The sequence below is a fragment of the Nicotiana tabacum genome, chromosome 2 (assembly GCF_000715075.1).
Source record: "Nicotiana tabacum cultivar K326 chromosome 2, ASM71507v2, whole genome shotgun sequence".
In the NCBI taxonomy this organism is placed as follows: domain Eukaryota; kingdom Viridiplantae; phylum Streptophyta; class Magnoliopsida; order Solanales; family Solanaceae; genus Nicotiana; species Nicotiana tabacum.
Genome location: NC_134081.1, coordinates 53,783,716 through 53,855,804, shown reverse-complemented (window position 1 = coordinate 53,855,804; position 72,089 = coordinate 53,783,716). Strand labels below are relative to the sequence as shown.

Below are 72,089 nucleotides of genomic sequence, written 5' to 3'. Positions count from 1 at the left end.
GGAACTACTCCACTCGGTCCTATCTCCATGGCCTTTCATGAAATAGGGAATGGATATTATTGGCCCCCTCCCATCAGCCCCACGTAAGGCTCATTTTATTTTGTTTATGACTGATTATTTCTCTAAATGGGTTAAAGCACAGGCTTTCGAGAACGTCAGAGAAACGGAAGTGATAGACTTCATTTGGGACCACATCATATGTCGATTCAGGATGCCATCCAAGATTGTATGTGATAATGAAAAACAATTCATCGGCAGCAAAGTAACTAAATTTCTCGAGGATCACAAGATCAAAAGGATCCTATCAACACATTAGCATCCCAGCGGGAACGGACAAGCCGAATTGATTAACAAAACCATCATCCAAAATCTTAAGAAGAGATTGACCGATGAGGTCTTATGGGAAGACCGCACAACATCGAAATCCAGTATCAGAGCAACACCATTCTCGTTGGTTTATGGCGCCGAAGCTCTGATCCCGGTTGAGGTCGAAGAACCTAGCATCAGGTTTTGATATGCAACAGAGGAGTCAAGTAACGAGACCATGAATACGAGCCTAGAATTTTTGGATGAAAGACGAGAAGCCACTCTCGTCCGATTGGCTGCCCAAAAATAGCAGATCGAAAGGTACTACAATGGAAGAACCAATCTTCGACATTTTAACATCGGGGACTTGGTGCTAAAAAAAGTCACACTCAACACCCGAAATCTGAATGAAGGGAAACTGGGTCCAAACTGGAAAGGACCGTATCAGGTTTTTGAAATCATCGGAAAAGGATCCTACAAGCTCGGCATGATAAACGGCAAACAACTACTGAGTAATTGGAACGTATTGCACCTAAAATGATACTACTGCTAAGGTACGACCCTCCCATGTTCATTTGTATTTCGAAACTAACCCTTGCAGGTGTTCGACCAGAAACATGGATGTATTCTTCAACACAAAGCCTTTAGGTCTGAATGCACGCGTTGCACTCTTTTTCCCTTAGACCGATTTTGTCCCAAATGGATTTTCCGGCGAGGTTTTTAATGAGGCAACAATTGATCGTGCTAACTTAGAACAATTCAACAGTATCCAAGGCCTCTTTACAATCAACCTCGAATATTGGGGGGCATTGCCCTCGAATATCTAGTTCGATTCAAGGAAGTTACTTCATGGCAACAGGGTCTCGATAGGAAAAATTTATAATAGCCAAATGGTCAAACGAACTATGCCCGCGTAGTTTGCTCGAGCCCTGAAATAAAACATGTACGCATGTATAATGACTTATAAAGAGAAATTTCTTCTTTACCGATATCTCATACCTCATAAAGGTTCTTCTACTTCATATTCTCGATCTATTATGCAAACAGGCTTAAGGCCCGACAATGACCGTAGTTCGAATGATTATCCCCACAAATCGGGGACTGCCATCCGAAAAATCAACGAGGTCAATTTATATAAACTCTGAAGATCATAAGCCCAAGAGGCAAATCCCGAACTAAAGAGGGATTTTTATAGGACACGACCATCCCACTCGGGGACTGATACTTCGGGCAAGCTCGAAAGTAAAACAGGAAAATAAGCCCAAGAGGCAAATCCCGGACTAAAGAGGCTACGGCCAAATTAACACGAATCAGAGACGTCCAAATTCCGTAACAAAAAAGGCCTTCGAAATCAATCATAAACTGGTTAAAAAGGCTAGTCCCCCCCGGCAAAATCATAAAAAGCTTCGATAATATCAAGTCTCAAAAACTCTAATGAGTACAAAATTTTTCGAACTCTCGAACAATTCCCTATTTCATGCCAAGGCATTACAAGTTTCGCAAATACGAATGATAAGAAACTCTTTCAAGATGGAAAGGGGACAAAGCTATAAACAATTTTTTTTACAAAAGCCTAAGGGTTACTTTACTTCGAGTTCGAGCAAGCACTCACTCTACCATAAAGTCTAAGGGCTATTTTTTTGTCTTTAGTTCGAGAGAACGTCCTCGCTCAAATAAAATACCTAAGGGTTACTTTAATTCGAGTTCGAGCAAGCACTCACTCGACCATAAAGCCTAAGGGATGTTTTTTGTCTTGAGTTCGAAAGACCGTCCTCTCTCAAATAAAAAACCTAAGGGTTACTTTACTTCGAGTTCGAGCAAGCACTCACTCGACCATAAATCCTAAGGGTTGTTTTTTATCTTGAGTTCGAGAGACCGTCCTCTCTCAAATAAAAAACCTGAGGGATACTTTACTTCGATTTCAAGCAAGCACTCACTCGACCATAAAGTCTAAGGGCTATACTAATTCAGTTACAATCAAATTATTTAAACCTCGGATCTTAGAATACAACTTCATAATTTTATAAGGCGGAAAGGAAGAAAGTATCATATATATGTGTCAAATATCATTTACATGGGCACCATGGCCCGATCAAGTTTCTCTACAAAAGACCGAAACGGTCTTAAAAGAAGCACAAAAAACAATATATACTAAAGGACTTAGTCCTCTCCAGGAGCAGCATCTTGGCCCTCGAGTCCTCCTTCGCTTTCAGATCCGCTCATACTCCCGATATCATCATCATTAGGAAAGGCCAACACTCTGGTTTCGGCTTCAAGCTCCTTAGCATTCTCGATCTCGGCTGTAAGATCGAAGCCACGAGCATGGATCTCCTCGAGAGTCTCCCTTCGAGACTGGCATTTAGCATGCTCGGCAACCCAGTTTGCTCGAGCCTGAGCAACCTCGGCAACATCTTTTGCTCGAACCTGAGCAGCTTCAGCATCGGACCGGTAGATGGCCACCATTGCATCAGCATCAACTGTTGCTACTTCGACCTCCGATTTGGCCGCTGCAAGTTTTGTGGCCAGTCTATCTCGATCAGAAGTTGCTAAGCCCAACCGAGACTTGAACTCCTCAATTTCCTTGGCTTTCACCAAGGAATTCTCTTTCAAGCTTCGGAGTTAGGTCTCTGCCGAGGCCAGTTGAGCTTAGGTAGCCTCCTTTTCTGAAGCAAGGCGGTCCATGTTCTTTTTCCACTTTTCGGCCTCCGCTTTCACTGCGTCCACTTCAACACGAAGTTGCCTGATCACATCAAACTTTTGCAGGATCTGTAGAACCGAACTGTTAGCCTTCACGCCCGAGTTATATTGACTATAGGCAGCTCAACAAGGTCACAATAAAATATAAGTACCCACTGCCAAGGATAGATGACTTATTTGATCAATTGCAAAGTGATAAGTACTTCTCCAAGATTTATTTAAGATCCGGGTATCACCAATTGAATATTGGGGAGTAGAATATTCCGAAAATAGCTTTCAGGACCCGGTATGGGGACTTTGAATTCCTGGTGATGTCTTTTGGGCTAACAAATGCCCCTGCAGCTTTCGTGGATCTTAGGAATCGAGTCTTCAAGCCTTTTCTTGACTCCATCATGATAATTTTTATTGACGATATCCTTGTATATATGCGAAGTTTTCGAAATGTGAATTTTTACTTGAATCTGTCACGTTCTTGGGTCACGTCGTCTCTAAAGAAGGAATTAAGGTTGATCCTCAGAAGACTGCAGCTGTGAAGAATTGGCCTGGACCTTCAAATCCAACAGAGATTCGTAGTTTCTTAGGCTTAGCGGGGTATTACAGGAATGTTTTGAAGGGGTTCTCTACTCTTGCCTCTCCATTGACTAAATTGACGTAGAAGGCGATTAAGTTCCAATGGTTAGATGCTTGTGAAAAAAGCGTCCAAGAGTTGAAATCAAGATTGACTACAACACCGGTGTTGACCCTACTAGAGGGCACAAATGGGTTTGTGGTATATTTTGATGCTTCAAAGATCGGACTTGGGTGTGTATTAATGCAACATGGCAAAAGATTTGGCGTCATTAATTTGTATGGGGTCTATGTGGATATATTCACGGACCAAAAGAGCCTTCAATATATTTTCAAACAGAAGGAATTGAGTCTGAGGCAAAAAAGATGGCTTAAGTTACTCAAGAATTATGACATCGATATTCTATATCATCCGAGAAAGGCTAATGTTGTGGCGGATGCTCTTAGCGGGAAATCTATATGCAGTTTGGCTCACTTGGAGGCATATCAAAGGCCATTGGCCAAGGAGGTTCAGCAGTTGGCTAGTTTGGGAGTTCGTATTGCGAATTCTAGTGAAGGAGAGGTGATTGTGAAAAATAGGGCCGAATCATCGCTTGTGGTGGAGGTTAATAAGAAGCAGTACAATGATCCATTGTTGGTACAATTGAAAGAGGGGATTCATGAACATAATACCATGGCCTTTTCTCTTGGCATGGATGATGGTACACTAAGGTACCAAGGGCGACTATGTGTTCTAAATGTAGATGGTCTCCGGGAAAGAATCATGGTCGAGGCTCACACTTCTAGGTATTTCGTGCACCCGGGCTCTAGAAAAATGTATCATAATCTTAGGGAAATCTACTGGTGGAATGATATGAAGAGGAATGTAGCAGACGTTATGGCAAGATGTCTAAATAGTCAGCAAGTGAAGGTCGATCACCAAAGGCCCGATGGGTTGGCATAGAACATAGAAATTCCAATGTGGAATTGGGAGATGATCAATATGGACTTTATGGTGGGACTACCTTGCATGCCTCATAAGTATGACTTGATTTGGGCGATTGTGGATCGACTCGCGAAATCAGCTCACTTCTTACCTGTTAAGGCTACCGACACAGCAGAATAGTATGTTCAGTTGTATATCAAGGAAATAGTCAGGTTGCATGGCACTCCAGTTTGTATTATCATAGATCGAGGGGCACAGTTCACGGCTACATTTTGGAAGAAATTTCAGCAAGGTTTGGGTACTCAGGTGAATCTTAGTAGAGCCTTCACCCGCAGACTAACGGGCAGGCAGAGTGGACTATTCAGACACTTGAGGAAATGTTGTGCGCTTGTGTTCTTGACTTCAAGGGTAGCTGGGATGATTATTTGCCACTCATAGAATTTGCCTACAACAACCTTTATCATGCTAGCATTTAAATGGCACCGTTCGAGGATTTATATGGTAGGAGATATAGATCTCCCATTGGATGGTTTGAGATTGGGGAAGCAGAGTTGATAGGGCCAGACCTCATGCATCAGACTATGGAGAAGGCTAATATCATTATGGAATGGTTGAAAACTGCTCAGAGCCATCAAAAATCCTATTTGGATGTGCGTCGCAGAGATTTGGAGTTTAAAGAGGATGATTGGGTATTCTTGAAGGTTTCCCCATGAAGGGTATAAAGCGGTTTGGTAAGAAAGGGCAGTTGAGTTCGAGGTATGTCGGACCGTACATAATCATTTAGAGGATTGGTCGGGTGGCTTACAAGCTTGGACTACCTCCGGAGTTTTCTTTAGTGCACTCGATGTTCCATGTATCCATGTTGAAGAAGGTGGTTGGAGATCCGTCGCTTATTGTTCCAGTTGAGGATATTGAGGTTAACGAGGAATTGACTTATGAAGAAATTCCAGTTGCCATTCTTGATAGGCAAGTCTGTAAGATGAGAAATAATGAAATTGCCTCAGTGAAAGTACTATGGCGAAACCAACAGATTGAAGAGGCCGCCTGAGAGGACGAGGAAGAGATGAAGAGGAAGTACCCTCATTTGTTCCGTGTGAATTATGTATCATTTGTACAGTTGATGTTAAGTGTGTTCCTTTTTAGAAATATACTGCTCGTGGGGCCACGGTTGGCATTGTTTTTATGTTATGTTATGTCGTTGGTTCATGTATATGTTGTTAGGGTTGATTTTTGGGATTCTCTGACAGGTGGATAGGTCCAGTTACAGGGACAACTCTAGCGAAATTATAGGAAATATAGGGAGTTAGTCAAAAATTTGGGAACTGTTGGTGTGTGTTATAGTAGTTGAGTCACATTGGTTTCTAATGGCAGATTTTGGCCCTCATTCGAGAACGAATGATCTTAAGCGGGGGAGTATGTAAGGCCCCATGAAAATTTCACCTAAAACCCGGGGTTTCGTGATGCCATGATAGACCTGATAGGTCAATTTGAAGAAAATGTGAAATTTTGTTTTAAAACTCATATGAGTTGACTACGATCAACATTTTGTGTAAACTGACCCGGATCCGTATTTTGATGGTCCCGGTGCGTATTTATCGTGATATGGGACTTGGGCATATGCTCGCAATCGTATTCAGAAGTCCCTAACTTGATTTAACATGATTTGTTGCAAACTAGTAATTTCAAGGTTTAAAATATTCTTATGTTTGACCGCAAAATTCTTTCATCGCGAACGTGATGGCTGGGTCATGAACGCGAAGCATTGGGGGTTTGTCCTTCATGAATATGGCCAGCGTCTCGCGAATGCGTAGGGTTGAGGGGATCTGGGAAGAGACATCATTGGTACTCTACGCGAATGCGAGCCCTGGCTCGCGAACGTGAAGGCTAGGAGGGATAAGCCTTCGCGAACGCGTAAGGAACATCGCGAACGCGAAGGCTATTCTGGTTGTTGTGCATCGCGAACGCGTCAGGACCTTCGCGAACGCGAAGAAGGCCTGTCGCCCAGTCAATTAAATATCCCAAAGTTTTACCATCTCCGCATAAGAGCTCAGCCTAGAGGAAATTTGTAAAAGAATTTCATCCCCACTTCGTAGGTTTGTTGTAACGCCCCATAAGAATTTCAACTAAAACCCGGGGTTTCGTGGTGCCAAGATAGACTTACGTGTTAAAGAAATGTTTTGGCAGAGTAGAGCATTTCTGCGATCCACTAAGAGACTGCAGAATCACTTTGTGTGTTGCAGAACCGCCGCAGAGTGAAGCAGAGAAATGGCCCATTTTTGGAGGTTGTTTTACGATCCATATGCGGCCGCACAATCCATCGCAGATCTAGCATGAAGTTATCCGGAGGAGAGTTCTGCGGCGCATTATGTGACCGCAGAACTGGTCTGCGGACCGCATACCTACCGCAGACCCAACCCGAATAGCCCAATTTAGCGACCCTTTTCTGTGGTCTCCTTTGCGACCCACATACTGTATTGCGGTCCGGTTTGTGACTGCAGATCGGGCTTCATAGAGTTTAAGATTGGAAAATTTTATCCGATCCCATTTTCATAAAAACAACTTATGGGTTATTTTGGCTGGTCCTAACTAATATTTAGAGAGAGGGGAGTGGTCTAGAGTGAGAGGGGGAATTCCTATGGTTATTATTCATCAACTCTTGCTCAAAGTTGAAGAATTCATAAGAAAAACTCATTAGGTCTTCATCCTAGACGTAATATTCTACTCCCTAGCCCTCAATTCCGGGATTTAATTGGAAATTGTTAATGAGAAAAGCAATTCTTTGGTGTGGGAGTTGTTCATTATACATGCATGTACCATTAATGGTAGTGAGAAGATTTTTAAGCTCATTTGGGTAAACTTTGGGTAGTGGGATGAAGGGATCCACCATAGGAGGACCTTGAAACCTTAATGCACACCTGGTATTTAATAAAATGCTCAGATGAGCAGGAACCATAAACTCACTCTTGCTCAAAGTTGAATAATTCATAAGAAAAACTCACTAGGTCTTCATCCTAGAGGTAATATTCTACTCCTTAGCCTTCAATTGCGGGATTTAATTGGAAATGGGTAATGAGAAAAGCAATTCTTGGGTATGGGAGTTGTTCATTATGCATTCATGTACCATCAACTATAATGGGAAGATTGTTGAGCTCATTTCGGTAAACTTTGTGTAGTGGGATGAATGGATCCACCATAGGAGCACCTTGAAACCTTAATGCACACCTGGTGTTTGATAAAATGCTCAAATGAGCTGGAACCATAAACTCCTTCCTAATTTGTGTTCAATTTTGCTATATTTCTAAATAGATCGAAGTGGTTAAGAATTCCGGAACATTGTAGTAATTTAAATAGCTCGAGGCGAGGTATGTTGGCTAAACATCTCTCTTAGAATTTAACCCCACAATGTCCTTGTAAGTCCCGAGTTGTTCCTTATAAATTGATTATTTCGAATATACCTTGTGTCAAAAGATTTATGTTCAATATGTATTCCAAATGTTCTTGTTATGTTATGTTCTATTTGAAAATGTGCTTGAAGCATTGGTTGCATAGCTAAATGTTATAACTTCAAGTCGTGATTCAAATGAAAGATATTATGCCAAATTGTGTGACATTCTTAGTGGGATGAATGGATCCACCATAGGAGCACCTTGAAACCTTAATGCACACCTGGTGTTTGATAAAATGCTCAAATGAGCTGGAACCATAAACTCCTTCCTAATTTGTGTTCAATTTTGCTATATTTCTAAATAGATCGAAGTGGTTAAGAATTCCGGAACATTGTAGTAATTTAAATAGCTCGAGGCGAGGTATGTTGGCTAAACATCTCTCTTAGAATTTAACCCCACAATGTCCTTGTAAGTCCCGAGTTGTTCCTTATAAATTGATTATTTCGAATATGCCTTGTGTCAAAAGATTTATGTTCAATATGTATTCCAAATGTTCTTGTTATGTTATGTTCTATTTGAAAATGTGCTTGAAGCATTGGTTGCATAGCTAAATGTTATAACTTCAAGTCGTGATTCAAATGAAAGATATTATGCCAAATTGTGTGACATTCTTATTTGCTCACACGTGGACTTAATGACTTGAATAGAAATACTTTGTTGTTGATGATCTGTGATGATATTTGAAAGTGAAAGAGATGAACATGAAATATGAAATATGGCCAACGTGCCAAAAGTGACATTGTGTTATGGCCACTGGTGCTAATGAAAAGAATGATATATAAAAGATAATGAAATGAGTTGTCAATTCTTTAAATAAATAAACACCCTGGGAGTATCGTTAGTCACCGAGGAAGGGTAGGTTAAAATAACCTACTCCCGAAACTACACGTGTCGGTCTAGTAGTGATTGTGATTGTACCCCTTTATTGGGATAAGATTGATGTGATGAGAATTTTTCCCTTTATTGGGATGAGATTTATATGATGAAATATTCCCCTTTATTGGGACGAGATAATTGCTAGAAAAGGGTGATGTCAATCCACACGACGTTGTGGTGAGACGGCCTAGCCGGTCGGGTCGTGATCGGACGACATGGCGCATACATGGTGGTGATTGTGCTTGAGATTATGTTTGAAACAATAATTGAGATTGATATAATGATTGTGATTGTAGTTGATGTCTTTGGGTGAGACGGCCTAGCCGATCGGGTCGTGATCAGACTCCGTGCTAAAATCACGGTAGTATATCGGTGCTAAGATCTCCCAACCTAAAATATGAAAATTTACTTGAAACATATTCTTGCTCCTAACTTGATGTTTTGGTATTGTTTGAGGCTCCCATCGATTTTATGATTGTCCTTCCCTGTGTTATCATTTATTCTATTGAGAGGGTGTTTAGCCATTCATACTAGTACTATTGCATATGAACTAACATCCCTTTTTTTTCGGGGGCGCTGCATTTTTAATGGATGCAGGTGGTTCCACAGCAGGCTGCTTTGATCATTGATAGTGGCACACCCTCTTCCCAGCTGACTTGGTGAGCCCCACTTCATATCGGGGTCGTATATCTTTTGTTCCTTGTGTATTATGTTTTGAGGTATAGCCGGGGCCTTGTTGCCGGCACTATCATCGTGCTCTTTTGTATCTATTAGAGGCTCCGTAGACATAGCGTTGGTTGTATGTTGGTGTTGGGGAAGTCAAACTAGTAATGTTGTATTTGTATAATACGTTCCATTTCAAACAATGAAAGTGTAAGTATTTTGAACTTTATAAATGATGTAACTAATGATAAGGAATCGATGTTGTTCACATGATCCTCCCCATTGTCTAATTAATGAAATGGATCTTTCCTTTATTCATCAGTGAGTTCGGTAGAAGGTATTGTACAGGCTTGCTCGACCGGGTTATCTCGATTGAGATTCAGTCGCGCTCCTCGAGGTCAGGGCATGACATTAGTATATTTTAACTCGTTTTCTTCCATTTTCATCAACACCCATTGATTTCTAACCTTAATATATGCTCTTTCATGGTAGAAAATTAGGGATTTAGGTAGAATTGGTGGTTTTTTGTAAATTGAGATTTAGACCTTAAATTGAGGTCGAATTTCAAAACTAATCACATAATTGGGCTCGGGGTGAATGGGTAATTGGGTTTTGATCCGAATCTCGGGTTTTAATTAAGCGGGCCCGGGGTTGACTTTTGTTCACTTTTTTGGGAAAAGTGTAAAGATCTTTGCTTTATCTATTGTAATTGATTTTTCTAGCATTGTTTGGTAATATTAAGTCGATTTTGGTTAGATTCGATTGGTTTGGAGGTGAATTTTAGAGGAAAGGCCCCAATTGAGATTTGATTTCGGAGCGAGGTAAATATTGAGTCTAACCTTGATTTGAGGGAATTAGGAACCCTTGAGCTATATGTTAAGTGAATTACGTGTGTAACGGCGTATATGTGAGGTGATGAGTGTATATACTCCGTCAAAATAATTGTTTCCATGCTTTCTCGCATTTCATGAATTATCTTATTACATGTCTTAACTGTTACATGCTTTAGTTGCTTTCTACACCATAAATTGTTATTTGTCATTAACTATTCTTGTATTGAAATGTTCGTTCCTTTCATGATTGTATAATTAATTTTTACATGCCTTAATTGTCTTACTTGTACACTTTAACTTTTACATACTTGGCTTGTTTGTTGCTCTGTATTATTTGTAGCCTTCCTTTGATTAGTATGTGGTTCCTTAATTGTTTTGCTTTCACATTCTTTAATCGTAGAGATTCTTGTGAATTGAGTTATTGGATTGATTTCATTTGTTGAATTTGTTTATGGATCGGGTTGCATGCCGCAACGGTTGTGATATGGTGGAAGAAAGGGAGGAATTCGATATTGATATGATAGGATCGGGTTACATGCCGCAACGGTTGTGTACGTATACTTGATATTGATAAACTGTGATATGGTGAAATAAAAGAGGATTATGATATTGATTGTGATTATATGGTGGGATCAGGTTGTACGCCGCAACGAATTGTATATGTGATTTTCTATATTGATATGGTGAAATAAGGAAGGATTGTATTTTGAACGGTGAGATCGGGTTGCGCACCACAACAGATTGTGTGTATTGTATTCATTGTTGTTATTGTGTTGATTTCCAAGTTAACTGCCTTACTTTTCCTGTTTTCCTTTCCTATTATTATTATTATTATTATCATCATACTGCGTATATGTTATTGTAAATGACCCACGTTAGCCTCGTCTCTTCTTTGTCGAGGTTAGGCTTGGCACTTACAGAGTACATTGGGTCGGTTATACTCATACTACACTCTTCATTTCTTGTGCAGATTTTGGAGTCGATCCTAGCGGCGGTCAGTAGATTGCTTGGATCCGGTGCTTGACGGAGACTTGAGGTAAAACTGCACGGCGTTCGCAGCCCTGAAGTCCCCTTCTATACTACTCTAGCTGTTTATTTCATTTCAGACAGTTATGGTTTCATTTAGACTATTATTTGTAGTACTCTAGTCGCTCGTGTACTTATGACGATAGTTCTGAGACTGTATCCGGATATTGCTGTATTTTAGTTTAAACACTCTATTTTAATTTATTTCAGTTTATGGTTTTCATTTAAATTGAATTGCTAAAATGGCTAATAACAATATCTAACATTGTCTTGCCTAGCAAATGAAAGGTTAGGCTCCATCACGGTCCCGAGGGTGGGAATTACGGGTCGTGACAGAATGCCACATCTACTTCCTCTAGCTAGCAAGGGGATTCAGCTAGTTCTAGGGTGAATCAATTTTTCAAGTTGGATCCTCCAGTATTCACGGGTACTGAGCCCTAGAAGGACCCCCACGACATTATTGATGAGATGCACAAGACTCTCTATGTTATGCCTGCCACATAAATAGAAGCAGCTGAGGTCGCCTCCTATCGCCTTAAGGAGGTGGCGTATTCATGGTTTGAACTGTGGGAGGAGTCCCGTGAGAAGGGTAGCCCACAAGAAAAATGGAGGGAGTTTTCGGATGCTTTCATTGATCATTTCTTGCCTGCCGAGACTAGGGCAGCCCGTGGCGCCGAGTTTGAGAAATTAAGGAAAGGCAGTATGAGTGTGTGGGATTACCATATGAGATTCGCACATCTGTCCAAGTGTGTTGTTTACATGTTGCTCATTATGGAGGCTAGGGTACACCGATTTGTGCAAGGCCTCAGCCCTTTGGTTATCAATGAGGCTGCTACAACTGCCTTGAATTATAACAAGGACTATGGAAGGATGGTGGCATTTGCTCAAGCCACTGAGGCTTGGAAATTAAAGGCTAGAATGAAGCGAAAGGGTAGCAAAAAGGCCCGATCCGCGGGCAACTTTGGTGGTTCTTCCAATGGGAGTAGTGGTTGAAGGGCAGTATTCAGGGGAGGGTCATCTGTACCGGCACAATCCTTTTCTCTGTCTTCAGTCGGTGCACCGCCATTAGGGCAAGCTCAGCAGCAGTGGAGTCATTTCAAGCCTAGTTAGAAAAACATGGGATCTTATCAGTAGGGTTAGTTAGGCGGGAGATTTCTGCCGCAACAAAGTCCCATATGCCCTAGGAGTGGAAGTATACACTTAGGAGTCTACTATATGAACCGTCATGTATGCTACGGGTGTGGTCTTAGCAATCATATTTAGATGAATTGCCATTCATCCCATCAGAGCGTTGGTATAGGTATGGTACCACCAGCTAGTTCAGCAGCCACAACTTCCACAACACCTCATTCGGCTAGAGGTACTCCAGCACACACAGGGTGTGGTACGGCTAGGGGTTGTGCACAGAGTTCGGGAGGACCTAGCGGGTTCCATGCTTTGAGTGGTCTCTAGAGTTTAGAGGCTTCTACAGATGTTGTCACAGGTATATTGACTATCCAATCTCATGATGTATATGCTCTTATAGATCCTGGTTCCACTTTGTCATATGTCACTCCTTATGTTGCTATGGAATTCGGGATAAAACCGGAATAACTTCATGAGTCATTCTCTGTATCTACTCTAGTTGGTGAGTTTATTGTGTTAGCACGGGTTTATAGTTATTGTGTTGTCACGGTGCATGTTCGAGACACTATGGCCGATCTCATTGAATTAGGGATGGTTGATTTTGATGTGATAATGGGGATGGACAGGCTTTATTCATGTTTTTCCAAGCTTGATTGCTGAACTAGAACCGTCAGGTTTGAGTTTCCAGATGAACAGGTCATTGAGTGAAAGGGGATGATGTTGTGCCAAAGGGTAGGTTTAATTCTTACCTTGAGGTTGCGAAGATGATCATCAAGGGGTGTATCTACCATTTGGTCCGAGTCCATGCCAGTTGTGAAGGAATTTCTAGAGGTCTTTCCTGATGAGCTTCATGGGATCCCACCAGACAGGGAGTTTGATTTTGGTATCGATGTATTGCCAGGCACGCAGCCTATATAAATTCCACCAAACAGAATGGACCCACTAGAATTGAAGGAATTGAAGGAGCAGTTGAATGATTTGTTAGAAAAGGGTTTCATCCGACTGAGTGTGTTGCCTTGGGGTGCACCGGTTCTCTTTCTGAGGAAAAAAAATGGGTCATTGAGGATGTGTATTGACTATCGACAGCTCAGCAATGCCAGAATCAAGAATAAGTACCCGTTGCCACGGATATATGACTTGTTTGATCAGTTGCAACTTGCTAGGTACTTCTCCAAGATTGATCTAAGATCGGGCTATCACCAATTGAAGATAATGGAGTAGGAAATTTTGAAAATAGATTTCAGGACTTGGTATGGGCACTTCGAGTTTTCGGTGATGTTTTTAGGGCTAATGAATGCTCCGACAACTTTCATGTATCTTATGAATAGTGTCTGCAAGCCTTTCCTCGACTCTTTTGTGATAGTGTTCATTGACAATATCCTTGTGTATTCATGAAGCCGAGAGAACCACGCCAATCATCTCAGGGCATTTCTACAGACTCTATATCAGCACAAGATGTATGCCATGTTTTCGAAATGTGAGTTTTGGCTCGCATTTGTCGCTTTCTTTGGTCATGTTGTCTCTAGTGAGGTAATCAAGGTCGATCCTCAGAAGATTGCAGCTATGAAGTATTGGCCTAGTCCTACAACTCCAACTGAGATTCGTAGTTTCTTGGGCCTAGGTGGGTACTATAGAAGATTCGTAAAGTGGTTCTCTTCTCTTGCCTCTCCATTGACCAAATTGATGCAGAAGGCAGCTAAATTTCAGTGGTCAGATGCAAGTGAAAAGAGCTTTCAGGATTTGAAGTCAAGGTTGACTACGACACCGGTTTTGACCCTACTAGAGGGTACGACTGGGTTTGTGGTATACTGATTCTTCAAGGGTTGGACTTGGGTGTGTGTTAATGCAACATGGAAAGGTGATCGCTTATGCTTCCAGGCAACTCAAGAACCATGAGAAGAATTACCCAACACATGACTTAGAGCTTGTGGTGGCGATGTTTGCATTGAAGATTTGGCATCATTATTTGTATGGGGTCCAAATGGACATATTCACGGACCATAAGAGTCTTCAATATATCTTCAAGAAGAAGGAGTTGAATCTAAGGCAATGGAGATGGCTTGAGTTACTCAAGGACTACAACATCGATATTCTATATCATCCGAGGAAAGCTAATGTTGTGGCAGATGCTCTTAGCCGGAAATCTATGGGTAGTTTGGCTCAATTGGGGGCATATCAAAGGTCATTGGCCAAGAAAGTTCACCAGTTGGCTATTTTGGGAGTTCACCTTACGGACTCTAGCGAAAGCGGGGTGATTCTGCAAAAATAGGGCTGAATCATCACTCGTAGTAGAAGTCAATGAGAAACAATAAGACGATCCGTTATTGGTGCAGCTGAATGAGGGAATTCATAAATATAAAACCATGACTTTTTCTCTGTGCATGAATGATGGCACGCTAAGGTGCTAAGGGAAGTTGTGTGTTTCGAACATGGAGGGTCTCTAGGAGAGAATCAAGACCGAGGCTCATAGTTTCCGGTATTCCATACACCCAGGCTCTGCAAAGATGTAAAAAGGGACATGCATGTATTGATAGAGGTATATTGGTGGTTGTTTAATTAACCGGGAGAAATTGTTGGTTGATATTGATTGTAGGGTGAAGGAAATACTATGAGAGAACCTTGTAATCAAATTTGCACACCTAGTGCTTGATGAAATGCCTAAATGAGCTGAACTTATGAACCCTTTCCTAATTATGGTTCAACTTTGTGATATATCTAATAGATTGAAGTCTCTAGGAGTTTTGGAACATTGTAGTAATCTAAGAAAAGCTCAAGCGAGGTATATTGGCTAAACTCTTTATGTAGAATAAGATTCCACAAAGCTCTCATAAATTTCGGTTATGGTTTGATCAAGTACTTATTTCCATCATTTTAGTTTGTTCTGTGGTAGCTTATCCAAAGACTTATGATTTGATTCATGTTCTGTTCCAATTTTATAACACTATGCACCTCTTTTATGCTTAATCCCAATGTGTTTTTAATTCCTATATGCTTATGCGCTGAAAATATGATTCTTTTCTCAATGTTTCAAATATCCTTAAATGTTTTAAGTTGATTCTTGAAAGGAAGTGAAGGGAAAAAAGTATGAATTATGAAATGTGGCCATCGTGCCAAGAATGATGATTTACATTTGTGGCCAAAAACAAAAGGAAGCATGAAAGGATATGAAATATGTGAGAATGAGTTCAAAAATATCGTCTCCCAACCCTTTAACCAGCTGTAGATGTCACATTTGCGACACAGGGTTTGCATTTGCGTACCAGGGCTCGCATTTGCTTACCAAGGCTCGCATTTGCGAACCCCGATAGCCTTGTACTTCATCGCAATTACGATAAAGGCTTCGCAATTGCGAAGCTGGAACTATCGCAAATGCAAACATTTGTTCGCAATTGTGAACTCTGCCTAGATTTTGATTTCTTCGCACATGTGAAGGGGTGGTCGCATTTGCAACATTAGCCCCCCTACTGTCGCCTTCGTATTTGTGAGTTTGGTGTTCGCAATTGCGACACCAGAGCACCACTTACTAGATTTCTACAAATGTTTAGTCCAAACTATCCGAATCATGTCCGAAACTCATCCGAGCCTTCGGGGCTCCAAACCAAACATCCACACAAGTCTAAAAATATCATACGCACTCGCTCGCATGATCAAAACATAAAAATAACATCTAAAACTATGAATTAAACTCTAAAATGCTTGAATTTCAATGAAATTTCCAAGAACTTCTAAAATTACAACTTTTCGCCTGATTCCTATCGAATCAACTCCAAACGACACCAAATTTTGCAGACAAGTTCTAAATGCCATGCCGGTCGTATTCCAAGTCCCAAAATTAAATTTTGAGCTCCATAGCTAAAAGTCAGCCTACGGTCAAACTTTTCAACTTAAAATTGCCAAATTTTTATAAATAAACACAAATCAACCTATAGACTTCCATAATCAATTCCGGGCATACGCCCAAGTCCGAATCATAAAAATACAGTTCGAGGTCATTTTCACAAAAGTCAAAGTTTGGTCAACATTTTCAAATTTAAACTTCTAATTCAAGAATCAAGGGTCCAAATAAACCTGAAAGCTTTCCGGAATGAAACTAATCAACCCCGCAAGTCATAAAGGCATAAACACACAAGTGTGAAGCAATATAAGGGGTAACGGGACACAATTACACAAAATGACGGATTAGGTCATTGCAGTAAAGTTAAGTGGAAGGCATCAAGTAGGCTTGCTTGACTGGGATATCTCGGTTGAGCGCTGGTTGCGCTACCTAAGGTCGGGGTGTGACAATTTTATAATTCATTACTTGCTCCAGGTTGTTGTTAGAAAAGTGTTGCCCAAAAATGTTCCATTGGCCTTGACTTGGTTTGGCAATTTCTTTAGAGCTATAAGTAGTTAGGTCATAAGTCAAAGAGATCTTGAAAAAATGCAGTCTTAAATTGCTGAAATAACATGCGAGCTTGAAAAGATTTTCCATCCAACAATTCTTGACATAATGCCACATTTGTCTATTCATTTGGTGAATAAAATTAAGCTTGGGGGTCCATCTTATCTTTGTTGGATGTATCTGTCATGACCCCAATTTCTCTCCTAGGATGTCGCGATGGCACCTACTGTCTAATACTAGGTAAGCCTAACATTCATGCAGAAATAACTGAAATAATGATTAAAGTCTAAATAACTCGACATAATATGAAGGAAACTCCGCAATTAAACACAACAACTCCCCAAAACCCGGCGAATACAAGTCACAAGCTTTATATAGTAGTTCTGAATATCCCTTTACATCAGTGTCTATAAAAGGTTAAGGAAATAAAATAGTCTAGGTAGAGGGGGACTCCGAGGCTTGCGGACGCATGCAGGTATACTTTGAAGTCTCTGAAGCTAAACTCTCGCTAGTGCCTGGACTGCTAGGAGGTACCTGGATCTACACAAAAAGATGTCTAGAAGCATTGCATGAGTACACTATAATGGTACCCAGTAAGTGCCAAGCCTAACCTTGGTAGGGTAGTAAGTGCCAAGCCCGACTGGAGTAAATAAGAAACATGACGAATAATTTAACGGTGTAATAATAATAATAATGGAAATGAAACAAGTAAGGAATATGCAAAGCTTAACTACACAGAATCAAGGCAAATAATGCACCACGGAAGAAAACAAGAAATGTTAAGTCAAGGAAACAAAACAACCTAACACAAGTGAAGCAATAGAGAAATACCAACAAGAGTCCCGATGGAGGTACTGCCTCGTAGTCTCAAATCACAAAAATATTTCCACAATATTTCCTTATATCACCGCGGGAGCCTTGTATTTAGTTTTGAAAATTATTTTTCCCGAAATAGCAACCCACGTTTTAGCCCACCTTATCGCACCGCGTGGCTTCAAGTAGTTCCCCTACTAGCAACACACGTATCAAGACCACCTTATCTCACCGTATGTGTTTTAACCCCAAAACCTTATACCACCGCATGCGTATCAATATCACAACGTATCACAAATCGCACCTCAAGTGCCCAATATCACATTATGCCAAAGAAATCAGCAACAACAGTGTTTTCACAATAAATAGCCCATGGCTCAATCATAATGTACACAAGAGTCTCAACAATAATAATCGAAAGTGAATAACTCAACAAGAATATTATTTCACAACTTAACACTTTGCCTTAATGTGAATCACGACCTTTATACCTCGCTACCAATTTTAACAACAAGATATTCCAAGAATAACAACTTCAAGTAGAGAATTCAATCGTTACATAATAAATATGGAATAAAGGAAACAAGAACTTCAACTAAACATGTAGAGCAATTAACAAGTAAGAGATAAGACAAGTAGAACATGCGAAAATAGACTAATGATGATGAATATAACATGTTAAGATAGCTCAATTAAGGCATGAAAGGAATCTACATGGCTAAAACCGGTGAATTTCCACTTTTAGCCCGTGTTGACGAATCGCATGAAAGGAATCTACATGGCTAAAACCGGTGAATTTCCACTTTTAGCCCGTGTAAACATTCGTCACCTTGCGTACACGGCTTCCACAAATCACAATTATCACAAAAAATTATCAATCCTAAGGGGTAATCCCCCCTCCCCCCCCCCCCCCACAAAGTTACGAAAGACACTTATCTCAAAACACACTAACTCAATCCACTAGTAGACCCTTTCCTCGATTATCCAACTCAAAAAGTCAACCTAGGACCGCGTCTTAGAACTCGACCAAAATTACAAAATCCGAACACCCATTCGATAACGAGTCCAACCCTAAAATAATTACTCAAATCCCACCTCAAATCGCCTTTCAAAACAACAAAATTTACTATAGGAAGTTTTCACAATGTTTCCCTAAATTTCCAACTCAACTCACTAATTAGATGATGAAAAAAACAATAGATTCATGAAATATAGTCCAATCCGGGTTAAAATCACCTACCCCAACGATTTCCTTGAAAAACTCTCAAAATATCGATTCACACAGAGCTCTCCAAGTCCAAATTATGAAAAATGAGATGAAAGACACATTTTTGAAATTTTATTCTGCTGCCCACACACCCTCTGTCGTGATCGCGGGCAAGGACTCGCGATCGCGTAATACAATTATCCCAAGCTCAATAAAATACAATTCGAGATCGTGTGAAACCAGTCGTGAACGTGATGAACAAGCTGCCTCCCCTACACGACTGCGTCTCTGGTCACGCGAGCGCGTAGCACAAACCTGCCTCCACCCCCAGCCTCGCCATTCCTTCTTCGCGGACACGACCAGTGACACACGTTTGCGATTAACTGACTCTCCATGCTTCATGATCGCATAACCCATCTCGCAATCATATAGAACAATTTTCACTAGTCGCCGATCGCGAATCTCCACTGAACCTTTACTGAAGCAATCTTCTTCGACCTCAACTTTTGGACTTGCCTATCCAAAATGCCTACCGGCACCTCAACATAAGACAAATCCTTGTCCAACTGGACTGAGCTGAAGTCAAACACATGAGACGGATCACCGTGATACTTCTGGTGCATAGAAACATGGAATACTGGATGAACTACAGCTAGGCTAGGTGATAGTGCAAGCTTGTAGGCCACCTCTCGAATCCTTTCAAGAATCTCAAAAGGTTGATATACCTTGGTCTCAACTGGCCCTTCTTCCTAAACCTCATAACACTCTTCATGGGCAAAAACCGGAGCAAGACCTGCTCCCAAACCATGAATACAACATCATGAACTTTCCTATCTGTATAACTCTTCTGCCTAGATTGGGCTGTGCGAACCAAGTCTGTACCCAATAGCCTAGCCTCACCCGGCTTGAACAAACCCACTGTAGACCGACACCGCCTCCCATACAATGTCTTATACAGAGTCATTTGAATGCTCGACTAGTAACTGTTATTGTAGGCAAACTCCGCAAGCGTCAAGAACTGATCCCAAGAACCCCCAAACTCCATCACACATGCACGAAGCATATCCTCCAATATCTGAATAGTGCGATCGAACTGTCCGTCCGTCTGAGGGTAGAAGGTTGTACTCAACTCAACCAGTGTGCCTAACTCATATTGCACGCCCCTCTAGAATCGTGATGTAAACTGTGTACTCCGGTCAGAGATGATGGATACCGGCACGCCATGATGTCTGACAATCTCGCGAATATAAACCAGAGCCAACTGCTCTGAAGAATATGTAGTCACCACTAGAATGAAATGAGCCGACTTGGTCAACCTTTGCACAATCACCCATACTGCATCGAACAGGCACCAAGCTACATACTCCACTATGTCTTTGTTCATTATCCTCCACCAATAGTGCTTCCTCAAGTCCTGATACATCTTGGCGGCACCTAGATGAATGGAGTACCACGAATCGTGGGCCTCCTGAAGAATCAACTGATGCAAACCATCTACATTGGGCACATAGAGCCTGCCCTGCATCCGTAACACATCGTCTTCCCCATTGGTGACCTCCATAGCACCACCGTGCTAAATGTGTCCTTAAAGACAAGCAAATGGGGGTCATCAAACTAATGCTATCTGATACGATTATATAGAGAAGACCGAGAAACCATATAAGCCAAAACTCGACTCGGCTCCGAAACATCCAATCTAATAAACTGGTTGGCCAAAGCCTGAACATCTAATGCTAATGGCCTCTCTGCTGTCGGTAGATATGCTAAACTACCCAAGCTCTCCGCCTTACGGCTCAAGGTATCGGCCACCAAATTGGCCTTCCCGGCATGATATAGAATGGTGATATCATAGTCCTTAAGCAACTCTAACCATCTTTGCTGCTGCAAGATAAAATATGTTACACCCCATATTTGTTTTTGTACGTGAAAGTACACCATAAATAAATTTATGAAAGCTCAAAAATGAGATGTTACATTCCGTATTTTCGTACGTTAAAGTTTTGTCGTAAGTTAATCAACGTATGTTCGGGAATGAGATTAATTTTGGGATTATAAGTATTATGCTATTTCAAACAAGTGATAAGTAAATTCGTGAAGGTGAGATGGTAAGCGAATTGAAGGAAATGAGTTTTTGTCGAAGTTTGACATTTTGAGAAAAAATACGGACGCGAGCTATAATACCCGGTATTTATCGACTAGTGCCATACAAGATACCACATGACCATAATAGTAAGGTGTACGAAGTGTGTTAAAGTGAGTAGTATCTTAAGTAATTTGAGATAATTCCTAATTATGTAGATAATTGGGTAATTATTAATTTTAGTGGTAAATTATCAATTAATTAAGATTTTGGTGGTAAGATTAACTAGGAAATTAAAGTCTTTGGATAAAGACTAAGGTACTAACTCTGACCTTGGAAATTAAAGTCTTTGGATAAAGACTAAGGCACTAACGTGGCAGCCTTGCCTTAGGGGAAATGGTGACTCTTAAAGTTCATAAATAGGTGGACAAAATCAAGTTCTTATCATTTAAAGAAGACATGAGTTTGGAAGATTGATTGCCTTTAATTTTGCTTAAACTTTGAAAAGTATGAAGATTGTAAATTGTATCAGTTTGTCTTCAAGGATAGCCAACAACTGTGCGCACGAATCATACTAAAGATTTGCATATATAGATTTGCAATTCTATACGGATGACGACAACAGATGAAGCTTCAATACGGATTTGTTATTCTAAGAGATTTGCAACGAAGTTATACTGTGTAATCACAACGGGATTTTGCGACTCTAAGAAAGCACGGTACAATCTTTCTCAAGAATATTATACAAATTCTTCCCTACTTTGATCCGCCGTTATGTGATTTGTCACAATTGACGTGTGTTAGAGGAATTATCAAGAGAACCGACTCAGGTATGTTAAGGCTAAGCCCTTCCTTCATTTTGGCATGATCTCATAGTTACATGTGTTTGATAACGAGGCATAAAGAGAAGTTCATACTACCAAATTTATATACATTATCCTAGTCTCATAAATTACAGTATTCTCCTTATCGGGACTTCATATTTAATTGAGTATTGTCTTCTTCCATTCAAGAGAGCATAGAGCCTATACATACAATATTACAGTATTTTCATTGCCATCTAGCTATAATTGATAGGCAGGCCCCTATTGGGCAACCTCTGATCAGATGGTAAGTTATATATCGAGCCTATTGTGGCCGAGCACCTAGGAGCGAGCCCAAAATGGCCGAGATACAGAGCCTAGTATGGCTAAGCGCCTATGAGTGAGCCGACTACGGCAGAGCAGTTATATATATACCGAGCCTTATAAGGCCGGACAACTATTTTACTTCCTATATTGAGAGAGTTGAGTCAGTATCAGCAGGTGAGTATATCTTCAGATTATCTTTGACTCCCAGTTACTTTCAGCTATTATATTATCAGTTCAGTTTCATCTTTCAGTATATTGACTTACATACTCGGTACATTATTTCGTACTGACGTCCCTTTTCTGGGGGCACTGCATTTCATATGTGCAGGTTCAGACAGACAGATGAGTAGACCTCCCCATTAGGTATTTCCCGAGTTCAACTTGATCGGTATGCTCCATGCCTTTCAGAGTTGTCGGGTCTAGAGCTTTATCTACATCTTGTGTATATATGTATATATGTTATGAGTAGGTCGGGGCCCTGTTTCGATCACAGTATATCCATTAGTAGAGGCTTGTAGACGTATCATGTCAGTTAGTGCAGTATGTTGGGCTTGTATGCCTTTTATGTATATTTTATTGGTTTGCGAGCTGTAGTAGTTATGACGGACTTGTCGGCCTAGCTTTATATTGATGTTTAGTCACCAATTGCAATTATCTTGCAATGTGGCCCATGGCCAAAGTATGACATTATATGTTCGGAGTCTCTTAGTCACAAGTTGGTACGTGAGGATAGGTGAGGCACCGGGTGTCGGTCTCGGCCCCAGGTTCGGGGCATGACAAATGTGGTATCAGAGCAGTTTTGTCCTATGGAGTCTACAAGCCGTGTCTAGTAGAGTCTTTTTATGGGTGTGTTGTGCACCACGCTTATAAGTAGGAGGCTACTGGGTATTTAGGATTGTCACTCTTTCTTCTTACACTAGATCGTATGGTAGAGCTTATTTGTTAGAACTCAATTTCCTAAACTCTATCTTATTCATAATGCGACGATGCCTACATCTAGAAAGGTGGTTGGTAAGGGATTGAATGTAGCTGTGGAAGAGTTGAGTCAGAGGAACTCAATTTTGCATCATGCTTATGATGAGTAAATGTAAGGTCTTCAGTAGATCAGGTGTGTACTAATACGCGTAAGCTTCTTGATAAGGAGCCTTAAGGCAAGAATATCTATCCACCCATATGGTGAAAAGCAATGAGAGAATCATAAGGTACAAGTTGTAACAAGTAAAAGAAGCAAGATGAAGAAGGGCACGAGGCGCCCAGTTAATGAAGATTATTGGTATTGCATTCAGACAGATAAATATAAGCATTTTGTGTTATCTTCAACTATAACAGAGGTATGTACAAATGGCCATACCCATCTTAGTTATGACCTATAGGGGCTAACAGAAATAGTTAAGAGAATGATGGATATTAGGATCCGGATGGGGTTAGAATGACCCAAAATGGTGGATGGATTGTTTGCATTAGTTAACATTTCCAAAGGACATTGCAAATGTGCTAATAGATCTCCCTATGAGACACCCAGATGGTGCGCTCTAGAATAGTACAGCTAGATATGAGTACTACAAAGATAGGCACTGGAAGCCTTGAAAGGTTAAATATTACCTTAGTATGGCTCCCGTCCCTTGTAGAGAAAGAATGTTAGGCAACCCGAAGAGCCAGTAGATGGAGCAAGGGGAGCTAAAAGCAAAAGAATAACTTGTTCGAGTTTTTAGAAAAAATTGATAGACATAAATGTTAGCGGAAAATAAGAAGAGAATTAATGAAGCATTATGAGTAAGATGTGATACATGGATCATGACAGTAGATAAAAAAAAGAGATGACAGTATTACAGAATCTATAGTCAAGTGAAGGGAAAGACGAGAGGTGACAGGCCTTGAGACAACAAAAGAATACGGGCCATAAAGTCATAGCCTCATTTCGAGAAATAAGTTCGTGACTCCATCGCAACTACCGGAAGGAAAAGTTAGACCTAGAGTACTAGAAATCAGTATGGGCAGGTGAACAAGATAAACTAAACATGAATTAGGGACTGAGTGAGTTGATAATGGTCGACATCATGAGAATTTCAGATTTCATTTCGGCGATAACAAAATGAACAACAGAAGAAGATTCATGAGAAATTTAGAGAATGGTCATTCAGGAAGATGCACCCTAAAGCAAGCAATGTGAGCAAAGTATAGCTTAAGGGATTGTATGTGCCAGTTATACTAAGTGTCACCCTCGCGATTAAGGAAATTTATTATCCTTGGTACAGAAGGATTACCGCGAGGCGAATAAGGGTCATCGATGATGTGAAAAGACACCAAAGATGAATAGGTAAAACATCTATACGTAGATCATCATAACACTAAATCATAGTACTCCCCAAAAAGGGGAGGATATGGAGTAATGCGGCATCAAGTGGGATGAGATTGCATTTATTGAAATCCTACAGATATGCTACAACTCCATAACTTTATGCAAGCACGACGTTAAGGAAAGGAAGTAAGGGTTCCAGCCTGGGATGTCTTTAATAAATAAGTAGCTAGTGCGAGTGGTAAGTTAAGACAAAGAATAACCCAAGAAAAATTACTCGGAGTATTGATGTGAGAATGGGCCAACGAGTAATTAGTAGTTGATTCGGGAAGAGCCTAGTTATCACTAGACAAGAGGAAATAAACAAATCAGCAAATCAATGCAAGATAAACATAGTGAACCCCAACATGGGGAATTCAGCCTCGCAGTTATGACATTGTAATATTTGAGATATATTCATATAGGAGTTGGGGAAGTTAAAAAGGTACCGTATGAGTGTTACGGAAATAAAAGAAAATTCCACTGGGAAGACAGTCAAAATATCAGTTTAGAAGCAACCCTACAAGCACAAGGGCATGGAGGTAAGTAACTACGGATAATTATAGGCAAGGAAGGACATTAAAAGGTCCGTCGAGTATAAAATGTAAGAAGCTCATAGCTTCACAAGAGTTAGAGGGTCCTCCCTAAGTACTACAATGAAAGACTAGCTGAGGAAATAAGGAAGGAGGCTTCAACCTAAACATAATAACTTGAAGAAGAAATGGTCATGTAAAAACAGTCTCACTACAACATTGTATGCACTCCATAAGAAAGTGGCACCTACCGTGGCAAATGAACGGGAAGTAAAAGCAAAAGTGATATTCGAGATCATATGAGTTGCACAAAAACTCTGGTATGTATGGGTAGTAAGATAAGCTAAGTATGCATGCAACAAGGGGGCAGAAAGATCAAGAAAAAATATAGCTTGCGTTTAAAGAAAGCTGAGATAGAACAAAAGGAATTATTCGATCAATGATCCAAAATTAGCTACTTTATAAACGCACTTAAGATTTTAGAGTATTATCCATGTAGCATATATGTTGACAATCATACAGTCGTAGAAGATTTCGGTATAAGTTAAAAAAAGAATTGAGCCCAGGGCATAAACAAAGGATTGAATTATTAGAAGATTGTATCATAGATATTCTATAGCACCCATGAAAGGCTAAATTATTAACTAATACCATGAGCCACAGATCGGGAAATAGCTTAAGCCTACATAAAGGCTGATCAGAAGGAGGAGGAAACTAAAGAGTTACATCAACAAAGTAAATTAGGGATCTGATAATTGGACCCAAAAAAAGAATTATAGACCTCGTGATTGAGAACATTACAGTATTACTCTTAGATATCAGAGGTACACGAGAGATAGTACAATAGCCATATCCTATAATGGCTCTACAATAAAGCCAGTCAGAAAAAGTACCAACTTCATAAGAAGTCAGTATGAAACTCCCACCGGGTTGTGTATACACCAGAGTTGCAAGTATTATAATAGATCTTCAAGTAATGGACATGAATTATACCTATGTGGAAGGGAGGTCATGAAAAAGATAGAAGATACGATGCAAAATTTTAAAGTAGTAAGGTAAAGGTGAACAACGTATGAGATACTCAAATGCATAAGGTTGTGAATAGTCCATACCTCGGATAGAGGGCTAGAAGCACTGGGATTCAGTATCCAGGAATGATAGAGATGCCATTGGTGGCATATCTTCCAGCCTATGGTTTCTAGGTATCGAGAGAGCTAGTCGAGAGAGTAAAGAAGAGTTAGAGACGATGTGATGTCTCTCTTGATATTCCAAAATAACACAAGGAAATTTATGGTGCAAGCAAGTTGAAGGAAAGTTGCGAGTAATATAAATAGATATGTGTAGGTCGCAAGCTAAAGTATGGTAAAGCGACAAGGTTTTAGGAAGACATGAGTAAGGATAAGAATAGGCAAGTGAGAAGGTGACGAGAAGGGATAAGTCCACGGGATTAAGCCCATGAGAACAAGAATTATAGAAAGCTCAGTATAGCCTGAATATACTCAAAGAAGTCTAAGACTAGTAGAATTTAAAAGAGATGGAATGCTGCCCTGGTAGTAGAATAAGGGTGTAATTATGAAAGATAAAGGATGACGTTTGGGCCTTCGATTAAGTAATGATTTGAAGAGAGAAAAAAAAGGGATTTCATGAATTATACGGGATGAAAATTCGCACGTAAAGTGAATCACATTGGGATGCTATGAAATACGATTATGGAAGTATATTATCACCCCAGGTGGATCAATTTAATCACTTTCGATGAGACGTAAGCCTTAATAACAATGTAATACGTAAGAAGTATCAAGTTATCAGTGGTGGATTGTAGATCAACATTGAGGTGAATCAATAATGGATAGATAAAAGTTACAAAGTATGAGATGAGATCGGGGCATCAGTCTTAAGATAAACAGTAATGAAGAAGCGTTAAAGGACTTAGATTTATACATATGGGGTAAGCAACGAACGTAACATGGAGTTTGGTAGCAGACCTCAGTAACGATAAATCGAGGTAAGAGTTATGGTATATTATGACCTACTTAGATGCAGTAAAGTCATGCAGATAGATAATTGGGCCTGTAAAATAAGATATAGAAATATTCGTAAGTCCAAAAAAGTACCGAGCGAAGAACTTCAGTATACCTATAGATGCCCAGAGGGACATCTTATTAAGTTCTTTATATGTTCACAAAATGAGGCCTAGGGATTGGCTAAAAGCTGGAAGAAAAAGGAGAGAAGAGTCGCATAGGCGCACTTACAAAGTCAGAGTTGTACAAGCTGCATGATAAAAGATAGCAATAGTTACAAGATTGGAATGATTCCGACCACGAGTCATGGTGTGAGAAAGAGTCCTAAAAGGGGGAATGCCCTGGCCTTTGGTATTCATTCACAGAACAGTTGCCTAGATGGCAAGAGGAGTACTAAAGTATTCACAAGAGCTATGGGTTATGAGAATGATAAGTGCATCAGTCCACATTCGAGAACAAATGTTCCAAAGGGGGCTATAATGTTACACCCCATATTTGTATTTGTACGTGAAAGTACGCCATAAATAAATTGATGAAAGCTCGGAAATGAGATGTTACATTCCGTATTTTCATACGTTAAAGTTTCGTCGTAAGTTAATCAACGTATGTTCGAGAATGAGATTTATTTTGGGATTATAAGTATTATGCTATTTCAAACAAGTGATAAGTAAATTCGTGAAGGTGAGAGGGTAAGCGAATCGAAGGAAATGAGTTTTCGTCGAAGTTTGACATTTTGAGAAAAAATACGGTCCTAGCTATAATACAAGGTATTTATGGACTAGTACCATACAAGGTACCGCATGACCATAATAGTAAGGTGTACGAAGTGTGTTAAAGTGTGTAGTATTTTAAGAAATTTGAGATAATTCCTAATTATGTGGATAATTGGTTAATTATTGATTTTAGTGGGAAATTATCAATTAATTAAGATTTTGGTGGTAAGATTAACTAGGAAATTAAATTCTTTGGATAAAGACTAAGGCACTAACTCTTACCTAGGAAATTAAAGTCTTTGGATAAAGACTAAGGCACTAACGTGGCAGCCTTGACTTAGGGGAAATGGTGACTCTTAAAGTTCATAAATAGGTGGACAAAATCAAGTTCTTATCATTTAAAGAAGACATGAGTTTGGAAGATTGATTGCCTTTAATTTTGCTTAAACTTTGAAAAGTATGAAGATTGTAAATTGTATCAGTTTGTCTTCAAGGATAGCCAACAACTGTGCGCACGAATCATACTAAAGATTTGCATATATAGATTTGCAATTCTATATGGATGACGACAATGGATGAAGCTTCAATACGGATTTGTTATTCTAAGAGATTTGCAATGAAGTTATACTGTGTAATCACAATGGGATTTTGCGACTCTATGAAAGTACGGTACAATCTTTCTCAAGAATATTATACAAATTCTTCCCTACTTTGATCCGCCGTTATGTGATTTGTCACAATTGACATGTGTTAGAGGAATTATCAAGAGAACCATCTCAGGTATGTTAAGGCTAAGGCCTTCCTTCATTTTGGCATGATCTCATAATTACATGTGTTTGATAACGAGGCATAAAGTTAAGTTCATACTCCCAAATTTATATACATTATCCTAGTCTCATAAATTACAGTATTCTCCTTATCGGGACTTCATATTTAATTGAGTATTGTCTTCTTCCAGTCAAGAGAGCAGAGAGCCTATATATACAGTATTATAGTATTTTCATTACCATCGAGCTATAATCGATGGACAGGCCCATATTGGGCAACCTTTGATCAGATGGTAAGTTATATACCGAGCCTACTGTGGCCGAGCGCCTATGAGCGAGCCCCGAATGGCCGAGATACAGAGTCTAGTATGGCCTAGCGCCTATGAGCGAGCCTACTATGGCAGAGCAGTTATATATATATACCGATCCTTATAAGGCCGGACAACTATTTTACTTACCATATTGAAAGAGTTGAGTGAGTATCAGCAGGTGAGTATATCTTCAGATTATCTTTGACAACCAGTTACTTTCAGTTATTATATTATCAGTTCAGTTTCAGCTTTCAGTATATTACCTTACATACTCAGTACATTATTTCATACTGACTTCCCTTTTCTGGGGGCGCTGCATTTCATGCGTGCAGGTTCAGACAGACAGACGAGTAGACCTCCCCATTAGGTATTGCCTGAGTTCAGCTTGATCGGTAAGCTCCATGCCCTTCGGAGTTGCCGGGTCTAGAGCTTTATGTACATCTTGTGTATATATGTATATATGTTATGAGTAGGTCGGGGCCCTATTCCGATCACAATATATCCATCAGTAGAGGCTTGTATACATATCCTGTCAGTTAGTGCAGTATGTTGGGCTTGTAGGCCTTTTATGTATATTTTGTTGGTTTGCCAGCTGTAGTAGTTATGACGGACTTGTCGGCCTAGCTTTATATTGATGTTTAGTCACCAATTGCAATTATCTTGCAATGTGGACCATGGCCAAAGTATGACATTATATGTTCAGAGTCCCTTAGTCGCAAGTTGGTACGCGAGGATAGGTGAGGCATCGGGTGCCGGTCTCGCCCCCAGGTTTGGGGCGTGACAAGATCCTTCTGTTTGAACAGATGTTGTAGGCTCCAGTGGTCGTTATAGACCTCACAAGGACACTGTGCAAATATTGTTGCCACATCTTCAAGGCATGAACAATAGTTGCTAACTCAAGGTCGTGGACAAGATAATTCTTCACATGTACCTTCAACTGTCTAGATGCGTAGGCAATCACCCTACCGTCTTGCATCAACACAGAGCCGAGGCCAACATGCGACGTATCACAGTACATAGTGTAAGACCCCGAACTAGTAGGCTACACCAGCACTGTGGTTGTAGTCAAGGCAGTCTTGAGCTTTTGAAAGCTCTCCTCACACTCCTCGGTCAACCTGAACGGAGCACCCTTCTGGGTCAATTTGGTCATAGGTACATCAATAAATTAGAAACCTTCTACGAATCAACGGTAATACCCTGCCAAACCAAGAAAACTCCGGATCTCAGTAGCTAAAGATGGTCTGGGCCAACTCTGCACTGCTTCAATCTTCTTCGGATCTACATGTCCCAAAAATGTCACCAAATAAAGCCAGAATTCACAAGTTGAAAAATTTGCATAAACCTTCTTTTCTCTCAAGGTCTGAAGCACGGTCCTCAGGTGCTGCTCATGATCCTCCCAACTCTGGGAGTACACCAAGATGTCGTCAATAAACACAATGATTAATGAGTCAAGATAGGGATGGAATACACTAATCATCAAGTGCATGAATATTGTAGGGGCGTTGGTTCGCCCAAATGACATCAAAAGGAACTCGTAATGACCGTAACAAGCCTTGAAGGCAGTCTTCAGAATATCCAGCTCCCGAATCTTCAACTGATGATAGCCTTACCGCAAATCAATCTTTGAGAACACTCTGGCACCTTGCAGCTGATCAAATAGGTCATCAATGCGTGGCAATGGATACCTATTCTTCACTGTAACCTTGTTCAACTATCGATAATCAATACACATGCATAGAACCATCATTCTTCTTTACAAACAAGACCGTAGCACCCCAAGGTGATAAAGTGGGCAGAATGAAAACCTTATCAATCAACTCTTGCAACTGGTCCTTTAACTCCTTCACCTCCGCTGCGGCCATACGATATGGTGGAATAGAAATTGGCTGAGTGCACGGCAATAAATCAATACCAAAATAGATATCCCTATCGGGTGGCATGCCCGAAAGATCCACCAAAAATACATCTGGATAATCCCTCACTACCGGAACAGACTCAATGGTAGGAGTATCAAAGCTAATATCTCTCACATATGCTAGATACGCATCACATCCCTTTCCAACCATCCGTTGTGCCTTAAGGAAAGATACCACCCTACTAGGAACATAATCCAAAGTACCACATCCACTCCAACTGCGACAAACCTTGCATAGCCAACGCCACCATCTTGGCATGACAATCAAGAATAGCATGATAGGGTGACAATCAGTCCATTCCCAAAATAATATCAAAATCTGCCATACTAAGCAACAATTGGCCGGCTCTGGTCTAAAAACAACCAAGAACAACTAAACACGACCAATACACACGGTCAACAATAATGGAATCTCCCACTAGCGTGGACACATAGACAGAAGAACTCAAAGAATCACGGGATATACCCTAATATGGAGAAAAGTAAGATGATACATAAGAATAAGTGGAGCCTAGATCAAATAAGATTGATGCATCTCTGTGAAAAACTGGAACAATACATGTGATAACTGAGTCATATGCAACCGCCTCCGTCCTAGTCGGAAGAGCATAACATCTGGCCTGGCCTTTCCCTCTAGGGCGACCTCTACCCGCCCGACCTCCACCTCTGGCTGGCTGTGCAGGTGGAGTGACAACTAGTGCGGTAACCACGGCCTGGTAAGTCTGGGGCCCCTGTGGAATATGTGGAGCCTGAGTAGTCTGTGGAGGTGCACCCTTCCTGAGTCTAGGGCAGTCCCTCAACATATGACGAGTTTCACCGCACTCAAAATAAGCTCTCGGAGGACGTGGCTGATGAGACTGGCTCAAGCTTGGTCGGCTGGACTGACCGCTGAAAGCACCTCGTGCAGGAGGTGCACTTGACAGTGGCAGTGAAAAATGGGAGACCTAAGACCTGGGAGTGACCGGAACACCGTTGGAAGTTAAGAGTGCTGAATGAACAGGACATCTCACATAGCCTCTACCATGACGGACTGCAACTGGGGCACGGGCACCATTATATGTGCTAGAATCTCGAGGCCTCTTGGCCTCCCTCTCCTCTCTCTCCCGTCTCCACATACCGTTCAATCTTCTAGCGATCTCCACAACCTATTGGTATGGGGTATCAGTCTCCAACTCTTGAGCCATAATGAATCTAATACTGTGGTTGATCCCCTCGATAAATCGACGGACTCGCTCTCTGAATGTGGAGACTAAAGATGGTGCATGTCGGGACAACTCACTAAATCGGACTGCATACTCCGATACGGTCATAGCACCCTGGCGTAACTACTCAAACTCTACGCGTCATGCATCCCTAAGACTCTAGGGAACAAAGTCCCTCAAGAACATCTCTGAGAACTGAGCCCAGGTGATTGAAGCTGCCTCGACTGAGCTGCTAACCTCATACGCTCACCACCACTGATAAGCCGCTCTCTTAAGCTGGAATATAGTGAAAGCAATACCACTCGACTTCATAAGACACATAGTATGGAGGATACGATGGCACTTCCCCAGAAAACCTTGTGCATCCTCTGCAGCAAAGCCGCTGAAAGTAGGAGGGTGGTACTTCTTGTACCTCTCGAGCCTAATATGCTCCTCCTCAGATACTACAGCCATAACCTCGGGCTGAACTAGGACAACTGGCTGCACTGGTATGATCTTTGGGACCTGGTCAATCTATACCCGCTGCTCTGGGGTACGGGCTGCGGAAGTCTATGCTCTTCCACGTCATGAGATGTAGCAGGACCAAGTGGAATCAACCCCACCTGAGCTAGAGTTCCAAACATGCTAAAAAACTGGGCGAGAGTCTCCTGAAGTGCGGGGGTAGTAACAGGCGTCTCAGGTGCCTGCCCTCTAACTGGAGCTATTGGTAGCTCCTCTGTAGTAGCTTGAGTAGGTGCTCTGGCTGCACCACGTAACCTTCCTCGGCATCTGCCCCAGCCTCTCGCGGATCTAGCAGGGGGCGCGAGTGTATGATCCTCAGATCCAGCTATGCGTGTCCCCACCATCTTTGAGAGAATAGAAAGATAGAGATTTAGAATTTTGAAGTCAATAATTTTCACGATAAGGAAACAAAGAAGTGAAACTTTTCATAAGAGTTTTGTAGCCTCTCGAAGATCAGTATAGACGTCTCTATACCGATCCGCGAGACTGTACCAAACCTGCTTGTGACTCATAACACCTATGAATCTAGAGCTCTGATACCTACTTGTCACGGCCCCAATTTTCCTTCGTAGGATGTCGTGATGGCACCTAATCTCTAAGACTAGGTAAGCATAATATTCAGGCAAAAATAACTGAAATAATGATTAAAGTCTAAATAACTCAAAATAATATGAAGGAAACTCTATAATTCAACATAACAACTCCCCAAAAACCCGGCGAATACAAGTCACAAGCTCTATATAGTAGTTCTGAATTTCCTTATACATTAATGTCTCTAAAAGGATAAGGAAATAGAATAGTCTAGGTAGATGGGGACTCGGAGGTCTGCGAACACCGACAGGTATACCTTGAAGTCTCCAGAGCTGAGCTCTCGCTAGTGCATGGACTGGTAGGAGGTACCTGGATCTGCATAAAAAGATGTACATAAGCATAGCATGGGTACACTACAACGATACCCAGTAAGTGACAAGCCTAACCTCGGCAGGGTAGTGATGAGGTCAGATCAAGTCCCTACTAGAATAAATAAGAAACGGGATGAATAATTTAACAGTGCAAAAATAATAACAACCAAACACAAGTGAAGTAATAGAGAAATACCACCAAGAGTCACTACCAAGGTACCGCCTCGTAGTCTCAAATCACAAAAATAGTTCCACAATCTTTCCTTATATTACTGCGGGAGCCTTGCATTTAGTTTTGAAAATTATTTTTTCCTAAATAGCATCCAACGTTTCAGCCTACCATATCGCACCGCTTGGCTTCAAGTAGTTCCCCTACTAGCAACACGCGTATCAAGCCCACCTTATCTCACCACAAGCATTTCAACCCAAAAACCTTATAACACCGCATGCGTATCAATATCACAATGTATCACAAATCGCATCTCAAGTGCCAAATATCACAGGTTGCCAAAGAAATCAACAACAACGGTGTTTTCACAATAAATAACCCATGGCTCAATCATATTGTACACAAGAGTCTCAACAATAATAAGCGTAAGTGAATAACTCAACAAGAATAGTATTTCACAACTTAACACTTTGCCTTAATGTGAATAACGACCTTTATACCTCAATACCAATTTTAACAACAAGATATTCAAAGAATAACAACTTTAAGTAGAGAATTCAATGGTTACATAATAAATATGGAATAAAGGAAACAAGAATTTCAACTAAACATGTAGAGCAATTAACAAGTAAGAGATAAGACAAGTAGAACATGCGAAAATAGACTAATGATGATGAATATAACATGTTAAGATAGCTCAATTAAGGCATGAAGGAATCTACATAGTTAGAACCGGTCAATTACCACATTTAGCCAGTGCACACACTCATCACCTTGCGTACACGGGTTTCACATATCACAATTAACACAAAACAACACCAATACTAATGGGTAATTCCCCATACAAAATTAGGCAAGACACTTATCTCAAAACACGCTAACTTAATCCACTAATAAGTCGTTCCCTCGATTATCCAACTTCGGACGGCTCGAATCTAGCCAAAACAGCTACACACAATAAATATAAACTATAGGAAACTGTTTCGAATAATAAAGTTACGATCTTTGCAAAGAAATAAAAACTCAACTCAAAATGTCAACCTGGGCCCGCATCTCGGAATGTGACCAAAATTATAAAATCCGAACACACATTCGATAATGAGTCAAACCCTACAAGAATTACACAAATCGCCTTTCAAATCCCCAAAATTTAGCCTAAGGAGTTTCACAATTTTTTTTCCCAAATTTCCAACTCAAAATACTAATTAAATGATGAAAACAACAATAAATTCGTGTAAATAGTCCAATCCGGGTTAGAATTACTTACCACATTGAGTTCCTTGAAAACCTCTTGAAAAATTGCCTCACATCGAGCTCTCTAGGTCCAAATTATGAAAAATGAGATGAAACCCAAGTTTTTGAAATATTATTCTGCTGCCCAGACGCACTCTATCGTGATCGCGGACAAGGACTCTGATCGCGTAACATAATTCTCCCCAGCTCAATAAAATACACTTCGCGATTGCATGAAACCAGTCACAACGTGATGAACATGCTTTCTCCCCTACGTGATCGCGTCTCAGGTTGTGCGAACGCGTAGCACAAACCTGCCTCAGCCCCCAGCCTCGCCATTCCTTTTTCGCGATTCACCGACTCTTCAAACATCGCGATCGCGTAACCCATCTCGCGATCGCATAGAACAACTTTCACCAGTCGCCAAACAGCTCTTCGCGATCGCGAACCTCCACTCGCGATCGCTTACAAGGAAACCAACAGCAAAATATTCAGCAGCCTTCAAAGTTGCGAAATGTGCCTAACATGATTCAAATTACACTCGAGGTCCCCGGGACGTCAACCAAATATACCAATAAGTTCTTAAACATCATATGAACATGCTCAAAGCGTCAAATCACGTCAAAAAATGCTAGAACCACGAATCACGCATCGATTCATGCCTAATGAACTTATGAACTTCCAAATTCAAAACTAATGTCGATTCATACCAAAACAACTCTGATTCACTTCAAATTTTGCACACAAGTAATAAATGACATGACAAACCTATACCAACTTCCGGAATCGAAAACCGACCTTGATATTAATGAAGTCAACTCCCTGTCAAACTTTCCAGCCTTCAACTTTCTAACTTTTTTCAATTCACGCCGAAACGACCTACGGACCTCCAAATCAACATCCGGACACGCTCCTAAGTCTAAAATCACCATGCGGAACTTTTTAAACTGCCAAAACTCGATTCCGCAGTCGTCTATATAAAAGTCAAACTACGGTGAACTCTCTCAACTTAAACCTCCAACTTAGAGACTATGTATCTCATTTCACTCTGAAACTCACCTGAAACCAAAATAAAATACCCCGGCAAGTCACATAAATACAATATAACATAGAGGGGGCAATAAATAGGGGATCGGGGCTAAAATACTCAAAATGATCGGCCGTATCGTTATATTATCCCATTGAGAACAACCTATTTAAGTACAAGGTGTATGTACGTAGTCTATCTTGTACAGAAGCATCAATAGCAGAGGGGTTTTTGGCTGATGAGTGCTTTACTTTTTGCTCGAGATATCTACATGATTGCGTGAAGACAAAATTCAGTAGGTACCAAACTGTGGATGATGAGTGCTCACCGAATTTGTTACTTATATTCCCTAATATAGGCCATCCAATTGGAAGTAAGAAAAAAAAAATACTTTTCTCAAGTATTTGTAGTTATGTTTTGAAGCACATCGATGTGCTCTGTTCAATACTGGAAATGAACAAATGGAAAAATTTATCGTGTAAGATAAATTATAAAGATATTTATTTATATTTTATATAATTTTTCTTTATTATATGATTGAAATTGAAATATTCTTGATTTCAGGAAACATAAGAATTTAATTGTTAATCATAGTAGATCAAATGCATGGGTAAGAGCGAGGGGTCATAGTCTGTAATTCAGCAATTGGTTTAAAGAAAAAGTTAAAAATATTGTAGTGCCAGATTATTTACGATGGCTAGCCAAATTACCTAATATGGTGGCCAAACGATATACAGCATATTCTATCTGTGGATACCTATTTCATACCAAAGAACGTGATTCCCGATGTAAGACTCAAAATAGTGGAGTGACTTTATCGACAGCAACATATAGTTTTGCTAGTGCTAGTGATCAAAATCCCTTCGATGATGAGGTTATCTATTATGGAGCTATTCAGGATATTATTGAGATTTATTATTAGTGTTGTTTTATTGTTGTACTGTTTAGATGTGATAGGTTTCGTAATGAAATAGATGATTATGGGTTAACTCGGGTGTACTTCAATGGATTATGCAGTACAAATGACCCTTTTGTGATAGCATCACAAGTTTATTAATTTTTTTATGTGGAGGATCCAATAGAGAAAGATGTTTATTATGCGAGAAATAAAGTACATGTTGATTTGTATGATCTGGAGGAAGAGAATTATCCCAATATTGGAGACACAATTTGGAGGAAACCTAATAATGACATTGGTTCCTCATCCGGATTACTTGATGTTGACGTTAGATGGTCAAGAGAGTATATACCTGTTGATATCATTGGTATTCAATATAATGCACAATATTCACACGATACAATTGAGGAAACATCGGAAGAGGAGGATGAGTTTGATGATATTGATTGGGACTGGACGGAAGCAGATGATTAAATAAGAAAATTATGAAATTCTTTAATTATATCCTTTTAGAATATTATTCTGACATGCTTCATATTTGCAGGATTTGGGATCTGGCAATAGTGTTGTAGATACTGAATTGATTAAGAGAGATTTGGATCCTTTCATTCGGTTGTTGTGCCCCGACCCTTCTCCAACATCCTCTTCTGGAAAAGTTTTATATATCTTGACATTCCGTACTTGAGTTTTATGCAAAATTTTAATGTTATGAAAAAAAGAAAGAAAATTTGAGGTGTTGCTTCGTGAATTTAATCTCATCGAAGATAGAAATTTTCATTGGTAAATGGATTTGTAATGTTGGGATGTTCTTTGTCCGTTACTGGAATTCAACAACTCAGTTTGATAAAGATGAACTCGTTTTCTACCTCTTCTCGCAAAATAATTGAAGTTGTTGTTGTATATGCTTGATGAAGGATAAAATTTATTCATATATTTTTCATAGCTAATAATATATTTTTTCACAAAATAAAAAAATATTATGCTCAAAACTTATATTTCCTAACAAGTATTGCAGGAAGAAGAATTATCATAGACAAAGACAAAGTATGGAACTCTAGAGAAAAAAATAATGGAATGAAGAAAATGGGAGAAAAGGCTCGATGCATATGTGAAACACGATAAAGAATCAAAAAATAGAAGAAATGAAGCCAATATTCATCTAGGCCTTAACTCAGGATTCATCTAGGCCTTAACTCAAGATCCATCTAGACTTACAATCCTATAAATACGCTAGCAAGGCTTAAGAGAAAACATCAAGTATTAAGGAGTAGACATTGTTATCTTGGTCTCTCACTCTCTTTCACTTAAGTTTTTTTCTAGTCTTTTATTTTTTAAGTAAAAATAATACTCTTTCAAGAGTTCTTCTTTCTCGTCTTTGAAAAAATTAAATACTTCTTTATGAAGTAATTTATTTTTGTTGGGATAGTTGATGAAGCTAGATATATTATTATAATTTCAATTTCAGTTTCATATGTGTTTGTCATAAAATTTTCTATTTCAAATCTATTATGTACTAGAATGATAGATTATATTTATTATTGTCACATTCATCTATTTTATCACTTAATTATTCTTCTATAAACTTTGTAATTTTCACGAAACAAAATTGATATATTATATAGTTATTTAATAAAATAGAGTGATAGTAATTTGTAACAATTTGTTATTCTGAATTTTCAATCTTGCTTCTTTCAAATCTAATCCTCAAGGAGGAATTGACTCGAGCAAGGCGACTGATTGAAAAGTCTTTATCGTATTTCTTTCAATTCTAATTCTCAAGAAGGGATTGACTCAATTAAGATTAATGACTCTGTGAAAATAATCTCAAGACGTTTTCACTAATTTCAGTACAATCCAGGCAAGAAGAATATTTCAGTTTTTACTTTCACTAGATATCAATTAATTATTATTTATAACCTCACGGAGTGGTATTAATTGATTGTTTTAGAGTGGGTAAATATAATTGTATTCGCAATAAGCAATTACTCTTCGGCGAAATATATGTGAAACTGAAATTATTTTATAATAACATTATCAAGTGAATATAATGATTCCTAACTCTTTTTAAATATAAATTATATACGGTAGAAACCGAGCTCGCCTATTGCATGACAGATCGGGGGTGAAACATAATAGGTTGAAGATCGACCCTAGATTCCATCGAACCTAGGTACGATGTTAGAACATGCGCCTTCAAAGGTTACCGAGTCCGTGACCCTGGCACTGACTCCGACTCTGAATTAGCTCGAGAGAACATCATCGACTAAAATAACGGAAGGTTGAAATATCCGTAACCGGTCGCGCATCACATCGGGAATCTCGCCACGTATCAATGGAACCTCTTAATTATCAAATTATGAGATTTTTTTACCTTATATAGAGTTGTACCTAAAGTAGGACTCCACCAGGATGTGATTATTTGTAAAACATATTGTAACACGAATTCCAAAAGTATTATAATATTATTTTCTTTTTACAAGCTATTGTTCTTCTGTATATGACATTATTTGGATCATATTCAGTTCGAGTGAGGTCTATTTCTCAAGGCTATAATTATTCAAGTCACACGGTTTAAATTTACTTTATTATTATTTGCTTTACTTATAGTTCAATCTATCACTTTGTGTCAAATTAATCCACGTATCCCTAAAACCACTTATAAATTTAATTGTTATCCAATTTTTAGGGTAAACATAAATCTTCCGGAGTTGTTTGATATTGCTTAAGTAAATTTACAATTCTAAAATCCTACTCTCCTTTCATCAATTTATTTTCACAGATAGTAGCTAAAATACCATAAATCTGTAATGTAGATATTCAAATCTCTGTAGGACGATATCATAAACTATACTATAATTTGACAGAGTACGAGCTTTATTATTCTTTACGCCAGAAACACATCAAATTTTTTGCGCCGTTGCCGGGGATTGGCATACATGTAATTCAGATTAGATATTTTATTACTAATTTGAGCACTTAATATTACTATTTATATCTTGTGTTTTTACTAATGTTATCAGTATCAACTAAATACTATAGCTATTATTGTTACAAGTTCTGACATTCAATAGAAGTATTATATAAGTTTTTATCATTCTCAGTACTTCCATCACTATATCGTACTATTGTCAACTATATTCATAACCATTTTAACTTTTTGTACTACAACTACTGATATATCACTATAAATATCAATAGTATTATAGCATTATAGTACTTATATTACTTCTTTTCATTATTAGTAGTGACTTTCTATTTATAATTGTCACTATTTTCTTTTACGTTTTCTTTTTGTAACTATTATTTTTTATTAATTCTAGTATAATTACTATTAAAATAATACCATTTTATTTTCACCAACTACTAGCATGCTCAATTACGATCCTGAAATTGAATGATTTTTTCGGTTGCACAGGAAAAAACAAATATCATCTTTTCAAGGCATAGCTTGTGAATAAATGGAGAATCAGGAAGTAGAGAACATCAACCCACTGAAAATCCCACCACCAGTCCATGTAGAAGATCAGTTTGACGAAGTTGCGCAAAGACCAACAAATAAACTCCTAAGGGATTATGCTAGACATGACCGCTTCAACTGTGAATCTAGCATTAGGAAATCCCATGTGGCAGCTAACACCTTTGAAATCAGGACCGGCCTGATGCGAACAATTCAACAATATTGTATCTTCAGTGGAGATTCAAGTAAAGATCCGCGCAATCATTTAATTGATTTCTTGGAACTTGTTAAAACTGCTAAGTATAATGGAGTTCCTCCAGAAGCAATCAAGTTAAGGCTATTTACTTTTTCTTTAAAAGGTGACGCCAAGACTTGGTTGCGAAGTTTGCCTCAAGGATCCATAACCACATGGGACCAGATGACTCAGAAATTTTGAATAAATATTTTTTCACATCTAAAGCCACAAAGTTAAGACAAGATATATCTAATTTCTTGCAGACAGACACTGAGTCTATTTATAAAACTTGGGAAAGATTAAAATCAATGCTAAGAAAATGTCCACATCATGACATTCCTGAACATATGCAGTTGTACATTTTCTATCACGGGTTAAAATTCTCTTCTAGAAATGTGATAGATGCAGCTGTAGGAGGTTCCTTAATGGGAAAGGCCATAGAAGAAGCATTGCGGGTGTTGAATGAAATTTCTAAGAATGCCATCCAATGGCCATCTGAACGTGTAATCATCAAAAAGGCCGCCACGGTAAATCAGGTAGATACTTTAAATACACTAACGCAACATATTGTTTCTTTGGCACAAAAGTTTGAATCTTTTTAGGTGAATACTTAACAATCAAGTCAGTCCGAGACTTGTGACATATGTGGAGGGAACCACCTGAACCATGAATTTCCAACAATCAATCAAAATGATGAACAAGTCCATGCCATCGGTTACAAGCAGTACTCTTTTAGAAGTCCAATGGCACAGAAAAATATAGAATTTTAATGGAGCAATCCAAATGGTGCTGAGAACTCTCAAATCTTCCAAAAACAACAAGTATAGGTTCCACCCGGATAACAACATCAAAATTGTGGACAATCGAATTTTAGACCTTATCACCAAGCATCTCCGTACCGGCAAAAACCTCAACAAGCTCATCCAAGTCTTGATGATCTTTTGTATAAGTACATTAATATTACTGATGAAAAGATGGAAAGCCAGAATTCAGGCTTAAAAAATATGGAAGTTCAATTAAGCCACCTGGCAACTCTTGTGTCAGAAAGATTCAAAGTCCCTTACCAAGCAATACAGAGAAAAACCCAAAGAAACAGAGGGATCCTATAGTCCTATATTAACCAGAGGGATCCTATAGTCCTATAGTCCCATCCAACCCAAAGGGATCCTAACCAGTTGTGCAAATATAGCGACACTCATGGTCACAGAACGGAGGATTTTCGATAGCTGAAAGAGGAAGTAGCTCCTCTATTCAATAATGGGAACCTTCGGGAGTTCTTGAGCGACCGATCTAAGAATCATTTCGGGAATAGTGATTCTAACAAATAGGCAGAACAAGAAGAACCTTGACATGTCATTAACATAATCATCGGAGGGGTCGATATCCCACAGAGGCCGATGTTGAAACGCACCAAAGTATCCATCACTATGGTGAAACGAACTCGGGACTACATACCGGAATAAACTTTATCTTTGAACGATGAAGATGCGGAAGGGATCGTGCAACACCGCAATGATGAACTGGTAATATCTGTACTTGTAAATACAATTCGGGTTAAATGTGTGTTAATTGATCCAGGTAGCTCGGCCAACATCATTCGATCAAGGGCCGTGGAACAACTCGGTTTGCAAGACCAAGTCGTGCCTACAGTTCGAGAGCTAAACGGATTCAACTTGGCTTGTGAGACAACTAAAGGCGAAATAACATTACCAGTAAACACCGCCGGGACCATCCAAGAGACCAAATGTTATGTGATTGAAGGGGACATGAGATACGACGCTCTATTGGGAAGGCCATGGATCCACAACATGAGGGCGGTGCCTTCGACACTGCACCAAGCATTGAAATCCCCAACACCTGACGGAGTTAAACCACTCTATGGGGAACAACCAGTTGTAAAAGAAATATTCGCAATGGAAGAGGTGACACCGACATCTACAGTTTCAACATCGAAGGGCCTGAACCAGGTGGTCAAAAACAGGGCAAAAGAGCAATCACTGATACCATCTTCGGCAGATTCGGACAAACAAGGGGAAGTCAAGGATGATGATTATAGGATTCCCAGATCTTTTATAGCCCCCGATGATTTCGATGCCACTAAATCGACGGTCGAGGAACGGGAACAAGTCATATTGTGAGAAAACTTGCCCGGTCAAAAGGTATACCTGGGTAGGGTGCTAAGCTCCGAGCTCAGGGTAAAGCTCATTCAATTTCTTACAACTAACGAAGACCGTTTCACTTGGTCCTACCTCGATATGACAGGTATCCCACCGGAGATAACCACTCACAAGTTGAGCCTGGACCTAAAGTTTCATCCGATTAAACAAAATAGGAGACCCCAGTCCGAGATCAAGCATGCTTTCGTCAAGGATGAGGTATCTAAACATCTTAAAATAGGGTCTATTCTGGAGGTCAAATACCCGGATTGGTCAGCAAACGTAGTGATAGTCCCTAAAAACAGAATAAATTAAGAATGTGTGTAGACTATAAAGATTTGAATAAAGCATGCCCTAAAGACTCTTTTCCTTTGCCCAACATCGACCGTATGAACGATGCCAAGGCCGACCACGAAACCCTCAGTTTTCTCGACGCCTATTATGGGTACAACCAAATACGGATGGACTCGGGTGATCACGAAAAAACTTCCTTCATCACTAAGTATGGCACGTACTGTTATAACGTAATGCCGTTTGGATTAAACAATGCTGGAGCCACATACCAACATTTAGTAAATCGGATGTTCGAGAAACAAATAGGAAAATCAATGGAGGTTTACATTGACGACATGTTAGTTAATTCTCTACGAGTAGAGGACCATTTAATACATTTGCAGGAAATATTCAGTATACTGAAGCAGTACAACATGAAGCTGAACCCGGGAAAATATGCGTTTGGAGTTGGGTCGGGTAAGTTCCTCGGATTTATGGTCGTGGACAACATAAAGGCCGTGCAAAGGTTAACGGGGAGAATAGCCGCCCTGGGGCGATTTATTTCGAGGTCATTCGAGAAAAGCCACCGATTCTTCACATGTTGAAGAAGAAGAATGACTTTTCGTAGACCCCGAAATGCCAGCAAGCTTTGAAGGAACTCAAAAAGGTATTTATTGAGCCCGCCCCTGCTTCACACACTGAAGGCGGACGAACAACTGTAATTGTACTTGGCGGTCTCGAAGATAGCGGTAAGTGGAGTCCTAGTTCGGAAAGACCAAGGTACGCAATTTCCGATTTACTATGTTAGTAGAACCTTAGGTGAGGCCGAAACTAGGTACCCTTGCCTGGAAAAACTGGCGCTCGCTTTGTTAAGCACCTCTAGGAAGCTAAAATTGTACTTCCAATGTCATCCCATATGTGTCATAACTACTTACCCATCGAGGAACGTTATGCATAACCCCGAACACTCGGGCCGACTGGCCAAATGGGCCATAGAAATAACTGGGTACGATATTGAGTATCGACCTCGGACCGCGATTAAGTCGCAAATTTTGGCAGACTTTGTGGTCGACTTTACATCAGCCCTAATACCCGAGGTCGAAAGAGAGTTGTTGATTAACTCAGGAACTTCCTCGGGAAGCTGGACCCTCTTCACGGATGGCGCCTCAAACGCAAAGGGGTTCGTACTTGGCATCGTATTAAACCCACCAACATGTAGTATAATTAGACAATCTATTAAGACTGTGAAATTGACTAACAACGAGGCCGAATATGAGGCCATGATTGTAGGCCTTGAACTAATCAAGAGCATGGGGGCGGAAGTGATCGAAGCCAAGTGCGAGTCAATGGAATATTCGATGTCAGAGAGGAATGAATGCAAATATACTTGGACAAATTATAGATGACATTACATCGGTTCAAAGAATGGACTTTGCAACACATACCTCGGGATCAAAACAGCGAGGCCGATGCCCTCGCTAACTTGGGGTCATCGGTCGAAGTCGACGAGTTCAGCTCGGGAGAACTTATATAACTTATGAGATCAGTGGTGGAAGAAGGCCACGTCGAGATCAACTCGACGAGCCTAACTTGGGACTGGATGAATAAGTACGTAGAATATCTCAGATCCGGTAAACTGCCCTTGGATCAAAAAGAGTTGAGGGCCCTGCGTACAAAGGCGGCCCGATTTAGCCTGTCCAAAGACGAAACCTTGTTCAGAAAAATATTTGATGGCCCACTTGCAGTATATCTAGGGCCGGGCGATACTGAGTATTTTTTGAGGAAAATCCACGAAGGTACCTGTGGAAATCATTCGGGCACCGAATCGCTGGTTCGAAAAATAATCAGAGCCGGTTATTATTGGATCGATATGGGAAAAGACTCAAAGGAGTTCGTTCGAAAATGTGATGAATGTCAAAGACACGCTTCGATGAACCATCAACCCGGGGAGCTGCTCTACTCGGTTTTATCACCATGGTCGTTCATGAAGTGGGGATGGACATCGTTGGCCCCCTTCTGTGGGCACCAGGTAAGGGTCAATTTATATTGTTTATGACTGATTATTTTTCTAAGTGGGTGGAAGCTCAGGCATATGAGAAGGTCAGGGAAAAGGAGGTCATCGATTTCATTTGGGATCACATCATATGCCGATTCGGAATACCGGCCGAGATCGCATGCGATAATGGGAAACAATTCATTGAAACCAAAGTAACCAAATTCCTCGAAGATCATAAGATCAAAAAGGATCCTGCCGACACCCTATCACCCTAGTGGGAATGGACAAGCTGAATCTACCAACAAAACTATACTCTAAAACCTTAAAAAGAGGTTAACCGGCGCCAAAGGAAGATGGAGAGAAATAATACCCAAAGTCCTGTGGGCATACCGTACAACCTCGAAGTCCAGTACCGGGGCTACCCATTTTCGTTGGTTTATGACGCCGAAGATTTGATACTGATCGAGGTCGGGGAATCGAGTATCAAATTTTGATATGCGACAAAGGAATCGAACGACGAAGTTATGAGTACGGACCTGGAGCTATTAGATGAAAGGTGCGAGGCCGCCCTTGTCCGGTTAGCCGCCCAAAAACAGCAGATCGAAAGATATTATAATCGAAGGGCCAACCTTCGACACTTAAATGCTATGGAATTGGTACTAAGAAAGGTCAGGCTAAGCACACGAAACCCAAACGAAGGGAAATTGGGGCCGAATTAAGAAGGATTGTACCAAATCATCGGGACCACTGGAAAAGGATCCTACAAGCTCGGAACAAAGAACAACGAGTAAATACCGAAAAACTGGAATGTAGCTCACCTAAAATGATATTACTGCAAAGATACAACCCCCATCCATTTCCTTTTACTTATATTTCGGACTAACTCCTGCAGGTGATCTAAAAGGAAAAGTATGAGATTTTAGGTCTGAAAGCACGCGTTGCACACGTTTTCCCTTAAACCGGTTTTGTCCCAAATGGGTTATCCGGCAATGTTTTTAACGAGGTATTAAGTAAATCATGCTAACCTAGAATCGAAGACCGGTAGCGAACCGGTGCCTGTGACCAAAATAGTATTCGAGGTCTCTCTTCGATCAACCTCGAACATTGGGGGGCATTACCCTCAGATATCGACTTTAGCATGCAAAGAGACTTCGAATTTAAAGGGTCTCGATTGATAGGATTCACTGTAAGGTCCAAACGGTCAAATAAACCGTGCCCACGTAGAATGCTCGAACCCTGACACAAAGCATATACGCATACGTTACTATTATGCACAAAAATGAAGAGAAGTCTCTTCCTTGCAAACATATTGCCTTTTAAAAAAAATTCCTTTACATTTATTAAGGAATTCCCTACTTTCGATCCACTAAAGGAAACGAGCCCAAGGGCCACCTTAACCTGAGTTCGAATAACCACTCTCTCACTCGGGGACTACCATCCGAAAACAAACTGGGACGGTCCAAGCTATTAGACCTCGGGAGTATAAAACCTATTAGGCAACCCCCAAATTTTATAGGCTAAGGCCACCCCCACTCGGGGACTGCCATCTTACGCAAACCCGGATAACTCGGGATAGTGATATTAACACGAGACAACACCCAAACTATAAAGGCTACGACCATATAAACTCGGCTCGGAAACGTCCGAAGCCCGTCATAGAAACAACAATGCCTTAAAATTTTCTTAACCGGTTCCAAAGGCTATCCTCGACAGATTGTGACTAAAAGTCCAAGTGCTTTGGGTAAAGAAAACTTTCGGTCACACCGAACCCCCACGATGCCTTAAAACGAAATAGTTGAAAGCGAGATTTTTTCGAGTTTCTAAACAAAAACCAATTGTTTTATGCTAAGGCATGTAGATCTTTGCAAATAAAAATAAACAAGACAAAGAAAAAATTTAAAAACTATTGAAGGGAAAAAGCCTTATATTCACAGTCAAAATTTGTTTTACAAGGGCCGAACTGCCCGATGAAAATTTTTCCAAGGGCCAAAAATGGCCTCCACAAAAATACAAATCTAAAAAAGCCTAAGTGGCCTAGTCTCTGCTGGGGGATGCGTCCTCACCATCAGGGTCTCCGCTATCTTCGAGCTCGCCCGAATCTTCAGACCCCTAGGAATCTTCCTCCTCGGGGTAAGCCAGCTTCCTGGCCTGGGCTTCGGATACCTTAGCTTTCTCGATCTCAGCCAGCAGGTCAAAACCCTAAGCTCGAACTCCCTTGAGGGCCTCCCTTCGGGATTGCCACTTCATATGCTCCACCAAGTTTCTCACTTGGTCCTGAGCCACCTCGGCATCGGCCTTATGCTAGTCCACCCGCTCATCAGCCTCGGCCTTAACCACAGCAATCTTCGACTTGGCCACCTCAAGTTCCTTGGCTAGATCATCTTGGCCGGAGACCGCCAAGCTCAGTTGAGACTGGAGCTCCTCGATCTTTTTTGCCTATACCAAGGCCTTTTCTTTTGCATCCCGGAGCTGGACCTCAGTCGAAGCCAGTTGTTCTCGAGTAGTTTTCTTTTCCGTGGCCAGGCGGTCCATATTTTGTTTCCATTCTTCGGCCTTAGCTTTCATCGTGTCCACTTTCGCCTGGAGCTGCTCTATCTGGTCAAGTCTCTTTTGAACCAGCGGGTTCGGGTCGTTAGCCACTGTGTCTGAATCGTCATCACTAAGTTCAAATACTCGTCTTACCTGCTCGACCAAGTTTTTAGAGATGCTTCTAACTTGGTCTGGAACTTCCCACAACGGAGCTTGTAAGCATCCCTCTTCTCAGTAAGCTCCGGAATTGCGACCTCGTGTTGGTTTAACTCTTCCCGATATCGGAGAAAAGTTTCGTGGTGAAGTACTGAGGCCTGCAAATACAAGGAAAAATGTTATGATTGTTCACAATTTAATCTAAGTACATAACAAAAAGGCTTTCAAAGTTACCCGATTCAATGCATATTAAGCCTCGTTGAAAAGACAAGGGGCCTCCACCTCGTCCATTTTGGCACGACCCTCTTAAGTCACCAAGCATCAGAGATAGCTGGCAATCCCCAGGGGGGGGGGGGGGGAGAGAACCCGAGCATCCTCCGATATGGATATGATGATTGACCGCTTCCGTTAGGATATACCCTCGGGGCTGGGATCCGGTCTTCCAATCTCGGACTCGAAGAAGATTCGCTGAATCCCAAAGACGGCATCTTCTTTGGCACCGATAAATCACCTAACCCGGTGACATCCTCCAAGGTGGTAGAATCCATACCATCAAAGAAGTTGTTGAAGGAATCTGTCATCCCTTGAGGCTCCTCGTTTGGGCGTTCTTTGAGCATTTGGGCCTTGTTTATCATCGAGTCGGTGAATGATGGTGACCCAGAAAGATCTATCCCCCAAGTACGTTCTTCGATATACTATCATCTGCCCAAGAAGCACCGGCCACGGTCTCTCTCTCGACCTTCTTAACTTGGGGCAAAACAGGCTCGACCCTCTCAAGTTCGTAGGCCTCGACCACAGCATCTCCATCCACCTCCCTGGTTTGAGGTAGCTCAGTACCGCTCCTCACGTCGGTCATCAACTCAGAGTCTTCTTCTTTTTCTTCTTCAGACTCATCGCTCAACTGATGGAGCAAATTCGATGGGAGTTCTCGGGCACTGGTATTTTCTTTATATTTTCGCACCAGTCGCCTCCTTGATTTCTTCTTTTCGGGGCCCGAAGAACTCGAAGCTTTTCTTCTTTTCTTCTCTTTATCATGTTTCGGAGCAGGGTGCTTAGTGAATGTGTCGTCATCACCAGGCGGAGGCCTCATCTCAACATCTTTTGATAAACCTACAAAGGGAAAGTGAAACAAGTTAGAAATCGACGGCGTAAAAATAAGATCGAATATAACTTAGAGAAAAAATTTCACCATGAGAACGGGCCTCCCACCGGCCCTTCGAAAGTTCGCGCCACGTGCGCTCAGAGTAGGGTTGTTTCAACACGATTCTCTCGACCCACTCCTTGAGTCGAGGTACTGCATCCGGCATCCGAGCAACAGCTGTATCATAGGGAGTCAATGAGAATAAGGTCAAAAGAAAAATAATGAATAGAACATTAAAGGCAAAGTTGTACTTACGCTTCATGTTTCATTTCTCCTGAAATGGCATGTCCTCGGTTGGGATTAAGTCTGAGGTCTTCACTCGAAAGAATTGGCCCAACCAACCTCGGTCCTGATCCTCGTCGATGCTCGAGAATGGGGCCTTGCTGCCCCGACGAGCAAGTTTTATTAGCCCCCCTCGATAGAGTCGGGGACTATACAGGTGCATAAGGTGATCGATGGTAAAGGGACACCCTTCGAATTTGCTCATGAAGAAGCGAAGAAGAATTAAAATCCTCCAAAACGAAGGATGAATCTGCCCCTGAGACACCTTGTACCTTTTGAAAAGGCTATAATAACTGGATCTAAAGGACCCAGCGTGAAAGGGTAAGTGTAAACACTTAAAAAATACTCCATGTGGATGGTGATCGATTCCTCGAGAGTAGGGACCACTACGAGCTTATCAACCCAGTTACAGTTATCCTTGACTATCTCGATGATACTATCGGAGATCGAACATATGTATCTTAAGACTGGCTCGCACTGATCCGGAACTGAGGAGGTTTTCTCAACCATGAAATCGGCCCCGGTTGGGCACGCCACATGAATGAACACATTTAGAAGGGGTTCTGATATCGGCTCTTCAGTGGCAACAAACGAAACATTTTCAGTCAGTCTCGAGGAAGAAGGGTTTTGTTTTTTTAGGAATGCATTTTGAAGTCTTTGCCATTGCTTCTGAACAGAGGAGAAAAAAAGGTGTTGATGAAAGGAGGCGTAATAAGCAGATAACTTGTGAAAGCTTTCAGAAAACCAGAAGGGAAGAAGTATGAAGATGAGAGTGATGAAGTTTTCTTGAAAACATAAGTGCAAACGTTTGAATGTAAAAGTTCTAACGAATGGATGAAAAAGGTATTTATAGTTTTCTCAAACGACGGTTCATATTCTGAAGTGGAAAACCGTTAACTGACACACATTTAATACCTTGAAGATTGGACCGACGGGATGTTTCAACTATTCTTATCACTTACGTCATGAATTTGTCGTCATTTATCAGAGTGGGAATCAGAAGCTCGTATAGTGAGAATCTGAGGCTCATATCATTTCTCGTTATTTACTCTCTGAAAAATGAGGGGACTATCTGTATACGGTAGAAACCGAGCTTGCCTATTGCATGACAGACCGGGGGTGAAACATAATGGGTTGATGATTGACCCTGGATTCCATCGAACCTAGGTAAAAGGTTAGAACATGCACCTTCAAAGGTTACCGAGTCTGTGACCCTGGAACTGACTCCGACTCCGAATTAGCTCGAGAGAACATCATAAAACCAAAATAACGGAAGGCCGAAATATCTGTAACCGGTCGTGCATCACGGAGGAAATCTTTGCACGTATCAATGGAACCGTTTAATTAGAAAATCATGAGATTGTTAACCTTATATAGAGTTGTACCTAAAGTAGGATTCCACTACTATATAAAGGGGGTCTGATTATTTGTAAAATATATTGTAACACGAATCCCAAAAGTATAATAATATTATTTTCTTTTTACAAGCTATTGTTCTTCTGTATATGACATTATTTGGATCATATTCAGTTCGAGTGAGGTCTATTTCTCAATGCTATAATTATTCAAGTCACACGGTTTGAATTTACTTTATTATTATTTGCTTTACTTATAGTTCAATCTATCACTTTGTGTCAAATTAATCCACGTATCCCTAAAATCACTTATAAATTTAATTGTTATCCAATTTTTAGAGTAAACATAAATCTTCCGGAGTTGTTTGATATTGCTTAAGAAAATTTACAATTCTAAAATCCTACTCTCCTTTCATCAATTTGATTCTCACAGATAGTAGCTAAAATACCATAAATCTGTAACATAGATATTCAAATCTCTGTAGGACGATATCATAAACTATACTATAATTTGATAGAGTACGAGCTTTATTTTTCTTTACGCTAGAAACACATCAAATATTTTGCGCCGTTGCCGAGGATTGGCATACATGTACTTCAGAATAGATATTTGTTACTAATCTGAGCACTTAATATTACTATTTATATCTTGTGTTTTTACTAATGTTATCAGTATCAACTAAATACTATAGCTATTATTGTTACAAGTTCTCACATTCAATAAAAGTATTATATAAGTTTTTATCATTCTCAGTACTTCCATCACTATATCGTACTATTGTCAACTATATTCATAACCATTTTAACTTTTTGTACTACCACTACTGGTATATCACTATAAATATCAATAGTATTATAGCATTATAGTAATTATTTCTTCTTTTCATTATTAGTAATGACTTACTATTTATAATTGTCACTATTTTCTTTTACGTTTTCTTTTTGTAACTATTATTTTTTAATTAATTCTAGTATAATTACTATTAAAATACTACCATTTTATTTTCACCAACTACTAGCACTACTTGAGGAGATAATTTTAGTTTTCTTTATATTCCTTATTTCTGGTAGCTTATGAGTCACTCTTCTACAAATGAGTTGCTCAATTACGATCCTGAAATTGAATGATTTTTTCGGTTGCACAGGAAAAAAACAAATATCATCTTTTCAAGGCATAGCTTGTGAATAAATGGAGAATCAGGAAGTAGAGAACATCAACCCATTGGAAATCCCACCACCAGTCCATGTAGAAGATCAGTTTGACGAAGTTGCGCAAAGACTAGCAAATAAACTCCTAAGGGATTATGCTAGACCTGACCGCTTCAACTGTGAATCTAACGTTAGGAAATCCCATGTGGCAGCTAACACCTTTGAAATTAGGACCGGCTTGATGCGAACAATTCAACAATATTGTATCTTCACTAAAGATTCAAGTAAAGATCCGCGCAATCATTTAATTGATTTCTTGGAACTTGTCAAAACTGCTAAGTATAATGGAGTTCCTCCAGAAGCAATCAAGTTAAGGCTATTTACTTTTTCTTTAAAAGGTGACGCCAAGACTTGGCTGCGAAGTTTGCCTCAAGGATTCATAACCACATGGGACCAGATGACTTAGAAATTTTGAATAAATATTTTTTCCCATCTAAAACCACAAAGTTAAGACAAGATATATCTAATTTCTTGCACATAGATACTGAGTCTATTTATAAAGTTTGGGAAAGATTAAAAGCAATGCTAAGAAAATATCCACATCATGACATTCCTGAACATATGCAGTTGTACATTTTCTATCACGGGTTAAAATTCTCTTCTAGAAATGTGATAGATGCAGCTGTAGGAGGTTCCTTAATGGGAAAGGCCATAGAAGAAGCATTGCGGGTGTTGAATGAAATTTCTAAGAATGCCATCCAATGGCCATCTGAACGTGTAATCATCAAAAAGGCCGCCACGGTAAATCAGGTAGATGCTTTAAATACACTAACGCAACATATTATTTCTTTGGCACAAAAGTTTGAATCTTTTTAGGTGAATACTTAACAATCAAGTCAGTCCTAGACTTGTGACATATGTGGAGGGAACCATCTGAACCATGAATTTTCAACAATCAATCAAAATGATGAACAAGTCCATGCCATCGGTTACAAGCAGTACCCTTCTGGAAGTCCAATGGCACAGAAAAATATAGAATTTCAATGGAGCAATCCAAATGGTGCTGAGAACTCTCAAATCTTTCAAAAACAACAAGTATAGGTTCCACCCGGATAACAACATCAAAATTGTGGACAATCAAATTTTAGACCTTATCACCAAGCATCTCCGTACCGGCAAAAACCTCAACAAGCTCATCCAAGTCTTGATGATCTTTTGTATAAGTACATTAACATTACTGATGAAAAGATGGAAAGCCAGAATTCAGGCTTAAAAAATATGGAAGTTCAATTAAGCCACCTGGCAACTCTTGTGTCAGAAAGATTCAAGGTCCCTTACCAAGCAATACAGAGAAAAAGCCAAAGAAACACCTTAAGTCCATCTCCTTACGGTCGGGTAAGTAACTTGATGAACCCCACGCAAACATACAAAAAAAGGTTCAGTCAGAACAACAGGTAGGCAGGGGTAAGAATGTTGAAACACCCTCCAGACCATTAAAAGGGAAAGAAGTCAAGAAAAAAGAAGAAAATAATGTTGAAAAAATGACTCCTTTACATGTGGTAATTCCTTTTTCCACAAAAATTGAAAATTGAAAATCTTGATAGCCAATTCGGAAAGTTTTTTGAGATTTTAAAATAAATTTATATTAATATTCCTTTCACTGATGCTTTATTGGAAATTTCTTCATATGCCAAATTTCTAATAGAAATATTGTCAATCAAAGAAAATTAGAAGAAGTTTTTGTGGTAATGCTTACTGAAAAATACAGTGCTATACTTCAAAATAAACTACCACAAAATACGGTGATCCTGGTAGTTTTACAATTCCATGCACTTTGGGAGGAGTGTATTTTGAAAAAGCACTTTGTGATTCTAGAGCTTGAATAAATTTCAGGTCATTTTCTATATTTAAAAAAATAGATCATGGTGAGATGAAAGACACAAGTATTTCCCTTCAGTTTGGACATAAAAGTACTAAGAAGCCTAAGAGAATAATTAAAAATGTACTTGTAAGAGTAGATAAATTTATTTTCCCTGTAGATTTCATAGTGCTTCCGATGACCCGATAGGTTATACAAAGATTTAGCCTCTATTTCTGCATTCCGAGGCCTTGATTAGCTCTGTTTAGTATTTCTTGAATTACGTGCATAGTCCGTATCTTATTTTAAAAAGCTTTTATGTGAACATTTTAAGAAAATGTGAATTTTTGCCTTTAAAATAACTTGAGTTGACTACGGTCAATATTTTATGTAAACGTACCCGGATCAATATTTTAACGGTCCCGATTGGGTTTGTATCGTAATTTGAGACTTGGTAGTAGCCCGGAATTGAATTCGAAAGTCCATAACTTGTTTTGACTTATTTTACCGAAAACTAGAATTTTTAAAAGTTGGAAATTATTAAGTTTGACCGTAAGTTGACTTCTTAGCTTACGTGTTCGGATTTTGATGTTAAAACTTGGAATAGTTCCGTATTTCTATTTGGAACTTGTCTGCAAAATTTGGTTCAATTCAGAATTGATTTGACATGATTCGCATGCTTAAATGTGATTCTAGTGTTTTTTAATTTTACTTTGAAAGTTCATTCGTTTTGAGGATTGATCTGTAGATTTGATGCTATTTTGGTGATTTGATTGCGCGAGCAATTTCGTATGGTGTTATTACACTTGTGTGCATATTTGGTTTGGTACCCGAGGGGCTTAGGTGCATTTCATATAGGCTATGTCATGCCCCACTCTCGGGGAGCGCGACCGGCGCTCAACCGAGTGAACCCGGTCGAGCAAGCCTATTAAATACTTTCTACCCAACTCGCTTATGATAAGAGAAGGCATGTTTTTATTAGCTAAACAGTAGAAGGACCATATATATAGAAATTACTAAACCATTTAATTTTGCTACTTCCCTATTATGTTTCAAAAACCATTTTATTTTTGCCACTTCCCTGTTAAGTTCCAAAATACATACATTTTGTGGTTTAGTGGAACAAAAATCCAAAATACAACATAATCCGTTTGACCTTTCTAGCACACATATACAATCCACATAGCGTTTACGGAGCCTCTAAAGATATAAAAGAGTGTAAAAAAGGTGCCAGCAACAAGGCCCCGGCTATACCTCAAAAGTACAACAATATAAATAAAAGATATATTACATGACCCCGGAATGAAATGGGGCTCACCGAGTCCGCTGAGAAGAGGATGCAGCACCTATTTGTGATCAACAATGTCTGCTATGTAATTACCTGCATCCATTTAAAGATGCAGCGCCCCCGGCAAAAGGGACGTTAGTACCGTCGAATAGCACTAGTATGTATAGCTAAACACCATCTCAATAGAATGAATAATAATACAAGAGGAACAGTCAAGAATTCAATAAGAGCTTCAAATAATATTAGAACATCAAGTTAAGGATCACATAGCTTTTTAAGTCAATTCCCGCCTTATTAGGTTGTATGGTTTTTAGTGCCAATATACCACAGTCCACAATACCAGCGCGTTCTTATATGGAGTCCGATTTCGGCCCGATCGGCTAAGCCATCTCATTTGAGACATCAACCATATTCACTATTTCATTCACAATACCACCGTGTTTTTACACGGAGTCCAATATCGGCCCGATCGGCTAAGCCATCTCATTTGAGACATCAACCATTTCAATTGATCATCTTACTCCATATTTCATTCCCATCTTTTTAGCACATTGGCATAAGTGATTTTAATTATAAAGTCGTTCTTGGCACTTGGCCTATTTAATAATTCAAGTTCTTTTCCCACAATCCAACATTTTTATTATCATCAATAACAACACGATTTTCATTCGAGACTCTTGATTTCACATGTGAGCAATTTAGAATTCAAGGCACATAGAGACTTTTCACAAAATTTGGCATAACAATCTTTATTTCGATTTAGATATGAAGTCTTACCATTTCTAACACATATTCCACATTTTGAACAAATCCTCAAGAGACAAGATGACATGATGAAGCATTTAGAATAAGTATTGAACATACATCCTCCAACACAACCACATTAGGAATAACCAATTCAATAATGATCAAGGACTTACTCCAATTACATGAACACCGTGGGATTCGATTCTAAGAAGAAGGGGGTTTAGCCAACATACCTCAATTGAGACTATTAAAACTCTAAGATGTTCTAGAATATTAGCAACTTCAATCTATTTTAGCAATATAGCAAAATTGAACCCAAAATTAGGAAAACGCTCATAATTCTAGCTCACTTGAGCATTCTATCAAACACTATATGTGCATTAAAGTTCCATGGCCCTTTCATGAAAGACTTCACAAACCCACACCACATTCTTTTCTATCTTTAACTCACAACCTCCCCACATACGTTAGGAACACATGCATAGAAAGTAAGCACCCCCATCCCCGAAAATTACCTTACTAATGGCCCATTCTAGTTACATTTTGAAATTAAGAGTTTGGGGTGATAGAATTTACCTCTTAGGAAGAAGACCTATGTGCCTCTATTGATAATCTTCAAGGTTTTAAGCAAGAATTGAAGAGAAATTTTTTGATGAAGATAACTTCCTCCCTCTAGGACCCTCTCTCCCACGGTAAAAATATCAGAAAATAGGTTCAAAATGGCCCAAGGTAGGTATTTTAACGGAATAGGGTCGAGTTTAAAAACCCCAAAAATAAAGCTCCAGAACTGGTTCTGCGATCGCATACACGATCGTATAATTGATATGCGGTCTGCATATAGGCCGCATAATTTGGCCTCCAAAACTGGGCATATCTGACCCGGTCTGCGGTCACTATATAGCCCGCAGATTTGTTCTGCGGTCACATAATGCACCACAGAACCGTTTTGCGGTCGCATAGTGCACCGCAGAACCTCCCTCCGAAAAATTCCCAAGGCAGGATATGCAACAAGAGATGCGGCCCGCGAAGTGGTTATGCGGTCGTATAATGGCCGCAAAATTTGACTTCAAAATGACCTAGAAATCTGACCCACTCTGCGACCATTATGCGGTCCGCAGAGTGATTCTACGATCGCAGAATAGGCCGCAAAAATGCATACTTCTACCCAACATTTACTTTGGCATCACGGAATCTGGGTTTTTAGGAAAAATATTGCCGGGCCTTACAGGCTACGGATTGATTTTTGGACTTTGGAGATAGCTGATGCCTTTTCTGTTACTAGTGTGGTTTGCAAATCTCGCATTTGCAAGATCTGGGTCGCAATTATGAGCCCGCTATTGCGAACATGTGTTCGCATTTATGAGCATGGACTGGACTGGGTAGCCTCGCATTTACGAGGAAAATGTTCGCATTTGCGAATGAATAGTGGTGGCTTTTGCGATGACAGAGTCGCATTTTTGATTTAGTGTGTTCCTGGATAACCTTCGCATTTGCGAAGGATTGGTCCGCATTTGCAAAGGCTGGTGTTCGCATTTGCAAACCAAATGTCACATTTGCGACTCCTGTAGCTCTGAGATAGGGTTCGCATTTGCGATGTTCGCAATTGCGAACAATATATCGCAATTGTCACATCTGCAACTGGGTAAAAGAGGGGGAAAACAAGACTTAGCTCATTTCTCACTATCTCTCAACCCTAAACACTCTAGAGGCAATTTTCCAAGAGACGTTTCTTTCTAAAATCATTGGTAAGTAACATTAATCAAATTTTTTCAATTACCCATTACATTTCATGAGATTTCAATATCAAATTTAGGATTTCCATGGTGAACATTAGGGATTTGGGTAGAATTGGGCATTTTTGTAAAATTGAGATTTAGTCCTCGAATTGAGGTCGGATTTCAAAAAAATATTACATAACCGAGCTCGGGGGTGAATGGGTAATCGGGTTTTGTTCCGAATCTCGATTTTAACCAAGCGGGCCGGGAGTTGACTTTTGTTGATTTTTTCAAAAATGATCTAATTGAACCTCTTTCAGTTGTGGGTAGTTTCTAAAGCTTATTTTGAATCAATTGGTCAATACTTTTCTAGATTTGGTTGGTTTGGAGGCTTGTTCAAAAGGCAAGGCCGTGGTTGATTGTTTGCTTGAGTTGTAGAGCGAGGTAAGCATTGGGTCTAACCTTGATTTGAGGGATTAGGAACCCTTGAACTACATGTTATATGAATTTCATGTGAAACGGTATATATGCGAGGTGACGAGTGTATATGCGTTATTGTGTTACTTGCTTCCATATTTTCGTTACTTCATAGTATATCGTGTTGCATGCCTTAATTGCTACATGCTTATTTGACTTCCATGCCATAATTGTCACTTGTCATTTAGTGATCCTAGTACTAAATTGTCCATCCCTCCTATAATTCCATGCTTATTTGTTACTTGTCTCTAATTGCTTTTCTTGCATATCTAAAGTGTCCTATGTCTTTCTTGTCTTATAGTTTGTAACATCTGTTGCCTACAACTATGTAGTTTCAATCGTATGAGTTGTTAACTGGACATATATTGTGTTGTTGGTAAAGTTGAGGCATCCTAATTGTTCGAGATCCTTTGATTATCATATTGCTTCGTACATTTACTCTCCCGATGTAGAACTTCTTGTAAATTTTGGTTGTTGAATTGCTATTATTGATTGAAATTGTTTGGGGAGCGGGTTGCACGCCGCAACAGAAATTAAAAGGTAATGAATTGAAATGGTAGAATAAGTACGGATTATGATATTGACAGATAATGGTATAGCGGGATCGGGTTGCGCGCCACAACGTATTGTATAAAGTTATATTTGTTTGTGACTGTTGGATTCACCTCGGCATTTGAGATGAGTTTATATGACTTGACATTCTGGGTCTCTGGTAGTTAGATTTTGAGTTATTATGAATTAACTGTTTTATTTCCATTCCTTTCTTTTTTGTTATTATTATTATTGTGTATAAATTATTGTAAGTGACCCACCTTAGCCTCGTCACTACTCCGTTGAGGTTAGGCTCGACACTTACAGAGTAGATGGGGTTGGTTGTATTCATACTACTGTTTGTACTTCTTGTACAAATACCGGAGTTGGTCCTAGCTACGCTAAGTGAGGTTGGCTTGGATCTAGCTATCAGCTGAGACTTGGGGTATAGTTGCATGGCGTCCGTAGCCCTGAAGTCCCATTATACTTCATTTTAGCTATTTATTTTGATTCATACAATTATGTTTATTTCAGACCATTAGCTGTAGCACTCTAGACGCTCATGTATTCGTGACACCAGTTACGGGATTTGCATTTGGAATTCGTCACTTATTAGCTTATTACCTTATTGCAGACTATTGAGTTTTCTCATTGTCATTTAAATTGGAAGCTATTAAAAATGGTTAATAGATATAGCTAACGTTGGCTTTCCTAGAAAGTGAACTGTTAGGCGCCATCACAGTCCCGAGGGTGGGAGTTCCAGGTCGTGATAATGCTTGAAATGAAAGAATGTCATGATGAACCAATAATTTTGGGTAGACCATTTCTTGCTACAGGTAGAGCAATCATAGATGTCCATCAAGGACAACTAATCTTGAGAGTTGATGAAGAAAGAGTCATTTTTGATATGCAGAAGATACTAAGGTTTTTAGGAGATGAGACATCATCTTCCAGCTTTTCAATTGACGTGATTAGTTATCTTGCAGATGAATTCAAAGATGATCAATTAATTTCAGCCTCAATGGAAAGATGCTTGGCCAAATCAGGCACCACACAAGATGATGATCCCATAATCAGAAATGAAGTAGAAATATTGGAAATAGATTCCAAGGACATGGAGATACAACCAGAAGAAGTTCAACCAAAAATTGAACTCAAAGTTCTCCCTTCCTATTTAAAATATGTTTATCTTGAGCAAGAATTATTTTCAGTGATTATTTCATCTTCTTTTACTACAAAGCAAGAAGAAAAGTTAATTGAAGTATTGAAAGCTTACAGAGGAGATTTAGGTTGTACTGTAGAAGATATCAAAGGAATTAGTCTAGCTACTTGTACTCACAGAATCCTCATGCAGGATAGCTACTAGCCAATAGACCAGCCCCAACGAAGGTCGAATCCAACAATGCAAGAAGTGGTAAAAAAGGAGATTGTGAAGCTACTAGCGACAGGTCTCATTTATCCTATTTTAGACAGCCCTTGGGTAAGTTCCGTCCAAAGAAAAGAGGTGTGAAAGTTATTAAAAAAATAAAAATAATGAGCTCATACTTACTAGGACAATCACAGGATGAATAGTCTGCATTGATTACAGACGTCTCAATGATGCTACTAGAAAAGATCATTTTTCTTTACCATTTATTGATCAAATGTTGGAAAGAAATGTAGGCTATGATTTTTACTATTTTTTTTTATGTCTATTCAGGATATAACCAAATTCCAATGGCACCCGAAGATCAGGATAAGACAACCTTCACATGTCCTCATGGAACATATGTCGATAGAAGAATGCCGTTTGATCTGTGTAATGCCCCGGCTACATTTCAGTGTTGCATGCCAACAATTTTTTCGGACATGACTGAAAAGTTTCTAGAGATATTTATGGATGACTTCACACTTTTTGGCAAAACATTTGAGGATTGTCTTTAACATTTGACTTTAGTTCTTAAGAGATGTGAAGAAATAAACTTAATTCTTAATTGGGAAGAATGCTATTTTATGGATACTAAGGGAATTGTTTTAGGACATAAAATCACTGCTAAAGGGATAGAAGTTGATAAGGCGAAAATTGATCTAATAGCAGGATTACCCCTCCTACAACTGTTAAAGGCATTAGAAGCTTTTTTGGTCATGCAGGTTTTTATAGACGATTCATAAAAGACTTTTCAAAGATTTCAAAACCACTTACTAACCTTTTGATGAAAGATGTTAAGTTTGATTTTTCAAGTGATTGCATAAAAGCTTTTGGCACTCTTAAGAAAATATTATCAACTGCACATGTAGTTGTGTCCCTTGATTGGAACCATTCTTTTGAGGTCATATGTGATACGAGTGATACAGCAGTTGGAGTTGTTTTAGGCCAGAGAAAGGATAAGATTTTTCATCCCATTTTCTATTCCAGTAGGACATTGAATTATGCCACTACAAAAAAAGAGTTATTGGCAGTAGTATTTGCATTGGATAAATTTCGTTCATATTTGATAGGAGCGGACGTCAATATTTTTACTGATCATGCAGCTTTAAAATACCTTTTAGCAAAGAAGGATGCTATACCTAGATTGTTAAGATGGATTTTACTTCTTCAGGAATTTGACACTGAGATAAAAGATAAAAAAAGGAACAGAAAACTAGCTAACTCACCATTTATCTATATTAGAAAATCCTCCCCTTTGATCTTGTGATATAAAGGAAGAGTTTCCTGATGAACTCATTTTTTCAGTCAACTCAGTTATGACTCAACCACCCTGGTTTTCAGATATGGCAAATTACTTGGTTGGAAAATGGACACCCTAAAATCTCTCTTACCAGTAAAGGAAAAAGCTTATATCTAATGCTAAATATTATCTGTGGAATGAGCCTTACTTGTTTAAAATCTGTGCATATAACATTATCAGAAGATGCGTACGTGAAGAAGAAATGAACAACATTCTACATCATTGCCATAACGGAGTAGTAGGAGGTCAATACACAGTAAATAGATGTTAGAACGTATGTTGAAACTTGTGACAGATGCCAAAGAACAGGTAACATCACGAGGAGAGATGAGATGCCTTTGCAATTAATACATGTTTGTGAAATATTCTACATTTGGGAAATAGACTTCATGGTTCCTTTTCCTTTGTCATATTCTTATGAATACATTCTTGTGGCAGTAGATTACGTATCAAGATGGTTTGAATCAATTCCCACAAGGAAAAATGATGCTCGAACGGTGCGTGAATTTCTAAGAAAAAATATTTTTACCAAATTCGGCATACCCCGAGTCATTATTAGTGATCAAGGAACTCACTTCATAAACAATCAAGTTTTCTCGTAACTGGAAAAATATGGTGTAACTCATAAAACAGGTACACCATATCACGCTCAGACACAAGGACAAGTTGAAGTTTCTAACCGAGAATTTAAAACAATACTTGAAAAGACTGTTGGAAGTTCTTGTAAAGACTGGGCTTTAAAATTAGATGATGTATTATGGGCAAATCGAACGGCGATCAAAACAAAAATTGGTACATCCCCATATAGATTAGTCTTTGGAAAAACTTGTCATTTATTAATTGAGCTTGAAAATAAGGACTTTTGGGCACTAAAAGGATTAAATTTGTAAGGCCCCGTAAAAATTTGCAAAGGAATTTGAGGATTTGTGGTGCCGAGGTAGACTTATGTATTTGAGGACTATAGAAATTCTTCGCGGTATGGATTTTCTGGATTGAAGAATGTATTGAGGTGTGGATGAAAAGTTTTGGCAAAAATAGGCAGTTCTACGGTCTGTTTCGCGATCGCAGAACCATTTTGTGGGCCACATAATCATCACGGAGTTGAGCGGAAAGTTATTGAGTTTTGAAGGTTGTTTTGCACCCATTCTGCGGTCGCATATCGATTTTGTGGCCACATAAGTGGTCTGCGGACCGCAGAACGATCGCAGACCTGTCTAAACTAGCCCAGATTTTGAGGATTATTTTACGGTCCGGTTTCTGGACCGCAGACGTGATTTGTAGTGCATTCTGCGACTACAGAGTTGAGATCGAAGGGTCCATTTTCTTCTTTTTATAACCCGATCCTATTTTGATAAATAGCCTTTGAGGATCATTTTGAAGGCAAAAATCTGATATGTTTAGAGAGAAGTGAGAGTGTTCTAGAGAGAGGAAGAAGCTCAAGTACTTTGTTCATCAAGATCTTGTCCAAGCTTTAAAATCCAACAAGGAAATCTTACAAAATCTTCACTCAAGAGGTAAGGTTCTAACCCTAGTCTTTAATTTTGAGTTTAGGGTAAAGGATGGGTGATTGGGAGTACGATTCTTGGGTGTGAAAGTATTATGTATACATGCATGTACCAATAAGGTTTGTGAGAAGATTGTTGAGCTCAAATGGGTAAAGATTGGGGTGTAGAGTGAAGGAAATCTTGTAGAAGAACCTTGTAGTCATATTTGCACACCTAGTGTTTGATGAAATGCTTAAATGAGCTGAAACCATGAATATCTTCCTAATTTCTGTTCAATTTTGTTATGTCTCAAAATAGATTGGGATTGCTAGGATTTCCAAAACATTGTAGTAATTTAAGGAAAGCTCAAAGCTAGGTATGTTGGCTAAAATTCTCTCCTAGAATTAAATCCCATGATGTTCTTGTAAGTCCCGAGTTATCCATTATAAATTAACTATTCTGAATAAGCTTTGTGTTGAATGGTATATGTTCAAAATGTGTGTTACACCCTATATTTTCGTACGTAAAAATGCGTCGTAAGCAAACTAATGTAGGACCAAAAATGAGATAATATTTAAAAGTATATAAAGTAAGTTAATCATGTTACCTCTGAGGTTACAAATATTGAAGATCATGAACAACAAGTACAAAGAGGGTTGGACAGTTCAGAAGCTAAAGCAATTAAATAAAATAATAATTCGTCGAAAGTCGACAAGTTGGAAATGTTATAACATGTACCTTTGGGGTGAGACTAGGGTGATTAACATGATAAGGAGATTATGTTATGATTTATATTAGTCGTATGACATCCGTGTGTCATGTTTTGAAGTCAAGAGAGTTGTGGAACAAAAGTCGATGAAAGTCATCACAAGTTACATTCATAAGTTTTACTGAAACTTTGGGTCAAATGTAACTGCGATTTTCTCCCAATATACTTAGAGTTATGGGGTGTTCCACCCATAAAATTAAAGATCTATGAGTCTATTTTCCAACTCATTAAACCGTTTGTCAATACGACATTGGAGTAGAGAGATATGGGCATTTGTGCGATACTACGCAAGCTGCTAGGTGACAAGTAGGTGTGTCACCTACTTGCTTAAATGAAAGCCCAAAAATGGGCCATTTTGGGTCGTCCAAAGAGGCCTTTTAAGGGATTATTTTCTTCATATATTAGACTTAAAATAGAGCATAATAACCAGACATAAGCTCTGCAAAGAATCCTCCCAAAAATTTTCCACAAACCCTAATTGATTTTCTCTCCCTTTCAAGTTCTAATTGGAGGTAAAACCTAGAGTTTGAAGAACCAAGATAAGAGCTGAGTTATCCAACAAATAAGGTGAGTTTACTGCTCTCTTTCATCCAATTTTTCTTCTGTAAATTCATGGTAAGTCGTTCTATACTTGTAAGAACTCACGGGACGGTGATCGGAAGCCGTGAGTTCGAGTTATTCACTTGTAGCGGACTGTTTTGTGGACTGTTTTGTGTTGCTGTTGGGCTGCGTGTTTTACTACTATTTTGTGGAGTTTTGGAGGAGGAAGGGGGTTTATAAACACCATATAAATGTAGGGTGGTTGGCTGGTCGTTCGTCATAATATTTTCGGGTCGTTTGACACTACTACAGTGGTCGTTTTGTGTACGAAGAGATTGGGGTGTGTTGGGCTGTTTTGTAGTATTTGATGGTGTATATAGGGCTGGAAAATGATGTATATATGTTGTTATTGTTCTGTTCTTGTATTGTTGGTGTTATCTTGAATTTGGAGGAAGTAAGGATTATAGGGGAGATGCTGCCCGTTTTAATACAAAATAAGTTTGTCGTTCGTTGTGCGATAGTTGTACCTTTCGTAACTTAACGATAGTATTATTATCGTTCTTGTAGATTAAGGTGCAAAGAGGTGAGTTCAACTTGGTGATTGGAAAGATTGTGATAAGGTATGTTAAGGCTAAGCCTTCCTTCATTTTGGCATGATCTCGTAGCTACATGTGTTAGTAATGAGACAAAAAGAGAAGTTCATATTCATGAATTTATTCACACTATTCTAGTCTCATAAGTTACAATATTATTCCTTATCGAGACTCTATATTCAATTTTAGTATTGTCTTCTTCCAGTCAAGAGAGCAGCAAGCCTATATATACAGTATTACAGTATTTTCATTACCATCGAGCTATAATCGATGGGCAGGCCCTTATTGGGCAACCTCTGATCAGATGGAAAGTTATATACCGAGCCTACTGTGGCCGAGCGCCTATGAGCGAGCCCAGCATGGTAGAGATACATAGCCTAGTATGGCCGAGCGCCTATGAGCAAGCCTACTATGGCAGAGCAGTTATATATACCGAGCCTTATAAGGCCGTACAATTATTTTACTTACTATATTGAAGGAGTTGAGTCAGTATCAGTAGGTAAGTATATCTCCAGATCATCTTTGACTCCCAGTTACTTCCAGTTATTATATTATCAGTTCAGTTTCGATTTTCAGTTATATTATTACCTTACATACTCGGTACATTATTTCGTACTGACGTCCCTTTTCCGGGGACGCTGCATTTCATGCATGCAGGTTCAGATAGACAGACGAGTAGATCTCCTCAGTAGGTGTTTCCCGAGTTCAGCCTGATCGGTAAGCTCCACGTCTTTCAGAGTTGCCAGGTCTAGAGTGTTGTGTACATCTTATGTATATCTGTATATATGTTATGGGTAGGTCGGGGCCCTGTTCCGATCATAGTACATCTATCAGTAGAGGCTTGTAGACATATCCTGTTGGTTAGTACAGTATGTTGGGTTTGTAGGCCTGGTATGTATAATTTGGTGGTTTGTCAGCTGTAGTAGCTATGACGGCCTTTTCGGCCTAGCTTTATATTGATGTTTAGTTAGCGCTAGTTTCCATTCAGTTTTATATTTTGCTTTGCAAATTGTCTTGCAAGGTGGCCCCATGGCCAAAGTATGACATTATGTGTTCAGAGTCCCTTAGTCGCAATTTGGTACGCCAGGTTAGGTGAGGCACCGGGTGCTTGTATCGCTCCTAGGTTCGGGGCGTGACAAACTTGGTATCAGAGCAGTTCTGTCCTAGGGAGTCTACAAGCCGTGTCTAGTAGGGTCTTGTTTATAGATGTGTTGTGCACCACATTATATAAGCAGGGCACTACAGGGCATTTAGGAGTTGGTTACCCTTCTTTGAAATCTAAATCGTGCTACAGAACTGAGTTATAGGAAATTTGAATTAAACTTATGTGTTGGTGTTTGCATGCACAGATGACGGTGACTAGGAAGACTACGGCTAGCCAGAGGAGAGATACAGCAGTAGGTGAGGGGACCAGGAGGGTACCCCCAGTAGATGGGGCCCAGTCTGAGGCTCAAGGTGAGACCCCTACTCAGCCATTACCGGCTCCTCCACCAACTACGGAGATTCCTAGGGAAACCGCACATCCAGTTCCCCCTCCACTTCCATCAGATCAGGACTTAAGGAGTGCGGTGCATTTGTTGACACAGTTGGTAGCTACCCAGCAACAGGCTAGGGCATCAGCTAGTGCAGGAACTTTTGAGGGGTCTGGGAGTTCAAGGGTCCGAGAGTTTATTGCTTTGAGTCCCCCAGAGTTCACGGGGATAGATCAGAGGGAGGACCCGCAGGATTTCATAGATCAGCTTCACAGGATCTTTCGTGTTATGCATGCCACGGAGAAAGAGGCAGTTGAGCTAGCAGCTTTTCGACTCCGAGATATAGCCATCCTTTGGTATGAGGGATGGGAGAGGTCCAGGGGACGTGATACACCTCCAGCTATTTGGGAGAATTTTTCAGATGCCTTCCTTGACCAGTACTTACCACGGGAGATCCGACAGGCTCGAGTCGATCAGTTTCTAGCCCTCAAGCAGGGTAATATGAGTGTTTGAGAGTATAGTCTCCGTTTTGACTCATTGGCCAGATATGCACCATCCATAGTTGCTACTATACGAGACAGGATTCACAGGTTTATAGTAGGGTTAGCCCCAGAGTTAACCGAGGCATGTGCCACCGCTGCATTGCAGGATAGTATGGATATCTCCCGGATTCAAGCATTCGCCCTAAATATAGAAAGGGGTAGGCGTCGGTAGCAGGGTACAGAGAGGGATGAGCAAGGGCAACGTAAGAGGATGAGATTTCCCAGGTCTCAGGAGCAATATCAGGGTAGTTATAGGACCCAGTACTTCGGACGGCCACCTAGGCCTCCGCCACCTCAGTTACAGGGTTACAGATATGACCACTATAATCAGTCAGGACCAGGTGAAAGCTCACGGGCGTCGGGTTTGCAGCGACAGCGAGGATCTGCGCAGACATGGTCATTTCCTCCACGGTGTGACATCTATGGTAGAGGACACTTGGGCCAATGCCGAGCAGGTTCTGATGCTTGTTATACATGTGGGCATCCAGGGCATATGATGCGAGATTGCCCAAATAGAGATTCGGGGGGAATGGCACAACCAGCGAGTTCAGCAACAGGATCATCTATGTCCGTGCATCCTTCAGGGCGCGAGTCTCAGTCTTTGGCTGGTAGAGGTCGGGGCAGAGGTAGAGGTTCCAGTTCAAGTGGTAATCAGAACCGTATCTATGCTTTAGCGGGTCGACAGGACCAGGAGTCTTCACCAGACGTTGTGACAGGTATATTAACCATTTGCTCTCACGATGCTTATGCTTTGATAGACCCAGGGTCTACTTTATCGTATATTACCCCATTTGTCGCGAGGAAGTTTGGTATAGTGCCTGAAATACTAAGTGATCCTTTTGCGGTATCTACACCGGTCGGAGAATCGATTATTGCTAGACGGGTTTACCGAGGTTGTACGGTGACAATTTGTAGTCGTCAGACCTCAACTGACCTAGTTGGGCTAGAGATGATGGATTTTGATGCTATCATGGGCATGGACTGGTTGGCAGCTTGCTATGCCACAGTTGATTGCCGAGCAAAGGCAGCCATATTTCATTTTCCGGGTGAGCCAGTCCTTGAATGGGTAGGTAATACACCAACACCCAGAGGTAGGTTTATTTCCTATCTGAAGGCGAGGAAAATGATCGCAAAAGGGTGCATTTATCATATTGTGCGAGTTAGAGATGCAGATGCTGAGATACCTACACTTCTGTCTATTCCCGTAGTCAAAGAGTATGCAGATGTGTTTCCAGATGAGCTTCCAGGTATTCCTCCAGAGCGAGATATTGATTTTAGCATCGATTTGCTTCCAGGAACTCAACCAATATCCGTCCCTCCGTATAGAATGGCACCTGGCGAATTGAAGGAGTTGAAGGAGCAGTTAAAAGATTTGCTGGAGAAAGGTTACGTCAGGCCTAGTACCTCACCTTGGGGTGCACCAGTACTATTTGTGCGGAAGAAAGACGGCTCGCTAAGGATGTGTATCGATTATAGGCAGCTGAACAAGGTAACTATTAAGAATAAGTATCCACTTCCAAGGATCGATGACTTGTTTGATCAGTTGCAGGGGGCTAGATGCTTTTCAAAGATAGATTTGAGGTCGGGGTACCACCAAGTCAGAGTTCGGGAAAAAGATATTCCGAAGACAGCCTTCAGGACCCGATATGGCCACTTCGAGTTCCTTGTTATGTCCTTCGGGTTGACTAATGCACCCGCTGTATTTATGGACTTGATGAATAGCCTATTCCGACCATTTTTAGATCTGTTCGTGATAGTATTTATTGATGATATTCTGGTTTATTCCCGTTCAGAGGATGAGCATGCGGACCACCTACGAGCGGTACTCCAAACCCTCCGTGATCGTAAGTTGTATGCTAAGTTTTCTAAATGTGAGTTCTGGTTGAAGTCTGTAGCATTCTTGGGGCATATTGTATCAGATGAAGGGATAAAGGTGGACACTCAGAAGATTGAGGCTGTGAAATCTTGGCCTAGACCTACCACTCCGACAGAGGTTCGTAGCTTTCTAGGCTTAGCAGGATACTATCGGAGGTTCGTAGAGGGTTTTTCTTCCCTTTCGGCACCATTGACGAAGTTGACACAGAAAGAAACTAAGTTTCAATGGACAGAGGCTTGCGAGCGGAGTTTCCAAGAGCTTAAGAACATGTTGACCTCAGCTCCAGTTCTAACACTTCCAGAGGGTCTAGAGGGTTATGCCGTGTATTGTGATGCATCAGGTGTTGGGTTAGGATGTGTCCTGATGCAACATGGAAAGGTAATTGCGTATGCTTCAAGGCAGTTGAGGAATCACGAGAGGAATTATCCGACCCACGACCTCGAGTTAGCTGCAGTTGTCCATGCACCTAAGATATGGCGGCATTATTTATATGGTGTTCATGTTGATGTATTTACTGATCATAAAAGCCTATAATATATCTTCAAGCAGAAAGAGTTGAATTTACGACAGAGGCGATGGCTTGAGTTATTGAAAGATTACGATGTTAACATTCTCTACCATCCAGGGAAAGCTAATATTGTAGCAGATGCCTTAAGTCGCCGATCTATGGGTAGCTTAGCACATGTAGAGCCCGAGAAAAGACAATTAGCTAGAGAGATTCATCAATTGGCTTCGTTGGGGGTTCAGTTAGTAGATTCTGAGGATGGTGGAGTTGTACTCCAAAACACTGCAAAATCATCCCTCATAGCTGAAGTCAAGGAAAGGCAGTACGAGGACCCAGAGTTGGTCGAGCTGAGAGAGCGAGTTCCGCAGCAGAAGAAGCCACTGTTAGAGCTAAAGGGAGATGGGGTTCTCAGATATAGGGGTCGTTTGTGTGTTCCAGATGTAGCAGGGCTACGAGACAGGATTATGTCAGAGGCACATTATTCATGGTATTTCATCCATCCTGGGTCGACGAAGATGTATCATGACATTAAGGATGTGTACTGGTGGAATGATATGAAGAAGAACATTGCTGAGTTTGTCGCCCAATATACTAGTTGCCCGCAAGTGAAGGTAGAGCACCAGAAGCCTGGAGGGCTAATGCAGACTATAGAGATCCCGACATGGAAATGGGAGGCGATAAACATGGACTTTATCATGGGTTTACCTCGTTCTAATCGTAAGTTCGATTCCATATGGGTGATAGTCGATAGGCTCACGAAATCAGCTCACTTCCTACCGGTCAGATCTACATATACAGTAGAAGATTATGCAAAGTTATATATTAAGGAGATAGTGCGGCTACACGGAGTACCAGTTTCTATTATATCTGACCGTGGGGCTCAGTTTACAGCACATTTTTGGAGGTCATTTCAGAGAGGTCTAGGGACTCAGGTGAATCTCAGCACAGCTTTTCATCCACAGACTGATGGACAAGCCGAGCGCATAATTCAGATGCTCGAGGATATGTTACGAGTATGTGTGTTGGATTTTAAAAGAAGTTGGGATGAATATCTACCTCTTGTCGAGTTTGCATATAATAACAGTTACCACTCCCGTATTCAGATGGCTCCGTACGAGGCTTTGTATGGGCGTAAGTGCAGATCTCCTATAGGGTGGTTTGATGTTGGGGAATCTGGGTTATATGGGCCAGACCTGGTTCAACAGGCCATAGAGAAAGTAAAGCTTATCCAGGAGCGACTGTTGACAGCTCAGAGTCGTCAGAAGTCATATTCTGACGTGCGGCGACGAGACTTAGAGTTCAGGATTAATGACTGGGTATTCTTAAAGGTATCACCTATGAAGGGCGTGATAAGGTTTGGCAAGAAAGGCAAGCTTAGCCCACGGTATATTGGGCCTTATAGGATCATTCGGAGAGTGGGCCAAGTAGCTTATGAGTTAGAGTTGCCCTCAGAATTAGAGTCTGTCCATCCTGTTTTTCACGTATCTATGCTACGGAAGTGCATTGGCGATCCTACCCGAGTGGTGCCCACGGATGATGCACAGATTACAGAGGACTTGTCATACGAGGAAATTCCAGTTGCCATCCTAGACCGACAAATCCACAATCTACGAAATAAGGAGTTAGCTTCCGTAAAGGTTTTATGGAGGAACAAGAATGTAGAAGAGATGACGTGGGAATCGGAGGAAGAAATGAAGTCTAAATACCCCCACCTATTTCAAACTGAAGATATGGTTCGAGATGGGACGCTACAACATAGCTCTATGTAGGCTAGCAGGTCATCAGGCAAGCTTTTATTTTTCACTTTCAATATTTATGATTTACGGTCGGTGAGGCAAATTGCTGCTATTTATAAAGATTGGCCATGTGTGGCATGCATAGTATGTTTCTGGCTACGTGTAGGTTGGTTTTAACCTAGTGTACGAAGGATACTCTGGAAAAAGTTTCCAAAGTCTCCAAGAGTAAACATTTGAGGACGAATGTTCCCAAGGGGGGAGTGATGTTACACCCTATATTTTCGTACGTAAAAATGCGTCGTAAGCAAACTAATGTAGGACCAAAAATGAGATAATATTTAAAAGTATATAAAGTAAGTTAATCATGTTACCTCTGAGGTTACAAATATTGAAGATCATGAACAACAAGTACAAAGAGGGTTGGACAGTTCAGAAGCTAAAGCAATTAAATAAAATAATGTTTCGTCGAAAGTCGACAAGTTGGAAATGTTATAACATGTACCTTTGGGGTGAGACTAGGGTGATTAACATGATAAGGAGATTATGTTATGATTTATATTAGTCGTATGACATCCGTGTGTCATGTTTTGAAGTCAAGAGAGTTGTGGAACAAAAGTCGATGAAAGTCATCACAAGTTACATTCATAAGTTTTACTGAAACTTTGGGTCAAATGTAACTGCGATTTTCTCCCAATATACTTAGAGTTATGGGGTGTTCCACCCATAAAATTAAAGATCTATGAGTCTATTTTCCAACTCATTAAACCGTTTGTCAATACGACATTGGAGTAGAGAGATATGGGCATTTGTGCGATACTGCGCAAGCTGCTAGGTGACAAGTAGGTGTGTCACCTACTTGCTTAAATGAAAGCCCAAAAATGGGCCATTTTGGGTCGTCCAAAGAGGCCTTTTAAGGGATTATTTTCTTCATATATTAGACTTAAAATAGAGCATAATAACCAGACATAAGCTCTGCAAAGAATCCTCCCAAAAATTTCCCACAAACCCTAATTAATTTTCTCTCCCTTTCAAGTTCTAATTGGAGGTAAAACCTAGAGTTTGAATAACCAAGATAAGAGCTGAGTTATCCAACAAATAAGGTGAGTTTACTGCTCTCTTTCATCCAATTTTTCTTCTGTAAATTCATGGTAAGTCGTTCTATACTTGTAAGAACTCACGGGACGGTGATCGGAAGCCGTGAGTTCGAGTTATTCACTTGTAGCGGACTGTTTTGTGGACTGTTTTGTATTGCTGTTGGGCTGCGTGTTTTACTACTATTTTGTGGAGCTTTGGAGGAGGAAGGGGGTTTATAAACACCATATAAATGTAGGGTGGTTGGCTGGTCGTTCATCATAACATTTTCGGGTCGTTTGACACTACTACAGTGGTCGTTTTGTGTACGAAGAGATTGGGGTGTGTTGGGCTGTTTTGTAGTATTTGATGGTGTATATAGGGCTGGAAAATTATGTATATATGTTGTTATTGTTCTGTTCTTGTATTGTTGGTGTTATCTTGAATTTGGAGGAAGTAAGGATTATAGGGGAGATGCTGCCCGTTTTAATACAAAATAAGTTTGTCGTTCGTTGTGCGATAGTTGTACCTTTCGTAACTTAACGATAGTATTATTATCGTTCTTGTAGATTAAGGTGCAAAGAGGTGAGTTCAACTTGGTTATTGGAAAGATTGTGATAAGGTATGTTAAGGCTAAGCCTTCCTTCATTTTGGCATGATCTCGTAGCTACATGTGTTAGTAATGAGACAAAAAGAGAAGTTCATATTCATGAATTTATTCACACTATTCTAGTCTCATAAGTTACAATATTATTCCTTATTGAGACTCTATATTCAATTTTAGTATTGTCTTCTTCCAGTCAAGAGAGCAGCAAGCCTATATATACAGTATTACAGTATTTTCAT

At 40.0% G+C, this 72,089-nt stretch overlaps 2 non-coding genes across 2 annotated transcripts; both read right to left on the bottom strand.

Moving 5' to 3' along the window:
* Nucleotides 1-40,524: 40,524 nt before the first annotated feature.
* Nucleotides 40,525-40,631, bottom strand: LOC142174259 (small nucleolar RNA R71). The gene has a single exon (XR_012703568.1). It is a non-coding gene; the product is annotated as a small nucleolar RNA R71 (small nucleolar RNA).
* An 11,204-nt stretch (nucleotides 40,632-51,835) lies between these two features.
* Nucleotides 51,836-51,942, bottom strand: LOC142174251 (small nucleolar RNA R71). The gene has a single exon (XR_012703566.1). It is a non-coding gene; the product is annotated as a small nucleolar RNA R71 (small nucleolar RNA).
* Nucleotides 51,943-72,089: the final 20,147 nt, after the last annotated feature.